We start from the raw sequence: 72,089 nt of genomic DNA, 5'->3' as shown, positions 1-72,089 counted from the left end.
GCTCTAATTCGGCCTCATCATCGGCAGGATCCTCATCTTCATCGGGGACATCATAAAGGTGGTCCATAAACACGCTTGCTTGCCTGTCTTATCTCTAACATACTGCATTACCATACTCAACTTTTTGTTTGGTTGTTGAGAATCATTTTGGAAATGATAAGCAACTTTCATAATATTTTGTAAAAAAAATTGTTTTTTCCTCGAACCATACAAGCAAATCATAATCTGGAGAAAAAAAAACACAAAAACATTTTTTAGGTTAAACCAACAACAACAAACGAGTCCAGAAACATTGCCCTAAATTTCAAACCAATCACCCCCTCCCAAAATCCATGAGATAAATTTGAACTACAATTGCAATTGGAAGCAGTTGTTTGTTTTATAGCGAATTATATTTTTTAAATGTTCATTATGTTCTTTTTTATTTTGTTTTTTTTTTTCATTATTTTTTTTTTCGTTTATAAATTTTAATTTGTTATGTTTTAAAGTTTATTAACTTATTATATCATTTTTTACATATGTACATGTATACACTACATATATCCCCATACGCTCGCACACACATATACACACATTTACACACTCGTAAATATACATATATACTATACATTCAACAAACCGAGTTATATACAACAAAAATGCTTTATACCTTTTTTCAAAACGTAAATATCAAATATAGATGGGACTACAAATTTATTATAACGTTATGGATAAACATTTCTATGAGCATATATTCTTTATATTGTATTTTTGTAGCAAATTATTCATATAGTACAAACAAACGCCGTATTATCTAAAAGCCGTGAAATATCTAAATCACTACAAAAAAGTGTAGCATACCTTAAGGAGTTTCAGAAAATTATTTAAAGCTACAAATCAAGATATAGCAAAATTAGCAAAGACAGATCCTTTTAAAAAGCCTAATACACTTCAAAGAAACTTAAAGTATAATTCCTTTCTCACAGCTTCTTCAGAAATCGTTACTTGCTTTGCATGGTTTCAAATCAGACTGTGCCTATCATGACGGAGGAAATGAGTGAGATTTCTGTACTAGCCACCAACAGCAAAGTGGCAGACCTCCTCAAGTTTAGATTGGACCACATCGTCTTGGACAATTCGGAGCCACAAATTTGTGAACATCTACCACCCATTGGCGTTTGGATCCTATCTCGTTTAATCAAGTCACATGTTGGTAAGGGCATTCCACACAGATTCCTGTTCCTAGTCTAGCCAGATCATCTGCTCTACAATTCCCAAGCATTTCTTTGTGACCCGGTATCCAGAACCCATCTCGTAGGGATATCTACAACAAACGGGTTCGAATTCAGAAGATTTAATAGCTTCCTAGCTGTCGGAGAAAATATTTATGTCAATTGTCATAAGACATTATATCTTAGACATTCGATGTTTGTACCCTCCACCATAGGATGGAGGTATACTAATTTCGTCATTATGTTTGTAACACCTCAAAATATGCGTCTAAGACCCCATAAAATATATATATTTTTGATCGTCGTGGCATTTTAAGTCGAACTAGCCACGTCCGTCCGTCCATCTATCTGTCGAAAGTACGCTAACTTTTAAAGGAGTAAAGCTAGCCGCTTGAAATTTTGCACTTCTTATTAGTGAAGGTCGGTTGGGATTGTAAATGGGCCAAATCGGTCCATGTTTTGATATAGCTGCCATATAAACCGATCTTGGGTCTTGACTTCTTGAGCCTCTAAAGGGCGCAATACTCGTAATGTTTAGGTATCACTTCCAACAACTGTGCTAAGTATAGTTCAAATCAATCTATAGCTGGATACAGCTCCCGTATAAACCGATCTCCTCATTTTGCTTCTTGAGCCCCTACAAAGCGCAATTCTTATCCGAATGAACTGAAATATTATACAATGACTTCTACAATGTACAGTCCTTATTCATTCTTCTTGTTTGCCTAAAAAGAGAAACTGCGCAAATGTGCCTTAGAAATTCTTGTTGTGTTTTTTTTTTTGCACCTGGCAGCCATTTGTCTGTTGCTCTAATGACTTTTGCCATTGAACTGACAGTTCTACTTATGGGAGTTGTTGTTTTCGCACATTTAATGCCTATTTTGGGACCGATATTTTTTACCGCGTAAATATTACCTTCGAAATTCTGGTTGTGTTTTCTTCCACCTGACTGCCATTTGTCCGTTGTTCTAATGACTTTTGCCATTAGACTGACATTTCTACTTATGGGAGTTGTTGTTTTCACACATTTAAATACTTACTTTGGGGTGGATATTTCTTTATCGCGAAAATATTACCAAGCAAAGTATGTGCCTTAGAAATCTTGTTGTGTTTTCTTAGACCTGGCAGCCATTTTTCTGATACTCTAATGATGTTTGCCATTGGACTGACTGTTCTATGCTCAGTCAAAAAAAAAATGAAAAAATTGTGTGTGTGAGAATGTTTCTATATCAGTAATGAGCACACAATTTTAATTATTTGCAAACCCATGGCCATTCTTCTCTCTGTCCGTTGTGTACGTTCTTTCAGTCTGTCTGAACATCTGTCTGCCCTACAATTTGACTTCTAAAATATAATGTTTATCAGATTATGTTGACATTTGGTATGTAGTACTTGGATAAGCCCCTTTTAGCATATCCACTATTGACGTAGTATAGTCAATAGTTTAAAACCTCTATAAACTAATTTGATGCCTTGGACCTCTGGGAATACCATTTAATCAATCGAAAGCAGGAGTTTTTATTTGTTGCAAAACAGTTATAATAGCTTTTTCCAGTCCAATGACAAAAGTCATTAGAACAACAAACAAATGGCTGTCAGGTACAAGAATATCTAAGGTAATATTTACGCGATAAAGATATATTCATCCCAAATTAAGTATTTAAATGTGCGAAAGCAACAACTCCCATAAGTATAACTAGTATAACTGTCGGTCCAATGACTAAAGTCAACAAGAAAAAATACAACAAGAATTTCTAAGGCACATACATTGTTTGGTAATATTTGCACGATAAAGAAATGTCTATCATATAAGAGGTATTTAAATGTGCGAAAACAACAACTCCTATCAGTAATTTTTTGTTTTATAAATAAATCCATAGTATAGTTGTGCGAAAATGGAAAATTAATTAATAAATAATGAAGAACTGGTTGGGGCATACTCTACAGAACTGAAACTCAGCATATCGAGAAGGTAACCCAATTGCTGCAGAATGTAGCGGTGTTCCATGCAATTAAAGAAAACAAGTAAGAGCGTACTAAGTTCGGCCGGGCCGAATTTTATATTCCCTCCACCATGGATCGCATTTGTCGAGCTCTTTGCGCAGTTTCTCTTTTTAAGCAAACAAAGAATAATGTAGAAGGGCTGTACATTGTAGAAGTCATTGTGTAATATTTCAGTCCATTCGAATAAGAATTGATTAGGATGTGATTTTAGATCCATGATTTCTTCGGAGAATTTTATTTGGTTTACTTTTTGGCTATACGTTTAAAAAGAGAAAAAAATCGATTCACCCTAATGTACACATATACCCTATCTTATCGAATTTTTTTTCATTAAAACAAAATCTTTTAAGTTTTCATTTGTCGATTTATCCCAATTTGAATTTTCCTCAAATAATACTCGCAACAGTTCCATCTATATTTTCACAAGAAATCACACCACACCACCCGTTCATACAAGCCACACAAAATATCATTCGCTGCATTCATAAATTATTTTTTAAACATATTGTTAATTGTTAATGCATACATACTCGTATTTTCTACAGCATGCTTTTTTATTCAAAATTTTATGTATTTTTATATGCCAACCTGCCCCCCATCCTTCCATGCAAAACATTTCCAATGTAAATATTGTTCTCTCCTCTGCTGTTATTATCGTTTTTTTTTTACAATAGAAAATTGAAACCAATTTTAATTCATTTGTCATGAATCGATTGTGTTACTTAAATGCTGAACTTTTGTATAGTGAAAATTTGTTTATGCATCCATCCGTCCATCCATCCATCCATTTAATCATAGTGCCCAGCTATATAATCATAAAGCATAAACAATAAAACTAAATAATAATGCTGAGAACATCATCATCAACAACAACAACAACAAGAACAAAAACATACAATTAGTAGTAAAATTTGTATAAAAGATTAAACAAAACAAAAACAAAAACCACAAACAAATCTGTAAACAAATTAGTATTCTTAAGAGATTCTTTGTAGTTAATATCAAAAGAACAAGAGGTTAATTATAATTACAAATAAATAAAAAATAAAAAAAATATATAAAACAAACAATAATTTCTTTTATTAAGGCGCCAATTGCAGAGGGTACGCTCTTTGGAGGCTTGGGATAATAAAAGACGCATCGCTCTCAGGTTTATTGAGGGGCTTGTTCCCATAAGGAAACGACACTGCGGTCACCAGAAGGGCATACCATCCGCAAAAGAACTGCATCTTCTCCCTATATGGAACATTCCACTATCTGCAACCAGAGGACGCGGCCACTCTTCTCACGAAAAATGTATGGCCCCATAGCAGGTTTATCGAAATATGGTCCGATTTGGACCAAATTCGACACGGATATTGAGTGGTCTATTAAATACAAGTCATTGTTCAATTTTGTAGAACCAAATATTGGTCTCTTTGGTAGCCATATCCAAATATAGACCGATCTGAATCATATACGACACAGATGTCGAAAAGCCTAACATAAGTCACTGTGTCAAATTTCAGCGAAATCGAATTATAAATGTGCCTTTTATGGGGCCAAGACATTAATCGAGAGATTGGATTATATGGCGGCTATATCAAAACCTAAACCGATCTGGACCTAATTGCAGAATGTTGTCAAAGACGACAAGAAGAAGAAAAGGACGAAGAAGAATGTCGAAGGGCCTAACACAACTCACTGTCCCAAATGTTGGCGCAATCGGACAAAAAATGTGCCTTTTATGTGCCCAAAACCTTAAATCGAGCTATATCCAAATCTGGACCGATCTGTGCCATATTGTAGAAAGATGTCGAGGGGCACAATTCACTGTCCCAAATTTCGGCGAAATCGGACAGTAAATGCGCCTTTTATGGGCCCAAAAACCTTAAATCGAGAGATCGGTCTATATGGCAGCTGTATCCAAATCTGGGCCGATCTGGGCCAAATTGAAGAAAGATGTCGTGTGGCCTAACACAACTCACTGTCCCAAATTTCGGCGAAATCGGACAATAAATGCGCCTTTTATGGGCCCAAAACCTTAAATCGAGAGATCGGTCTATATGGCAGCTATATCCAAATCTATGCCGATAAGAGCCAAATTGAAAAAGAATGTTGAAGGGCCCAACACAACCCAATGTCCCAAATTTTGGCGCAATCGAACAAAAATTGTGCCTTTTATGGGCCCAAAACCTTAAATCGAGAGATCGGTCTATATGGCAGGTATATCCAAATCTGGACCGATCTGTGCCATATTTCAGAAGTATGTGGAGGAGCTTAATTTAACTCACTGTCCCAAATTTCGGCGACATCGGACAATAAATGCGGCTTTTATGGGCCCAAAACCTTAAATCGAGAGATCGGTCTATATGGCAGCTATATCCCAATCTGAGCCAAATTGAAGAAGAATGTCGAAGGGCCTAACACAACTCTCTGTCCCAAATTTCGGCGACATCGGACAATAAATGCGCCTTTTATGGGCCCAAAACCTTAAATCGAGATATCGGTCAATATGGCAGCTATATCCAAATCTGGATCGATCTGTGCCATATTTCAGAAGTATGTGGAGGAGCTTAATTTAACTCAGTGTCATTCATTTCGGCAACATCGGACAATAAATGTATCTTTTATGGGCCCATAACCTTAAATCGAGAAATCAGTCTATATGGCAGCTATATCCAAATCTGGACCAATCTGAGCCAAATTGAAGAAAGATGTCGAGTGGCCTAAGACAACTCACTGTCCCAAATTTCAGCAAAATCGGACTATAAATGCGCCTTTTATGGGCCCAAGACCTTTAATCGGGAGATCGGTCTATATTAAGTTTAAGTTGATGGCAGTTCTCTGGCCTTCACTGACAAATCGTCTACCCTTTCATTCCCCCTTACTCCGTTATGGCCCGGCATCTCCAGAGAAGGCGTTAATCTCCTTCTTACACTACAAGACTGTTCGTGACCTTATCTTCCATGTTGTTATTTCCCTTATGGCCATTTTACTGTCCGTAAAGATGTCCACACTCGACGTCCTCGCGTTAGTACCACACCACCTCATGAATTCCGTGATCGCCCGGATCTCCGCCTGCAACACTATTACAGTCAGACAGTCTAAAACAGATTTCAGTCCCTAGGTTCCTAATGTAGACTACCAGTTCCACTCTGTACTCTAGCTTTGATCCATCCGTGTAACATGATCTTCCAGATGGCAATACTAGGGTTCCGTCAGTCCAAGACTGTGCCGCTGGCAGTAGTGCCTCGCACTCGACCTCCACTGTCGTCTCAGGTATCCGATCGGAAACCTCTTCCCTTCCTTCCAGGTTTCCTATCATCGCCTCGATTATACTGCGATGGTATGAGCTCCCATCCTCAATCCAATCTCCCATCGCCTTAAGTCCCATAGCCGCAGTGGCTGCTTCACACTTAATCTTTATGTCAATGGGTCGGATATCTAGAATGGTCTCCATTGCCCTAGTGGGCGTGGTCCTCATCGCTCCTCCTATGCTAAGACGACATGTTCTCTGAAGCCGTTGTATGGTCCTTATGTTGGACTCTTTTTCCATAGCACAACTGAAGCGTAAGTAAGTGTTCTCATCACGATTCTGCAGTCTCATCACGATTCTGCAGAGCCAGTGGACTATCCTTGAATTCAGGCCCCATTTCGAGCATACGGCCCATTTACATAGTGCCCAAAATCTGGGAACCTTTTCAGTACGCTCCTGAATGTGACACTTCCAATTAAGTTTCTCAACTCAACATTAGATGCTGCAATACGAGAGATTGGATTCAAACGTTCCAAAAATTAGTTCTGTTTGTATACCCGCAACCAACACGGAATCCCATGACAGCCGGTTGTACGTACCGGATTGACCCGATGAAGTTTTTCATCGACAAGGGCTGCCGCCTTAGTGTGTAACACACTGCTACAACAACAACGGAAACTACAACTTAATTTCCGTCTACAGAAGTTCCCCAATGGGGTATCCTCTCCTCAATCCTGTTTAACCTCTACCTTTCCAAACTTCCTCCACCCCTCTCTGGTGTGGACATTATTATGCAAAGACCTTCTCTGTCGCTAACACCAACGGACTAACACCAACGGACTGTGTGAGTAATCAAATATTTGCCTCCGGGACCTAGCAGAATTTTTCAGAAGCCGTTACCTAACAAATCTCCCAACCCAAATTATCAGCAGCATTGTTCACCACACGGATTACATCAGAGAGCTTGATATACAAGTCGATGGACAAACGATTGCAAGGGTGAGGCATCCAAAAATCTTGGGAATAACCCTCAACAACTGTCTCTCAGTGTCTGTCGACGCTACTAAGAAGGGGCAAGGAACAAGAACGGAGTCCTCAAATCTTTGGCTGGCAGCACCTGGGGAATGGATGTGTGACCTGGGACCACCCGACACACGTCACCTGCCAAGCCAGGCCCACTCGACGAAGAATGAGTATGCAAAGGTGCCAACAATTAGTAGTAATTTCCTGCTTCGATGTGTATTGTGGCAATTAGTTTCCCTTTTTTTATTTGAAACGAACGTTAGATACTGAATACATATAAAAATAAACAAAACATCTTATCTTAGTACCCGTTAATTATAATAGGCCGATCGAAATGATCTCTCCGAGTCCCTTTTGAAGGTTTCATGCATTTTCGTTATATCCTCCAGTTTGGTGCCAATGTTCGCTGTACTCTGCTCAATTCATTGCAACGAACTCATGTGAGCGTTGAGGATTTTTCCAATCTGGATAATGGGATCGCTATTATCCTGACACTTGTTCGATTCATTTAGGTTATCAATTATTTCCTTTAGATCCTCGGACATTTGTTTCAACTGAGTGTCCAAATTCTCTACCATGTTCTCTGAAGCCGTTGTATGGTCCTTATGTTGGACTCTTTTTCCATAGCACAACTGAAGCGTAAGTAAGTGTTCTCATCACGATTCTGCAGTCTCATCACGATTCTGCAGAGCCAGTGGACTATCCTTGAATTCAGGCCCCATTTCGAGCATACGGCCCATTTACATAGTGCCCAAAATCTGGGAACCTTTTCAGTACGCTCCTGAATGTGACACTTCCAATTAAGTTTCTCAACTCAACATTAGATGCTGCAATACGAGAGATTGGATTCAAACGTTCCAAAAATTAGTTCTGTTTGTATACCCGCAACCAACACGGAATCCCATGACAGCCGGTTGTACGTACCGGATTGACCCGATGAAGTTTTTCATCGACAAGGGCTGCCGCCTTAGTGTGTAACACACTGCTACAACAACAACGGAAACTACAACTTAATTTCCGTCTACAGAAGTTCCCCAATGGGGTATCCTCTCCTCAATCCTGTTTAACCTCTACCTTTCCAAACTTCCTCCACCCCTCTCTGGTGTGGACATTATTATGCAAAGACCTTCTCTGTCGCTAACACCAACGGACTAACACCAACGGACTAACACCAACGGACTGTGTGAGTAATCAAATATTTGCCTCCGGGACCTAGCAGAATTTTTCAGAAGCCGTTACCTAACAAATCTCCCAACCCAAATTATCAGCAGCATTGTTCACCACACGGATTACATCAGAGAGCTTGATATACAAGTCGATGGACAAACGATTGCAAGGGTGAGGCATCCAAAAATCTTGGGAATAACCCTCAACAACTGTCTCTCAGTGTCTGTCGACGCTACTAAGAAGGGGCAAGGAACAAGAACGGAGTCCTCAAATCTTTGGCTGGCAGCACCTGGGGAATGGATGTGTGACCTGGGACCACCCGACACACGTCACCTGCCAAGCCAGGCCCACTCGACGAAGAATGAGTATGCAAAGGTGCCAACAATTAGTAGTAATTTCCTGCTTCGATGTGTATTGTGGCAATTAGTTTCCCTTTTTTTATTTGAAACGAACGTTAGATACTGAATACATATAAAAATAAACAAAACATCTTATCTTAGTACCCGTTAATTATAATAGGCCGATCGAAATGATCTCTCCGAGTCCCTTTTGAAGGTTTCATGCATTTTCGTTATATCCTCCAGTTTGGTGCCAATGTTCGCTGTACTCTGCTCAATCCATTGCAACGAACTCATGTGAGCGTTGAGGATTTTTCCAATCTGGATAATGGGATCGCTATTATCCTGACACTTGTTCGATTCATTTAGGTTATCAATTATTTCCTTTAGATCCTCGGACATTTGTTTCAACTGAGTGTCCAAATTCTCTACCATTAAATAGGTCTGGGAGCGCTCTACATCGACTTGGGGTATTTTTAAAAATTCCTTTTGCAAAGGCACAATGCTCTCTTCCAGCTCCTTATGTTGTGTGGCAATGAATTCTAATTCTTGCTCCAGAGTCTGTTGATCGGATTTAACTTTTTGTACAGCATCATTAAGATCGAGAATCTTTTGATTGTTGCTGATTAAAACTTTGTCCCATGCATTGATTTGTGTTGCTTGATCTGTAAACACTTTCTCCTGCTCTTCCAATTCCAATGTCCATTTATTTATATGCTCCTCCAACTGATTGTAGGATAGCTGAGAAGCATTAACTACCGCTGAAGAATCTGTTGTTTTGGTGGCTGTTGTTAGACTGGCAAAGCCTGCAGCGGCTGGTGGTTTAGATGTGGCCGCAGTCGAAGTAGCAGGTGTTAATGTTGTTGCTCCAGTGGAAGTAGTTTGAGTATTTGTTGTCGATCCTGAAGATGTTGTAGAAGCCGACGGTGTGCCGAAACTAAAGCCGGTTGTTAAAGGTGCCGCCGCTACAGTAGCAGCTGGCTGAACTGTGGTTGCTGTCGCATTTGTCGAGGCCGCTGCTGCCGCTGCCCCAAAACCCCCAAAAGCACTAGGAGCAGGGGCCGTTGTTGTACCAAGAGTCGGTGTTTGAGTTGTTGTAGTGGCTGCCGGTGTGGCCGCTGTCGCACCGAATCCAAATGACGGGGTGGCACCTCCTCCACCACCCAAGCCCAATGATGGGGCGGTAGCAGCTTGTGTAGTTGCTGTTGTGGGTGCAGTTGTAGAACTTGGTGTACCGAAACCAAAACTCAATGGCTTGGAACTAGCATCTCCTCCACCAGTGGCGCCAAATGAAAATCCCGTACCAGGTTTGCCAGCTGCTGGCTGGGCGACAGCAACAGATCCGAAACTGAATCCAGTATTGGTGGCCGTAGTTGTTGATGGTAGTTGAAAATTCATTTTCCCTTTTCTCTACTTATTAACAATTATTTAAGTTAAGAAATTGCAAATAAAAGCCTAATTCCTTCTCTGCGAACTGCCAATTTGACACGAGCTAATAAGAGAGTTGCCAGATGTATAAAGCAAATAATATTAAAATCTCAAAGTAGATTTAAAGAAGGTAGAATAAACTCATGGTAGATCAATGGACGGTCATAATATGCCCCTATGGCGAAACAATTAAAGGTGGTCTCATTTGTACAACAACCCCAAGTCATATGGTGCAATCCGCCATCTTGTCATCAGGCCGATCGACGTTTTGCCAACACACAAAAAAAAATTTTGTACATGTGTGTATACGTGTGCGCGCATGAGCAGAGAATATGCGAGAAAGACGATAACAACAAAGAGAATGCGAACAATAATCTGTCATCTTAATATTGTCAAAGCTGGCTGGCTGTTAACAGCTGTTCGCGTGAGACCACCTTTTTAAATCCGCCTTGATATGCCCCCAGCCAAGGCAATAGAAGGTAAACTACTATCACACGATATGTGAGTCACATATGTTCTGTCAATTTCTGTATTCGTAGGAATTTCCCAAGGCGAAACAATTAAAGGTGGTCTCATTTGTACAACAAACACAAATCATGTGGTGAAATTCGCCATCTTGTCATCAAGCTGATCGACGATTTGCCAACACGCACAAAGAATTGTATATCCGTGTATGAGTGTGCGTACATGAGCATAGAATATGCGAGAAAGAAGATAACAGTAATAAATCTAAATGTCAAAGGCTTGATAACACAGGTGTGATTTTGTTCTTAAATCTTAAAAAGATGTTCTATTTGGTCCGATATTTCACATATAAGCAACAAAACAGTGTTATAAAGATGAAAATATAAATATAAAACACATTTGTAGACGATAAGTTGTAAAACAAAGTTTTGTTTCTAAAAACACTTTGACATTTCAATTTACGGCATTTGCCACTCAAGGTAGTTTTGTTGGGGGTCGATTTTTGTTGTTGTGCTAATGACCTAACCTCTTAGTTGTACCATGACTGTGTAAAAATTTGCTTATTGACAACCTTTAATTACAGAGCCATGATTCTTTATCGTTTCTCAATTGCAGGGTTGTACTTCTGGGGACAATTTTTTATTTTACCCCATTTAATCTACCTTGATATACAATTGTCAAATTTTTGTTTACATTTCAATGTCCGGTGGTTTTTAACAAATCAAAGCAAATTTGGACATTTAATAATGAAAACAATGTTATTTTACTTAGCTATAATTGTTACATTGTGCAATGCTAGTCCCAAAGTGGTTGATCCATTAAAAACCACAGTCTATGGCAATGGCTTGGCTCCAGACAAAGTGGTCTTACCAGCTCGTTACTTTTATATCCATGCTGCCGGAGAAGATGGACGATTGTAAGTACCAATGTCTTGAAAGCCTTTATCAATAATTGATGAGTATATTTTTTGCTTCTATGCCAAAAAGGTTTCATGAATCGCCTCCTTTGAATTTCGATGTCCATATTGAAGGCAAATCTCCTCATGGCATGTGCCGTACCAAAGTGGATGTCATTAATCGTGGAGATGGCTCATTTTTGGCTCGCTACAACGTTATAACCGATTGGTGTGACAAAGTCGTTATAAATGTTCAATACAATGGAACGCATGTGGCCAAGTCACCATATTATATAAGAGACTTGGTTTATTCGGATAAATGTTATTGCCCCCGGGATCTTAACATCTGGATGATAGACAATGAGTGCAAGGCAGCCTCACAGGAGGATCAAATAGTGAGCGATTTGCATTCGTTCAAACGTGTCAACTTTAGCATGATACGCGATAATTTGGTGAAACGTTATAACCAACCAGAGAGTATATCCCTATGTCATTATGTGGTAAAGGACCAACAGATCTGGCGCAAATGCTATGGCAAATATGATGGCTTCAAAATGTTTATGGATGCAACACTCTTGGCTTTGGGTCGTGTAGTGGCTCTGCCAGACATGGAATTCTTTTTGAATTTGGGTGATTGGCCGTTATCGCGCAAAGGCGGCCAACAAAGAACCTCCGGCCCATATCCAATATTTTCCTGGTGTGGCAGTGATGATTCCCATGACATAGTTCTGCCCACATACGATCTCATGGAGTCGAGTGTAGAGAATATGCATCGAGTGGCCTTAGATGTGTTGTCTGTGCAACGTGAAAAGTATGCCTGGAACAGCAAAGTTGAAAAGTTATTTTGGCGCGGTAGAGATTCGAGACGAGAACGATTGGACCTGATAGGTTTGGCGCGCAAACATTCAGACAAAATCGATGCTGCAATTACCAATTTCTTCTTTTTTCGCGATGAAGAGAACAAATATGGACCTAAAGTGCCACACATAAGTTTTATGGAATTTTTTAAAGTAAGAGAAATTATGTTTTTTCAATGATGAACTTTATCAAATTTATCTTTTTTTTACTTTTTAGTATAAGTACCAATTGAATATTGATGGAACTGTAGCATCATATCGTTTGCCCTATCTTTTGGGTGGGGGTTCGACTGTATTTAAACAAATTTCACCATATTACGAACATTTCTACCATAAACTTGTGCCGCACAAACACTATATACCCGTTAAGCGTGACCTTACCGATTTGATAGAGGTCATAACATGGATACGCGAAAACGATTCGCAGGCCCAAGAAATAGCCAAAAATGCCCAAGAGTTTGTCAATAGCAATCTAAGTCCAGGTCATATTTACTGTTATCACATGGCATTATTTAAGGTTTGTATGCCTTATATCTACAAAAGACTGACTTTGTTTTCCACCTACTATCAAACCTAATCCTTACACTTTCTCTTTTACCAGCCCATCTAGAAGGTTTTAACGCTTTCATTATTCTTTTTGTTTTTAGGAATGGAGTAACCGCTTGGTTTCACCTGTCATAGTATTACCCGACATGGAAAGGCTTGAACAAACGCACAGTTGCACTTGCAAAGAAACCCACACAAGAGATGAACTGTAATCGGTCCAAAGCAGCATTTCTTTTTTATCATATGTGTCATTCCCACTGATATTGAATTACAAATGCATAAAACCATCGCTTTTTTGTCTTTGATCCTTTTGGATACAAAGTAGTCTATGCCATATACACTCACACACTCTATGTTAGAATTAGACTAGATGTTTTGACAACGTTTTAGACGCGTTTTTTAATACGTAGAGTATTTTCTACTATAAGTACTGTACTTCAGCACACTGCGCACATTGTTGTATGAATGTAGTAGTCCGCAAATGAACCTCTAAAGAATCTCATAGATTTTACAAAAAAAAAATGAAATAATAAAAGCCAAAACAAGGACTTTGAATGATATTGTTTCGCAAAAAAATTAACACTTCTAACAAGTAAGAAAAGGCAAACATTGGGCGCAATGGACTATATAATATCCTGCAAACCTTAGGGGAGATACGCAAAGATCGATTGAAAATTTTGGTTACTTCAGCCTTAAAACGAGCGACATACACATGTGGAAGTTAAATCTAAATCGAAATGCCACTTAGAAATCTTTTCTGCAAATGCAAATTTTGCCCATGAATATTGCACTAAGGAATAGGGACAAATCAATTCTAAGTTCGGTTAATGGGATAAATGCTCTGTCATAGCCAATTGAAGGGAAAGTTAGCATAGACAGATATACTCCCATAGCTAAAAATAATCAAGAAGAGAATCTGAGTCGAAAAGTATTCTTTAAACTGGTCCTAACACTTCTTCTATGCGCTGAATCGTTTCAATGGGTGAAAGGTAAAGTGAAACAAAGAAGATTTGCGTTGTGTTATTTGGAATAGTCCTATACTACCTACCTTTGTTTTATCGGATATGAACTGCTGTTGATAAAGCTGAGGATATCATATTGACGGCGGCGGAGCATTCTAGATTACACGAGTATAGGCGTGCTAAGTTCAGCCGGGCTGAATCTTTGGAACCCACCACCATGGATTCTGCAAAAATGTATACAAACTTGCAAATTTGCGCATGAACATTTCATTAAGGAACTGGGGCAAACTTCTCACCAATCAATGAGTGCTGTCCGATTCAATTTAAAGCTCAAGGGACCTTCTTCTTATAGCCGAGTCTGAATGGCGTGCAGCAGAGCGCCACCCTTTTTGGGAGAAGTTTTTACATGACAAAGTAACTCATAAATGTCGCCAGCATTAGGAGGGGATTACCACCGCTGAATAATTTTCTGGTGTTCCTGCCAGGATTCGAACCCAGGCATTCAACGTCATAGACGGACATGCTAACCTCTGAGCTACGGTGGCCCGGGCGAACTTAGCACGCTTTTACTTGTTTTCTTGTAGCGCTGAAACTCTCGCTCTAGATCGTGTAGATCCATCCTGATTCTCTGGACGCTGGATGCCAATAATTCAAAACTAACACCTTAGGAAAGGTTAGGTTAGATTGAATGGGTTGCCCACAAAATGTGAGTTCACTCGGAGGCCAGTTTGGCTTATTGTGATACCCAATAGGGAGAAAGAGACCTCCCTACGCAAGCACAGATCTACCTACGATGGAGCTAGTTGCACCCCCCGTCGGAACCATCCTGTTCCCTCAACAAACCTCAGGAGACATACCAGAGGTACGTTCGCAAGTTCACCCAGATCACAGAAGAAATGGATCCCCAGAAAGGAGAGCCTACGTCTCTGCAGACCCGGACAGGAACACAGCAAGTGCTCAATAGTCTCCTTCTCATCCTCATCGAGGCAACTCCTACTGAAGTCATTGTGCGGTATTCCCATGCGAACCGCCATACGGCCTATGGCAGTGTCCGATTATGACCCCTGTCAAGGTACTCATCGACCTCTTATCGAACGCCAGCAACTACCTCGTCCTCCTCTGCTCAATGACTGGCCATAGCGCCTTCGCAGTCCGGCAATCATCCACCGAGTCCCACCTCGCCCCCGACGCCACCCTGGCCCATCCCATCTATTGTGTTCAGTAGCTCAACAAATGGTACGTAGGCAAGGCCAATGATTGGTCCGCCCTTTAGATTGAGGTTATTGGTCTGTGGACCGTAGCCACATTTTCATGTGAAGGTAGCGGTCCTCGTCAAGCTCCTGTTAGTGAGCATGCTCGTCGCGAAAACATTGTGGCCATTGGTTATTTAAAGGCGCCAATAACTCGCCTTGTCATATCGAGCATCATAAGCAATCAGTATTTGTGCAAAAGCCGGTACCGCCCGGGCTCTCACTGAAACTCTCCGCTCGATACCGCTGATTGTCCGCGACTGCCGTTGCAGCTACTTCGTATGGAGCATTCCACTATCCAAACCTGTGGACGCGTGTGGTAGCTCGCAGCCAAGCTTTTCGTAAGAGCAATGAACACCACACAGATCGGATCCCAATGTTTCAGCCTCACAGCTATCCTCTGCAGGGTTATGTAAAAACTTCACACAAAGGTGTTGCACTGCGGCACGCTGATCATACTCGGCTATAAAAAGGAGGCCCCTTATAATTGAGCATAAACTTGAATCGGACGGCACTCATCCTCTGCAGGGCCATATAAAAACTCCACAAAGAGGAGTCGCACTGCGGCACGCTGATAGATTTGGCCGAATAATTTTGGAATGCTCACAGCCCCTCTTTGTGACAATCTATCATTCGTTGTCCTTCGGACCTGGTCCCACTGGCATACCCACAGATTCCTGTATCCCTGGAATGTGTAGGGTAGTTCCTAGTCTGGCAAGCTCATCCGCTTTACAATTTCCTGGGATATCTCTGTGGGCCGGCAACCAGAACAGGTGACTTTTGAACTTTTCAGCCACTTCGTTGAGAGAGCTGCGACAGTCGAGGGCGGTTTTTGTGTTCAGAAATACGTTTTCCAGGGATTTAATGGCTGCCTGAGAAGATATTTATGTCCATCGTCGTAATGACATTTTATCTTAGCCATTCCAACGCTTCCTTAATTGCAAGGATCTCTGCTAGATACACACTGCAGTGGTCAGTTAACCTTTTCGATATGACCAGTTCTAGATCTTTAGAGTACACCCCAAAGCCCACCTGGTCATTTAGTTTGGAACCATCCTTATAGAATTCTATGTAACTTATGTTAACAGAGATATCGCAGTTCCAATCGATTCTATCAGTAGTTCCAATCGTTTCTATCGTACAGTAATTCTTATCAAAAAGCGGCTCAGGTAAGGCATAATCCACACTGCCTGGAACATCGGATATTGTATCAAGGATAACACAGTATCCGTAGCCGCCACATGACCAATGAGAAAGCTCTCTTAACCTCACGGCAGTGGTCGCTGCAATTTGGGTAGCCACAATGTCCAGAGGCATAAAATGTAGTATTAAATTCAGTGCATCAGATGGTGTCGTCTTCAATGCGGCTGTGATGCACAAACAAGTCATCCTTTGGATCCGGTTAAGTATTGAGCGGTAGGTGGACTTTTGAAGCGCCATCCACCAGACCACAACACAATATAGAATCAATTATTGTGCGCCCGAATATTGGCTAATCTCCAACAGGTATGTAAATGTTGTTGTTGTAGAAGTGTGTTGCACACTGAGGCGGCAGCCCTTGCCGTTGAAAGGACTTCATCGGGTCAATCCGGTACATACTCCGGCCGTCAAGAGTTTGGGTGTGAATAAGTGCTTCACCTCTGCGGGTAGATGAATAGGAAGAATAATACTAATGATCCATATCTGTAAACATCCACAACGTGTTAGCTATCATCAAATTCCAATTTTTTTTAATATTTCTTAATAAAATTTATTTACTATACCACTATTACTTATTGTTTAAAGTAAAAAAAAAATAGTAAAACATTTTTATACAAATGTAAAAATGTTCTCACTTTTACATGCATACATACGTAGGTACATCAATAATTTTTAAAATGTTTTATTCTAAATAGAGGGCATTCCTTTGCATTACCCAATGCCAAGTAGGCTGATTGAGGTGAAAATTCCAGTGTCCTTATGTATCCCAACTTTGGCATGAATCCCGGAAAATTTGCATATACCGTGCCCGAAGGGAAATGCGCCATTTTGAGTGCATTTGGACATTGATAGGACGCGAATGCCAGCAGTTCTGAACTATGATTAAATTTCACATTACCAATGGCAGTTGTCAAATTTAAAAATGTCTTTTCTGGCAAAGGAGTTTTTGACTGCATTACTTTGTCAAAGTCGTACACATTAACTACGCCTTCCATGCTGCCCGTGGCCAACATTCGTTGGTTGGGAGATATATCCATGGATTTGCCGATAATGCAGCCGTTATCAATGAAAGTATGCTCCAACTTTTGCTGACGCATGGAAAACACACAAACATTTGCCGATTGACCACTTGCCACCAGTCTTTGCGAGTCACTGGTAAAACATAAAGCAGCCACCTTGTCGTTTTGTTTTAAGGACGCTATGATTTCGAACGTTTTCGCCTCTTGTATGTGTATCTCGCCAAAACGACCGGCAGAAACCAAATACCGTCCACAAGGAGATATTGTAAACTTGCTTAAATTGCCGCTATCTTTACGCAAATAGTAGCGCGTCTCTTTGGCTGTCATCAAATCGTATAAATAGCCGTATGGTGTAATCGAACCAAAGACCGCCTTTGTTCCACAGGGAAGAATCCTGGCACATTTTATAGGGAAATTTGGTATATGTATATTGTGGAGTTTATCATTTTGGGTACCATCGATGGCATATATGGAAGCAATGCCTTTATCACCTGCCACTAAAGCTGCAGTACTGGTGGGATGAAATTGTATGCTGTTAATATTGCCTTCGGCGTAGGTTGCACGATTAACATCTTTCATTCTTTTGGCGCTGAGATGTTTATCAGGCAAAATACCTTCGGGTTTCTTATTGAGGAAGCCAACAGTTCGCAATAACTCATTGTCCTCATCCCCTTCATCATCCGAAAGTTTCTGTTGTTTATCTTTATCATCCAGACTCGCCCATTTGGGTTGATTGACAATTCGAGTAAATCGTGCTGTTAAGTGTTCCTTGTAGGATTTATCCATTTTAAGATGATCCAAGGGTCCCGATCGCTTTGTTTCCTTCTTGACATCTCCCAGTTGTATAACCTCATCGTCGGGATCAACCCAAACTGGCTTACGCTTTTTGGCCTTTTCTGTGGCACTGTCGCTTTCACTATCACTTTGTCCACTATCACTCTCGATGGCTTTAGCTTTTTGACCCACTGCTCTCTTGAGGTTCTTCAGAAGAGTGCTTTTGTCCCCAAATATTACCTTGTCCATGGGCACCACACTCGGACCCTCTTGCTCTGTAACCGCATTTTTGTTATCCTTATCATTGTCGCCGCTTTCTTCGCCTTCTTTATCCCGATATTCGGCTATCAATTCATTTAGCTCTTGCATGTCATCACTGAGCTCATCGTCACTCATTTTCAGTTTGTTTCTTATTTGATAAATTAAAGAACACAAATTATTTTCAAGTATTATACGATGCACGTGCAGCAATGTTTACAAATTTAATATTGGACTAGTGCCTAATTTTGACATTTTATTTTGATCTGGCAAGCTTTTTCCACAAGCAGTGAAACACGTATGGTAGGGTACTACGTAAATGTCTCCAGGGTAATTGCCGGCATGACATAATTACTAGGTAATGTACTGTTAACAGCTGAATTGATGTGTGGTTGTTGTACAAATGAGACCACCTTTAATTGTTTCGCCATGCACAACCAACGAAAAATGGCTCGAACTATTGAACTATCGAATAGTAACATACACAAAATCAGAGCTGCACTAATCACTGATTTTGACAGATAGTGCACTCAATATTTTGTTGTAAATTACTATATCTTGATGGCTGGTACCAGGATGCACTTATAAGGTGAGGTCCAAGCAGGATTTAAAAAGGTGGTCTCACGCGAACAGCTGTTAACAGCCAGCGAAGATGTCATATTTTTGTTTGCATTACCTTTGTTGTTATCTTCTTTCTCGCATATTCTCTGCTCATATGAGCACACGTACACACACACGTTCACAAACTTCTTTGTGTGTGTTGGTAAAACGTCGTTCAGCTTGATGGCAAAATGGCGGTTTGTACCATAGGATTTATGGTTGTTGTACAAATGAGACCACCTTTAATTGTTTTGCCATGGTTGAGCATAGGGTTTTGTTTTGCTAATGCAGCTACCTCTTAATTGTTTTTATAGAAATACATTTTTATTTATGCATTCTCAAATAATTGCTGTGTTTTATTTTAGTGCTAGATAGATAAGCCATGAAGGGAAAAATAAAACGTTTCCAAGTCTGTTTGTTTGTACCATGTCGCCGCATGATACATCCTGCTGTCGCCGTTTATTAATATATATGGTGTCATCATTCAATTTGAATGACAAAACAAAATGAGGAAGAACGCAACATGTTTATTCGCTGATTAAACGTTCTGAAGTGGTGAAATTGCTCAGGATTTTAGTATAATCCCATTTATGAATTTCGAGAAACATTTGTTTAAAATTAAAAAGACTTATTTTGTTGGTATTTAGTTATTTCAGATGTGGTGTCAGTGCACAACGTTAAAGTATAAAGCATTTAGCGGGAAGAGCGTTTTATATATTCATAAGGGTTGTTTTTCTATTCTGCTTTCGGAATAGCCGCTGAAATTTATAATTGTTTCGCAAGCGGAATTTGACAGCTATCAAATGTTTTTGTTTCCATACCAAAACGTATTTCTTTATCTGCACTTATTGTTTTCTCGAACCATTAAAATATTAACCAATGAAACAAACTAAAATGATGCCGGCAATTGTTTCATGTGTTGCCACTATAATAGTTTTTTTTCCATTTTACTCACTATAAACAGTGTACTATTTTTCCGCCGATTTTCAGCCAACATTTCGTCGACATTTTTTTTTATATGGAATTTGACAGCATTCCGCTCAAAAATCTGAACAGAATACTCAGCTATAGTCGCGGAAATTGTTAATTGTTCCACGAGCGGAATTTGACAGCAATCAAATAATTTTGTTTCAACACCAAAATACGTCTTTTTTAACTGTGTTTATTGTTTTTTTTTTTTATTTAACTTATTTCCTAGACAATAAATAAAGGAAAACAAACCATTGAAACTTATAAAACATACAAAAATGATGCCAGCAATGGTTGCAAGTGTTGCCACTTTTACTTTTTTTTGCCATTTTCCTCACTATAAGCAGATTACTACTTTTCCGCCTATTTTTAGCCAACGTTCCGCCGATATTTTTTTATACGGAATTTGAGAGAATTCCGCTCAAAAATCTGAATAACTGGTAAATAAAACACAGCAATTGTATAAATAATCTTCAAATGTGAGCAGTTTATTTGAAGTTTCGCCGTTGGTGATTGTGCTCATGAACGTCATCGATTTAGCAAACCTTATACTCTGGCAACCACACTTATCTTTCTGTCTTGTATTCATTCTTGTCTGCTCTCAATCGTCGGTTGTCATTGAGACGAGTCGTGAAGAAAATAAATTGTAAAATTGTAAAGTTTTAAAGTTTCCTTCCAGTGTTCAGCTCATTTCTAATAGATCTCCAAAAATTATTTAGTCTTTGCTATAGAAAATAATAGGCATTGTGGTTTTCTGTGGAGTTTTCGCTTAATCAAAGCTGTATGCGTGCGTGAGTGTATTTGTGTATGTGTGTGTGTTTGCAAATGATGAGCAATTTTTATATTTGCAACAGCAGCAGACCATACCCAAAACGATTTTACAATTGATTTTTGCATGCCAACCGATTTATACACATATAGATGAAGTGAAAAAACCAACGTGTTTTCTAAAAATTGTCAATGAAAGTGATTTTTTTTCCAAAATAAAAGAATCATTTAAACTAATTTCCAATATTTCCCCGCCCCAATTAAAGGAAAATTCTATAAACCATAGAGGAGTCAGAGTAACGAAACGACACCAAACGCGAATTGGTTGAGGTGTGTTTGTTCATTGGTGTGGTGCGGCGGAACACACACAGGCGCACAAGTAAAAGGAAAAACTCAAAAAAAGAAACTCAAAGTAAAAAGTTCCCATTTAATATTTCTTCTTTGCACTACTGTAGTTTCGAAAGTGTGATTATATATAACAAAAGAAAACAAATAAGAAATTGGAAATAACAAGGTGCATACCTTTAAAAAAGAGATTAAATTCACATTAAAGTGAATTTGAGCTTGAAATCTGAAGTAACTAACATCACCAGCATCAAGAAAATTCGAACAAAATGTCTGCAGAACGTGAAATACCAGCGGAGGACAGTATTAAAGTCGTTTGTCGTTTTCGTCCATTGAACGACAGCGAGGAAAGAGCCGGCTCAAAATTTATTGTTAAATTTCCCAACAGTGCTGAGGAGAACTGTCTGTCCATAGGGGTAAGTTAATGTTAGAGCTAAGAAGAAAAAGCCACCTTATGTGAGTATTATTTTGATGGCGAAATTTAATTTGTGGGGGGTATTTGTTTAACTTCAGCGAAGGCAGCCACTTTATATTTTGGGGTTAGGTTTAATTGTCAGATGACGTCATTTTGTCCATAACCCCCCATTTTCGTGGTGTTTCTTTCGATATTTGTTTTCGTTATAGTTTGGCATTGTTCTCTCTCAATCCAAGTGTGTGGATGTATGTGCGAGGAGTCAGCTAACGAATCCAAATAAGAGCTGTAATATAAGAAAATAACATTACAAGCACCAACAACAACAACAACAGCGATTGATGTGTATTAAAATTAATGTCAATAACAAAGTGTTGCCATTTTGTGTTGTACTTGTATGGAATTGCATTCGTCAAGTTGTGGGCTTCAACAGACAGCCAGCCAGCCAGCCAACCCTCATCGTTGTCTATCTCTACTCTTGTACTTTGGCATGTTACTGAAGTTATTCATCCAAAACCAATTAGAATATAAAGAGTAAAAGAAATTTTCTTTTATACGTAACAGATAATAACGTAGTGCATCAGCAATGGAGGGGGGCCAAAAGGTGATAGTCAGGTGTTGTAGAGCTGTTTCACCACCAAGTCTATTTTCGTTAATGATCTTAGGAAATTTAATGGGTGAGCGATGGAATATTTTGGTTATAAAGGGACATTTTGTTTTGTATAGGTAAAACATAGGTTTGGGAAAAAATATATTCCCATTAATAGTTTATTGTCCTAACTTTCTTTGGGTGTAACACCTCTGATATCGATGATAGTTGTTACGCTGCACTATGGCCCAATAAGCAGTTTTAGAAGCAAAAAATACCAGTATGCAGCTAGGAATCTAAAATGTTGAAACATCGGCTGTGACGGAATCAAAATTACGCTGAAAAAATTTTGAGCCTATAAGATCTATGCCACGCCTACTTATAGCGGTGGGCTATAAGTAGTACGTTTTATATACATTTTTCAGGAATTTGTTTTTTTACAACTTAACATATTGATATCCAACCCTAAAGGTTAGGTTAGGTTATGTTGAAAAGAGTGCAGATATTAATCCGCCCCATGCCACTATGGTCATACACCTAAGCCAGTAATCGGAATGTTGTGCGCTCTAAAAACTATAATGTAACGTCTAAAAAGAAAATTTTAAGTTAGGAATTCTGTGCTACTTACAAAATCCTCAATTGTTTTCAATACCACTCCCCTAAAATGGTTCATGTCTTGTATTGTATCTCCACCTAAGTGCCAGTATCTGTTAGATGCGAAAGTCGTGCAATGAAAAAGGAAATGCTCCAACGTTTCATCATCTTCCCCGCATGCCCTACACATGGTATCACTTGCCGCACCGATTTTACATAAGTGAGCTCGTAGTTCTATATGTCCCGTTATGATACTAATAGCTATACTGACCTCCTTGCTTCCTTTCAGTAATACCCTCGTCTTCTCACGATCTGGATACCCCCATAGGATTTTCGCCGTCCCACCGACCTGCGCATTCATCGCCCGAAAAACTTCGGGTTAACCAAGTTTGTTGACGGCAGTCCTGTAGCCTTCACCGCCAAATCGTCTGTCCTTTCATTTCCCTTTACTCCGTTATGGCCCGGCACCCAAACGATGCGGATTTTCCCATCCTCAGAGAAGGCGTTAATCTCCTTCTTACACTGCAAAACTGTTCGTGACCTTACCGTCCTGGTTGTTATTGCCCTTGTGGCAATTTTACTGTAGGTAAAGATGTTCGCACTCGACGTCCTCGCGTTAGCACCACACCACTTCACGCATTCCGTGATCGCCCGGATCTCCGCCTGCATGGCCGTATTATGGTCAGGCATTCTAAAACACATCTCAGTCCCTGGGTTCTCAATGTTAACAACCAGGCCCACTCTGTCCTCTAGCTTTGATCCATCCCTGTAACATGATCTTCCGGATGGCAATACTAGGGTTCCGTCAATCCAAGACCGCCGTTGGCAGCCTCGAACTCGACTTCAAGGTTCATCTCAGGTATCCGATCGGAAATCTCTTCCCTTCCTTCTACGTTTCCTATAGTGGCCTCGATTATACCGCGATGGTATGAGCTGCTCCCATCCTCAATCCCTTCTCCCATCGCTTTAAGTCTCATAGCCGCAGTGGCTCCCTCACACTTAATCTGTATGTCAATGGGTCGGATATATAGAATAGTCTCCAGTGCCCCAGTGGTCGTGGGCCTTATCGCTGCGCTTATGCTAAGACAACATGTTCTCTGAACCTGTTGTATAGTCCTTATGTTGCACATTTTCTTCAAAGCAGTCCACAAAACTACTGAGGCGTAAGTAAGTATTGGGCTAATCACGCTCCTGTAGAGCAAGTGGACTATCCTAGTATTCAGGCCCCATTTCTAGCCTACGGCCCGTCTACATAGTGCCCAACATCTGTGAGCCTTCTCAGTACGCTCCTGAATGTGACACTTCCAATTCAGTTTCCTGTCCAATATCACACCTAAGTATTTGAACTTGTTAGATATCGAAATCGTCTTATTGAGGAAACGTTGTGCGTTAAATTGGCCCACCTTCCCCTTCCTTGTGAACAGGCATATTTCAGTCTTCTCTGGGTTAGCATTGAGACCTCTGGGTCAAGCCCAGTCATATGCCATATGCAAGACCCTTTCGGCCCTTCAGCATAGCTCGTTCGGATCCTTACCCCTAAGAAGTATTATAACATCGCAGACGGAATCAAATCCCTCCTCAGTCAGCATCCGTAATAGGTCATTTATGGTGGCGTGCCCTGTGCCACTTTCTCTCTTATATTTATGCCATGGGACACACAATTTATCCACCTGTTCTTTGACATATGGTTTATCCAGTCTGTAAGGACCGGGTCCACCCGGTACTGGTCTAAGGATTGGATCAGTGTGTCGGTCCGCACATTGTTAAAAGCCCCCTCGATGTCAATGCATGCCGCCAGTGTGTATGTTTTGGCATCGAAGGATTCTTCTATTTTATGCACAACCTCATGCAGGGCAGTCTCCACCGACCTTCCCTTGACATAGGCATGCTGTTTGTATTTGAGCAGTTCGCTGGATGTCATACTATTTATCATGGTGTCCACAATACGTTCTATGGTTTTTAGTAGAAAGGACGTAAGGCTTATGGGCCTGTAGGCCTTTATAGTCACATAACTTGCCTTGCCGGGCTTGGGTATAAACACCACCTTTGCCTCCTGTCCGGCTTTCGAAATATATGAAAGTCCTAAGCACGCTGTTAAAATTTTGGCCAGACGAGGCTCCAGATAGTCTGCCTCTTCCTGTAGTAACGCCGGAAATATTCCATCAGGTCCGGGCGACTTAAATGGTTTGAAGCTCCTCAAGGATTCCTTCACCATACATTCCGTTATTATAAACCTTCGATCAACGTTAGTTGATCCCTTAGTTGATGAGTCATTTCGTATCCTGTGGAAAATGGGTTTTCATCAAAAGCCTCAACATGTTCTCCGTTGTCTCTGCTCTCACTCGCTTGTCGTCTACTAAAGTTTCAGTTTGGACATTAATTTTTGAGAGAAACTTTTTTATGTTGGCGGCGTAATTAACGCTATCACATTTTGCCGCTCTGATAATCTTATTGTATTCCTTGAGCCGTATGTAATACACATCCCCATAAACTTCCGCCTCTTTACGACGTGCTCTGTTATAAAGTCTGCGGACCTCTTTCCCAATATTGCGAATCTCCCCGGTAATCCTGGGTTTTTCTTGGGCTGATTTCATTTACCGAAGAGGACAACTATCTTCGAAGGACCCCACCAGTGCAGTCGTAATCCTGTTGACATTTTCGTCAATGTCTTCTATGCTTGGACAATCTAAATTATTTTGGCCAAGTCTTCTTCTGAGTAGCCTTCCGAATTTTGTCCAGTTGGTTTTCAACTTATTCCGGAATCTTATCTAAACCTAATGTAGCGATGGTCAGAGAAGGATTGTTCCATGGATACCCTCCAATCCTGAACTTCATCGATCAGATTTTCTGAACATATCGTCACATCTAATACCTCCTTCCTAATCCTATTAACAAATGCAACGTTGTTACCAATGTAAAGTGTTAGTAGGTCGTTTGTATTTAAGAACTCGGCCAGGGCTTGGCCCGCTTATTAGTGTTGGTACTACCCCACGAAATGTGGTGAGAGTTCGCATCGCACCCTATTAGTACCTCGTTTCCTGTCTTTTTTGCTTTCCTCACCAGCCGTTGCAGCTCCCACGTGGGTGGCGGTGTCGGAGAGTCGAAAGGCAGACAAAGTGATGGCAGGTATGCCCCACCGTTTCCCTGTCTCACCACTGTTGCAACCGACGTTGACACTGTTGCATACTTGGCTTAGATATTAGTTGCAGAAATCTTCGTGCAAAATTTCAGGTAAATCGGGTGAGAATTGAGTCCTCTAGGAACTTAAAATGTATAATTGGCAAATCGGTTTATACGGGAGCTATATCAGGCTATGAAGCGATTTGAACTATACTTGCCATGAATTGATGATCATAGGACGAGTCATTGAGCAAAATTTCATCCAATTCGTATAATATTTGCGCCTTGTAATGCTCAAGAAGTATAATCGAGAGATTGATTTATATAAGAGCTATTTCTGAAGGAGGCCACCGTAGCGCAGAGGTTAGCATGTCCGCCTATGACGGTGAATGCCAGGGTTCGAATCCTGGCGAGAACAACATAAAACAAATGTCAGCGGTGGTTATCCCCTCCTAATGCTGGCAACATTTGTGAGGTACTATGCCATGTAAAACTTCTATCCAAAGAGGTGTCTCACTGCGGCACGACGTTCGTTTGAATAACAAATTTCATTGACTCATTTCACACTATGACATCTCTAATTTGAACTATTTGTGTTCGATAGATACTACTGTGATTAGATAATATATTCGAAGTGCTCAAATATCCATTATCAATATATAGGCTAACATCGAAACTAGCAGCAACAATGTCATTATTCTTATTTAGGAATAATCTTACAAGCTATTGTCAATGTAGGCATTTGCATTTCCAATAGCTATGGTCGTAAAGCACAATTGACAAGCCATACCTATAGGAAATTTTATAAAATTCCAATTGTTCTGCAATTTGTACAACCTTTCCATTTTTATGAAAAAGAAAAGCAATACTAGAAGTTCCCTTAGAAAGTTTCACAAATGAAAGCACAATTTAGAGTGAAAATATACAGATTCGTTTAAATTGAATATTTCAATCTTTGACGCAACGAGACATCATTTATCGTTCCAAACAGCCATTCATGTTTTCATGCATACACTTGTGTATATATTTATGTATGACATAAAACACTCTACCAAGCAGAGGTGGCAGCAATCTTCCTTGTGGCGCACGCATTCTCTCGCTTGCTTCATACATTGGACATGATTGACACAAGGGCTGTCTTGCAGGCATTAGTGGAAAAATCAACAACAATAAACACCCTCCCACACAAAAACTAGAGCTTGTTTGAGGCATTGCTTTACTTGAACTTTAACGTATTGTGTATATTAAAACCAAATTTGTTCAACCTTGCACACTTTGCCGCTCTTGCGCTGCTCGCATTTATTTGTGGGAATATTCATGAACCCCAATATGACAATGCCGGCATGTTTGGTGGTATTATTTCCAAGTGTAGTTGTAAAAAGAAATATGACTCATTGCCATTTTTTCTTTATGGAATGCCGCGTTCGTATGTATAGTGGAGACCAGAGTTTCTTAACATCTTTTGTACAGTGCATTTGTTTATGGTACTTACGATTCAGTAGAAAATAACATTTGTTTAAACGCTTATTATTAAATATGAATGATAAAAGCTTTTCGGAAAAGCGTTTTAAAAATAAAAAAAATAATGCAAGATATTATTTTTAACAATGTAGGGTTCCTGAATTAGGGATAAATCCACTGAGATAAAAAAAATCGTTCCAGACGGCCAATGATTGATGCGGATTAATCTACAACGCTCCAGTTGCCTCGCTCGAAAATCCTTTTTACTTCGGGAGTCGGATATGGCAAAATCGTAAACAGACCCTAAGCCTCCACTTCCTGTCCGTTGGCCTCCGCTCTCTCATCAGTGTGTTGTAGATTGTTTTCTACCTTTCTGTGTGGAGCCCAATCTTCTTCTCTGCCAGTCTCTTCAGCAGCCCGGACTCGACTCCTTTAATCGGGATTAATGCCTTTTTCACTTCGCGAATAGGCAGCCATCGACATTCCCTTTACATTAGTCCTTTTCAGATGGGCAAAAGTCTTCCAAAAGGATTCCCGCACTTTCCATAACGGCCACCATCTGCCACGATGGAGTTTTTCCGAAAATAATTATGCACCTGTAGTGCTTACCCCACTTGATTCTTGCGGTATTAGCGCAGTCTGCAGGCCATTTCCTCGGCTGGTTAATCTCGCAAATGAATTAAGCTGCCACAAAGAAGACAATTTCTCAAATGTCTGAGACTCCTCTAGGTTGAGACAGAAGTCTCCGTTGCCGTGGGTAGATTCTGGTCTACCCATATCCAGATTTGATATGGGTAGACCAGAAATTGTGTTCCACGAAGGCCAATCCCGGCACAGAATAGCTATGAGCACCCCACAGGCTGGAACATTCAGGTCCGATCTGTGTGGTGTCCATTGCTTTCACGACAAGCTTTGCTGCGAGCTGCCGGTCCATAGGTTGCGGTTATTGGAATGTTCCGTACGGAGTAGCTGCAACGGCAGTCGCGGACAATTAGCGGTATCGAGCGGAGAGTCTCAGTGAGAGGCCGCGCGGCACAGGCTCTTGCTCAAATACTGAGTGCCTATTATGCCCGGTATGACAAGACGGTTTATTGGCGACTTTAAATAACCCATGGCCATCATGTTCTCGTGGCGATCGGTCCTTTGGACCGGAACTAGTGACGTATCTAGATTTGAATATTCCTGCACTATCCTATGTCCTCTCGTGATGAAGAACCGCTGTTCAGTTAATTTCTATTATATAGTCTCTGTGCGGGCTTGTTCTCTCTTTTGTCTACAAACCTTTGTTGCAAACTGGCCATTTGTGACAAATGGAATACAGCGACCTTTGTTAGCAGAAATATATGTGTGTGGTTTATATAAGCGATTTTGTGGTACATATTACGGTCAAATGAGTGGATGGATAGAACGAGAAGCGACGAATTTATATGAAAATTCTCCATAAAGAAAAGCCTTGAAAATGACGAATTAATTTTCAATAAAAGAAGAAGAAGAATTACAAAGAAAATTGTTGTTGGGTGTGAATGTAAAGCCATAGGTGGGAGTATTAGTGATGAGAATAAGTGAAACAAATGGTGCGAGAGAAAGAGTATCACTTTTTAGGTGAGGGTGTTGTGAGAGTGTGATGTGCGTGGCCATGCTTGGCATGCAGGTCAACCAAGTTCTTATGGCTCGGCTTTGGCGTGCGAGGCATTTTCATTTTTGTTGTTTCAATATGTTTTGCGAGGCTACACAACAATACAAAAAAGTTTCTTACTGCAGGTCATGTGTAATAGCTGGGTTTTATAAAAGCGAGTTTGTGGTATATATTACGGCCAAACCGCTGAATTAATTTGAATGAAATTGTCATGAATCGAAAGATATTTTTCCAGGGATGTGAAGAATATATATGAAAATTGATTTTCCGAAAAGAAAAGCCACGAAAATGAGTATTTATTTTAATTTCAAAGAAGAAAAAGCAGAAACACAACTAATTATTGTTGTTGATTTTTCTTAAGGATCCGTTATTTGTGTGAAAGCGACGCTATAAGTGGCAGTAATAGAGGTGAGAGGTGACAGGCATGTGAAAGAGAAAGAATATGCTAAAAGAGGTCCATGATGGGGTGCGGGTGTGTGACCCTACTTGGTGTTCTTTGGATGAATGTTAGTCAGTAGCAGGATGCACTTATAAGGTGAGGTCATGCGAACAGCTGAGTACAATTTTTTTATTCATGTTTTGATGTTGCAGTAAATCTAAATGTCATAGGCTTGATAACATATTGGAGATTTTTGTCTAAAAATGTTAAAAAGTTGTTCTATTTGTTCCGATATTCCACACATAAGCAACAAAGAAGTGCTATAATGATGAAAATACAAATATAAAACACATTTGAAGAAGATAAATTGTAAAACAAAGTTTATTTCTATTTACGGCATTTGTGACTCAAGGTAGTTTCATTGGGGATAGATTTTTGTTGTTTTGCTAAAGAACCAACCTAATAATTGTACAACGATCAGTAACTTAATCTGCGGCTAGGGACAATAACCAAGATATATTCATTTATAGGTTGCCCAACAACAAAATATTGAATGCACTATCTGTCAAAATCAGTGATTAGAGTAACTCTGATTTTGTGTATGTTACTATTGGGTTGGCCAAAAAGTAATTGCGGATTTTTTAAAAGAAAGTAAATGCACTTTTATGAAAACTTAAATGAACTTTAATCAAATATACTTTTATTACACTTTTTTTCTAAAGCAAGCTAAAAGTAACAGCTGATAACTGACAGAAGAAAGAATGCAATTACAGAGTCACAAGCTGTGAAAAAATTTGTCAACGCCGACTATATGAAAAATCCGCAATTATTTTTTGGGCAACCCAATAGTTTCGTTGTTTGTGTGTGTTATGGTTCTTAACTTTGCGAGAAAAAATTGTACTCAGCTGTTTACGGTACACTATCTATTAATTATGTCATGACAATAACGTGTGCAATGAAGTATGTTGGCAACGGTTAACTACAAGTTTGGTAACGCACTTATATAAACATTTAAGTAAACAATTAAAGGAGTCAAAGTAAATAACTGATTGTGTTGCCAGATTTAATGAATGAAATAGCGGAGGCAGTATTTTTGCTTACATATTGTGATGGGTCCCCTTATGTTTTAAGGTAAAATATCAATATCTTTTTGTATGTTTCTATTTTCGTATCGACTTAGGGGTCGATTATAGATAGCAACCCAATTTCAGTTGTGTTGCCAACGGGCAAATTTGTTAATAGAAATGTTATTTTTTTATTGAATCTCGTCCGATTTGACAGAGGGCGCAATTCTCGTCCGATTTGACAGAAATTTTGCACATAATGTTTTGATATCACTTCCAACGACTGTACAAAGTGTGGTCCAAATCGGTCCATAACCTGGTATAGCTGCCATATAAACCGATCTTGGCTCTTGACTTCTTGAGTCTCTAGAGGGCGCAATTCTCCTCCGATTTGACTGAAATTTTGCACATAGTGCTTTGTTGATGCCCTGTTCACACTGACCATTTAAAACATTGCAATTTTAAATAAATGACATTTATATATATGCATATAAGAATATACGTACATATATCCTTTGTAGGGTCGGAAATGGATATTTCGATGTGTTGCAAACGTAATGACTATCCTACGGTGGTGGGTGTAAAAATGTCTGGGTGATACGGACTGCAGACTGCCACTAAGGCCTAACCCATATAACTACAATAAAATGCCTACGAATAGAGAGAAAAAATTATTTCTTCGAATTAGGGGAAAAACTTCATCAAAATTAAATAAATTAAAATTATCAAATGCCACTTTGTTTCAGATAAGACTAGCGAATCAAAATTCTTGCAAATAAGGGTTTTGTGATAGTTGTTCGTAGTTTGGCTTTCCAGTGTAGGTTCGTGATTTTCACTAGAGCCCTTGGCGATCTCAACTGCAAATGTATTTACGTACCGGCATCGATCAAGGATCATTCCTGTTTCCTCTCCGCCAAAAACAACAACTGGAATCATTGTTTTATGTTATGTTTACACGAACTTAACCTCATTGAACTTTAATTTATCTATCTACCACAATTTCCTTTCTTTACCTTGTGGTTTAATATCAGAATTAATTTAAAGATACATATTAAACATATTTTAAAGTAAACAACAGAGTTATGAGTTATGTTCATAAGCCTCTGTGCCACAAAGGGATTTTGTCTACAGCACAACAACGTGGCATTCGTTGAGAGGCAGTGATTGGATGAATTCATAACATCATCGCTTAAAAAGTCCAAAATGCTCATTCATTTGTTTTTGTTTCTTTTATTGTCATTTGTCTATTCTTTTCACCGTATTTTCCACATTAATTATTTAGCCAAAGCCCCTTGAAATAGTGGAAAAATTGTTGTAGTGTATATTTCTGTGTTTTGTTTCACTTTTTTTATTTTTATTTTTCTCTTTGTTTTTGTTTTTTTTTCATATTATCCATCCATCCATCCACCATCATCTTTCTGTTTTCAGGCATTCATAATTCATTTCACCGGTGCTACTTAAGTTGTTGTTGTTGTTGCTTGCTTTTGGTAGAAAATATTTTTTTGATGGCGAGATGAGAAAAATTTTGTGCTTGACTTTGAAATATGGTAGCACATTGCGTGCACTATCATATAGTATGTATAATATTTGTGGGGGAAAAAAAGTTTCATAAAGTTCACTTTATTGAAAAATGTACTTGAAATTGGTTTAAAACATTTTCTTAATATTTTTTTAAGGAATTTTAGTATTCAATTTCTAGACTTGTCTTGAACATACTTCGTATTGTGTCCAAAATGCTTAAACAATCATCGAATTGAAAGAGATTCATTAGAGTGGCCCAAAAAAAAAATTTTTTTAGAAACGTATGCTCTCCAAAGATGGATGTAGTTCTTTCCAAAGGTTCTGTTTGAAGTTTTGGTAAAAATAAATAGTAAATTTTTGGCCATGAACATTCTACTAAGGAATAGGGGAAAACTTCGCACACAATGAGTGCAGCCCGATTTTTAAGCTCAATGCGAACGGGGTGCCGCATTGCGACACCTCTTTGGCATAATACCTCACAAATGTTGCCAGCATTAGGAGAGGAAAACCACCGTTGACATTTTTTTTTGATGGTCTCGCCAGGATTCGAACCCTGCGTTCAGCGTCATCGGCGGATATGCTAACCTCTAGTATGAAATTCGTAAACAAAGTACAAATTTATAAGGCATTTATGGTTAAAATTCTATCCTTTCTGAATTGATTGTCTGTCTATCGTTATTTTTGGTAAAAATCAGTTCAGATTTGGATATAAAGCGTGACTTTTTAAGATTTATACGAAAGTTTTTCAAAAAAACACATACAATTCAGAAAATTGCATGAAATTTTTATTTGAATTGATAGTACGGTCCAAATAAATAAATGTTTGAAGATTATTTCATGCAAATGTTGACCGTGACTGCGCTTATTCCAGTTTTGGCATACTATTTCCAACATTTCGGCCGCTATCTCACGAATAAATGCTTCAATGTTTTCTACCAATGCGTCAATTGAAGCGGGTTTGTCTGTATAGACATTAACTTTAACATAGACCCACAGAAATAGTGTAAAGGCGTTAAATCGCACGATCTAGGTAGGCGGCCAATTGACCGATCCCGAACGTGAAATAAAATGTTCACCTAACCCACCTCTCAATAAGACCATTGTTACGCGTGCTATGTGGCATGTGGCACCGTCTTCTCAAGCAAGTCAAGCTCTTGCATTATGGGCAAAAAAAAGTTGGATATAATTTCACGCTAGCCATCACCATTCACAGTTACGATACGATTCGCATCATCTTTGAAGAAGTACGTTCCAATGATGCCACCAGCCAATAAACCGCACCAAATTGTGATTTTTTTCTCGATGCATTGGTAGCTCTTGGAATGCTTCTGACTGATCTTCACTCCGACAATTCTGCTTATTTACGTACCCATTGAGACAAAAATTAGCTTCGTCCATAAAATGGAAGAAGCGCGCCATGAACTTTCTTGACAGAGCACGCATTTCGATAATAAAATTCAATAATTTGCAAGCGGTGTTCGTTTATAAGACGATTCATGGTTAAATTATAGACCAAATTAAAGAAGTTTGACAGTGAAATAAAACACGAAACGTGCGTGAGCTGTTTAAAAAAAAATTATTGCCAAGAATATAACAGCTTAAAAATTACACTTTAGTCCCATTAAGGCTTCTCGGTGTCTAAACCAAATATGTCCAGATCGACCCAATATGGGTATAGTAGAGTTATAATTGAATAGGATAATAAATTTGTCCATGGTGGTGAGTATCCAAAGTATGGTACCGCACCGCGGTGTTTTTACGGGATAGCTGTGAGCACCACAGAGGCTGGAACAATGAGGTCCAGTCAGTGTGGTGTTCATTGCTCTCACGAGAAGCTTAGCTGCGAGCTACCGGGCGCATCCACACGTTGCGGATAGTAGAATGCTCCATACGGAGTAGTGGGAACGGCAGTCGCGGACAATCAGCGGTATCGGGCTGAGAGTCTCATTGAGAGGCCGGACGGCACCGGCTCTTGCACAAGTACTGAGTGCATAAGATGTTCGATATGTCAAGGCGAGTTATGGTCGCCTTTAAATAACCAATGGCCGCACTGTTCCCACGGCGATCGGTCTTTTGGCCCGGAACGAGCTTACTCACCTACAGGAGCTTGACGAGGATCGCCACCTTCACATGAAAATGTGGCTACAACAACAACAACGTGTTAATTTTTCTAAGGGAATGCAAATTGTTTTAATTTTTAGAATTCAAAGTTGGAATTGCGTATTTTATGACCGTATTTTTACATATTAATCACGTTCCCGCAATAAATTTAATACACCACTTAAAACATAAAATTTGGAAACTATAAAACACTCAGTACAAATGGTGTAATAAACATACATATTTTATTTCCGTCAAACAATGCACTTGGTAAAATTTTTCATTTTAAAAATGCTTTCCATATGTAGAGGGAGCTATGTGAGCTAATACGAGTACAATAATTTTCTAAACAAGCAGGCGGGGTCGCTTTATGCTTTTCCAGCAAATGCTTACTAAGTGTTTTGCTTCTTGAACTGAATGTAACAAGCCAACAAAATGTTGTTTCACAAAAGCATTACACACCACAATTGGAATAATTAAAAAATGACTATCTTCATTACAATTTGTGTATTTTTGTATTCATACATCTATATTTGAATTTTTTAGGATACAATTTTTTTTTTCATTTGTATCTTCGCCGAAAGAAATATGACCTAATTCATGTGTTTGGTATTAAAAATGATTCATTGTATGGAGAGATAAATACAGTAAAAGAGAATGCGATAGAGAGGGAGAGATGCTAATGCCGCAATTAACAAAAAAAAATATTTATTTAATTGAGGGACAGTGTATCACTACAATTTGGACTTCGCAATTAAGTAACACTAGACAACAGGATTTTTAATTACCATGCATGTCTTTCTATTTGTATTTTTTAATGAAAGCTTAAAACAAAGAATGGTCAGCCAAAGTGAACCCTTTAGTTAACTAACAGCAATATCGGGTATAACAAAAATGTGATTGATATGGTTTTTCTTTTTTTACCTTTGGATTAGTTACGGAAAAACGGCAATCGTAACCTAGACGCTTCGGTTAGACACCTAATAGCCATTGAATTCGCTTTAGTATAAAGTAGAAGTCCGCTTAAAGTTGGCATCTGCCTGTGCCCAGCGTCACGTCAACGACACGATGTTGCAATGACCAGTCAAGACTCCAATCGAAGGTCATGTTTTCTCAGTTCCAGGCTAAGCGACGTGCTGTTCCGCACAATACTCGGCCATAAAACTTTTAACAACGTTGAGTTTTTAATAATTTTTAAGTTATATTTTACTTATCACACCCACCACCGTAGGATAGGTGGTATATTCATTTAGTCATTCCGTTTGAAACACATCGAAATATAAATTTCCGACTCTACAAAGTATACATATTTCGGATCGTCGTAAAATTCTAAGACGACTTAACGATGTCCGTGTGTCTGTACGTCTATCCATCGGTCTGTTGTAATCATTCTACAGGCTTCAAAAATTGAGATATTGAACTGAAATTTGGCCCAGATACGTCTTTTTGGTGCACGCTGGTTAAGTTCTTGAACGGGCCAAATCGGACCATATTTGGATATAGCTGCTATATAGAGCGATTTTCCGATAAAGAGTCTAATGCCCTATAAAGGGTCTCATCCGATTTCGCTGAAATTTAAAACAGTGAGTAGTTTTAGGCCTACCAACATCTGACCCAAATATGGTTAAGATCGGACTATATTTAGATATAGCTGCCATATAGACCGATCTCTCGGTAAAGGGTCTGAAGCCCTTAAAAGCATTATTATACCCACCACCGAAGGATGGGGGTATATTCATTTTGTCATTCCGTTTGCAACACATCGAAATATCCATTTCCGACCCTATAAAGTATATATATTCTTGATCAGCGTAAAAATCTAAGACGATCTAGACATGTCCGTCCGTCTGTCTGTTGAAATCACGCTACAGGCTTCAAAAATAGAGATATTGAGCTGAAACTTTGCACAGATTCTTTTTTTGTCCATAAGCAGGTTAAGTTCGAAGATGGGCTATATCGGACTATATCTTGATATAGCCCCCATATAGACCGATCGGCCGATTTAGTGTCTTAAGCCCATAAAAACCACATTTATTATCCGATTTTAGTTTCTTAAGCCCATAAAAACTACATTTATTATACGATTTTGCTTAAATTTGGGACAGTGAGTTGTGTTAGGCCCTTCGACATCCTCCGTGAATTTGGCTCAGATCGGTCCAGATTTGGATATAGCTGCCATATAGACCGATCCTCCGATTTAGGGTCTTAGGCCCATAAAAGCCATATTTATTGTCCGAAATCGCTGAAATTTGGGACAGTGAGTTGTGTTAGGCCTTTCGATACCCTTCGTGAAATTGGATCAGATCGGTCCAGATTTGGATATAGCTGCCATATAGACCGATCCTCCGATTTAGGGTCTTAGGCCCATAAAAGCCACATTTATTATCCGATTTTGCTGAAATCTGGGACAGTGGGTTGTGTTAGGCCCTTCGACATCCTCCGTGAATTTGGCTCAGATCGTTCCAGATTTGGATATAGCTGCCATATAGACTGATCCTCCGATTTAGGGTCTTAGGCCCATAAAAGTCACATTTATTATCCGATTTTGCTGAAATTCGGGACAGTGAGTTGTCTTAGGCCCTTCGATATATTTCTTTAATTTGGCTGCCACATAGATCGATCACTCGATTTAAGGTTTTGGACCCATAAAAGGCGCATTTATTGTCCGATGACGCCGACATTTGGAACGGTGAGTTAAGTTAAGCCCCTTGTCATAATTCTGCATTATGGCACAGATCGGTCCAGATTTGGATATAGATGCCATATAGACCGATCTCTGGGTTTTAGGTTTTGGGCCTATAAAAGGCGCATTTATTGTCCAATTTCGTCGAAGTTTGGAACAGTGATTTGCGTTAGGCCTATCTATCTAGATCTATCAAAATTTGCATATAGCTGCCATATAGACCGATATCTCGATTTAAAGTCTTGGCCCAAAAAATGCGCATTTATAATCCGATTTAACTGAAATTTGACACATTGACTTATGTTAGGCTTTTCGATATCCATGTTGTATATGGTTCAGATCGGTTTATTTTTAGATCCAAAGTTCAGCCCGGCCGAACTTAATGCCTTCTTACTTGTTTTTACCTCACCTAATTACTTTTTCCACTTTTTTGTCGAATCTAAACCACTTGTCCTTTTTTTTCAAAGTTGTAAAATTTTCATTCGTCGAAATCACGTTGTTTACAAATTTCTCTTCTGCACTTGTGAGATAAAGGGAGTAAGTCCTTAACAACACAGAAGAATCACTGACCTAAAATATGGCATAATTCTCTTCTTCTTCATCACTTAACTCTTTCATGCAAATTTCAATTCCCTTTTGACTAGCATAGGACTACGATACGATTTCTCCATACGCTTTTTTTTTCTTTTGGATTATTTGATATGCATGCACTTTGTCATGAAATCTAGCCATAAAATCATTGATGACGACATGTTCTTCTTCTCCCACCCATTCAATCTCTTGAGTTAATTCAGGTTTTTGCTCAGTTTTCTAATTGGAAGAGGAAGTTGGATATGAATTCTCTTTTTGTCTATGATTTATTTGTGATTCGTAAAATGCTGATGATGTTGTTGTACAAATCGCTATTTTAAACATAAATTTCACTTCGCACTGTGTGTTTGAGGTTCAAGGAAATTATCATAGGTACAGTTTTAGGTTCTAAGTTGGATTAACAATAATGTTTATACAAAATTTAAATTTTTGTGGAAGGTTTCCTAGATAGCACTCAGCAAAGTGGGTTTGGTGTGGTGTTGGTGTAAATCCCTTCAAAGCAGTTGTTCTTTACAGCCGGAGAATATAAGGTGCTCACTGTGGCAACTACTACTATTACGTGCTTTCAAAAATCCATCTATTGTTGAAAACACAGTAGGATCTAAAATAAAGAAGGGCGCGTGAGTGATTTTTCAAAAATTTTACTCAAACTTTTTCTCGTTAGTCGTGATTGTCCCGTGAGTCGTTACTCAGCCCTGCATTACCACTTACTTGCTCTTTTCATTTTTATGCACCTGCTTTAAGCCTAGTGCTGACTTCGACTTTTCACATGAACAAGATAATGCGAAAACATTCAGTAAAAGTGGTACTGAGTTCTATGAGCAAAATAGTAGCGACATGTCGCTGCATCAGAATAAATTTGTTGTAGCAGTTTGTTGTGTTCTATCTTTCGTCCGCTTGATTCTGTTGCGTGTCAAGACCCAGCAACTCTGCGACTACGATGGGGTGCGTCCACAGGGATCTGAGTCTGAGTCGAGTGGGTCTGGCTGGGCAGTTAAATAGGTGACGTATATCGTGCGGTCCCTGGTTACAATCGGGACATACATCTTGCACGTCGGCATCAACCCTTGCTCTGTAGGAGTTGAGGCGACTGCATCCTCCGGAACGTAATTGAGCCAGAACTACTCTGGTTTGCCGAGGGCAGCCCGTTGTACGCACCGGATTGACCCGATGGAACTCCTCATCGGCAAGGGCTGCCGCCTCAGTATACGTGTTATGTGTTGTTGTTTGATTCTTGTTTGAGTTCCGACAAAGAGTCCATCGGATTTCCCAATAATTTAATAGGCATTTTCGCTGTGAATGAAGTCAGTACTAGGCTTTAGTCGTGATGTTATTGTGAGTTGTGAGCGCCCGTAAGCGTTTCGTGGTTAGTGTCGTGAGCACGATTTCGCGCACTAACACACGAAGAATTTTAATTCAATTACGTTCACGTAGGATCACGGGATTGGATTTGGATCTCACTCAAGAATCACATGTGACACGGCAACTCACGTACACATTTCTAACACAAACGATGATTAGTTTGTACATCAGATTCACAAAGAGGACGGCATCATCTGCTTCCAAACTAGACGAGTACATGCGCTCTTAAATTCTAGGATTGGTTATACCCTCGGTCTTTATGGGGGCTATATCAAGATATAGTACGATATGGCCCATCTTCGAACTTAATCTGCTTATGAACAAAAAAAAAGGATATGTGCAAAGTTCCAGCTCAATATCTCTATTTTGTTGTTGTTGTTGTTGTAACCACATTGGTATGTGGAGGTGGCGATCCTCGTCAAGCTCCGTATGTGAGCAAGCTAGTTCCGGTCCAAAGGACCGATCGCCGCGGGAACGTTTAGGCCATTGGTTATTTAAAGGCGCCAATAACTCGCCTTGTCATATCGAGTATCATAGGCACTCAGTATTTATGCAAGAGCCGGCGCCAACCGACCTCTCACTGAGACTCTCCACTCGATACCGCTGATTGTCCGCGACTGTAGCTCCAGCTACTCCGTATATGGAGCATTCCACTATCCGCAACCTGTGGACGCGCCCGGTAGCTCCCAGCTGAGCTTTTCGTAATGACGATGAACAGCACACAAATCAGATCTGAGGGTTCCAACCTGTGTGGTGCTCATAGTCATCCCGTGCCGGGTATCTCTATTTTAAAACACTGTAGCGTGATTTCAACAGACAGACGGACGGACATGGCTATGATATGATATGCAGTGCATTGCGTTACCAATTAGGAAAGTTAAGAGTTGGAGGGAGGAAAGAGGGAGTAGTGTTTATTGATATTCTTCTTAAATTTCTGAACGTCAATGTCGGTGGGAAAGACATTAGCCAGAAGTCGATTCCACATACGAATGGTTCGATCGAAAAATGAATTTTCTCGGTAGTGATTGGTTTGGATTGGACTGGCTAATCAATTACAAAAGGGTGTGAGTTCCTGGCAATTCTTGTATTCCTGGTGAACATCCTAACGTCAGGGATAAGAAGACGAATAACCCTGGGAACATACGCCATGAAAATAACGATAGAGCAATACAACGCTACCTACATTCCGAAGATGTTTAAGAGAAGCAATAGAGTTGGATACCCTACTGTCCCCAATCAACACCATCGTTCTCCGTTGAACCCGGTCAAGTAGATCAAAGGATGATTTTGGAGCTCCTGCCCATATATGAGAGTTATATTCCATCCTCGGCCTGATGTCGGTAGTATAGATATTGAGAAGATCAGAAGAGGTGAAATATTTCTTGCACCGCTTAAGAAAGCCCAAACACTTGAGTGCTTCTTTCGACACTTCGAATGCGTGTTTTGACCAACGGACATCACATTGTATCATCAAGAGCATCTGGCTGTTCAATATCTATACCGTCGATAGATATCGACGATTGTGTGGGTCAGTGAATGGTTTGTGAGATGAGAAATTTCTTGAGGACTGGACCTATGCAAATTTTGCCAATGAACATTCCACTAAGGAACAGGGGCAAACTTCTCACATATCAATGAGTGCAGTCCGATTTAAGTTTAAGCTCAATGATAAGGGGCCTCCTTTTTATAGCCGAGTCCGAACGGCGTGCCGCAGTGCGACACCTTTTTGGAGAGAAGTTTTACATGGCATAGTACCTCACAAATGTTGCCAGCATTAGGAGGGGAAAACCACCGCTTAACATTTTTCCTGATAGTCTCGCCAGGATTCGAACCCAGGCGTTCAGCGTCATAGGCGGACATGCTAACCTCTGCGCTACGGTGGCCTCCCTGACTGCACCTATGGTCGAATTAATATGAATGACACAGACTACTGGATCGTCAAAGAAAATAAGAAAAAGGGAAGGGGAAGGGACAGAGCCTTGTGGCACACCTGCGGTCAATGTATACCCACCTGACGAGAACCCATCTACAACAACTCGTATAGTGCGATCTCTGAAAAAGCTCGATATAAATCGAACGAAGTTATTAACGACCCCAAAATCGACTAGCTTTGATAAAAGTGCACCGTGCCAGACCCTATCAAATGCCTTGGAGATATCCAAAGCCACGACCTTACTCTCACCAAACTGGTGGATACAACGACTCCATCGTTCCCTCAAAAATGCCATTAGGTCTCCCGTAGAGCGATTTTTGCGGAACCCATAATGTCTGTCGCTAAGAAGGCCCTTAGACTCTAAGTATCTGACAAGATGATGGTTAACCATACTCTCCATAACCTTGGAGAGCGCGGAGCATATCGCAATTGGCCGGTAATTCGCAGGGTTGTTCGCTCCACATTTATTGGGGATGGGCAGAACGTTCGACATATAGAGAGGAGGACACATTTAGTTGTTGGCAGTGTCTATAATATAGGTAAAGATACTGGACCTCAAAATGAATCTATCAAAATTAGACTTTCATAGGAAATTTAAATTTTATGGCAAGTTTAGTCAAAGTTTTATTTCATCGAATTAGATTCCCTTATAATATTTCCTTCTCACTTGCCTTTAAAGCCACTGTTCATCTATTCACAAAGCAACGTTTATTTTTGTCGGTGCTCCCAATGAAAAAAGAAATGACTGCATATTAAGTTTTCTAAGCTTCAGCCGTGTGTTTCATCCATCATTACTTTCTTTCGACAGGTAGCTGGTAGCTCGTAGCTAACATGCTGACTCGCTCGCTGCTTCTTTGGTAGGTCGACGATGTATAGTATTTCGGTTATTATTTTCGTTTCTCAATGATTTAAGCATAAAATTGCTTTTGGCATAAGGCCAACATTAAAGTTGTTGTAGCCACATACAACAAACATGTAGTAGTCGTCGCTGTTGTTCTTAGTGTTCTTGTAGTCTGCATTTCTCTGACAATGATAGAAGTATCCACTTACATACGCAGAGAACAAGGTAGAATCAGCTTGGGCAGCGAGAACAAAAGATTCGAAAAAAAGTGCGGTATTTAACCTAAATTTACAAACGGAACTATTATTATGGTTGAAAATCAACGATCTGTTGCTGACATTATAATCTTGTTTATAATTACGATTTTTTTGTAGGAGATTTATATAGGGTGTCGTAAAATTGTAGAGTTTCGTTTAAACAAAATATTTAAAAAAATGTTGTATATGTCCCAGAAAAGCTGTGGCTAAGTCCATTATTGGCTTAAGAAGTCAAATCAGAAGAGCGATTTAGGTGGAGTGCTTTTGACAGACAGAAAAACGAAGAGGGCTAGATCAATTTAAAGAACCATGATGGCCAATAATGTATATGGTCAGATCCCAAAAACTGTTAACCAACCACCAAATTTTCAAATAAATCCAAATGAATGTTTTGGTTAACACAATGTTAGAGTAGAAATTGATATTTATAAATCTGTGGACTTTGGGTGATATTTAAAAAGAAATCATATCCAAATTCTATTAAAAAAATTTAATTTTTTATGTGTTCGAATACTACAGTAAAGTGAACATAGAAGGACCAAACTATTTAGATATTTGTATTCTCCTAATAGTCTTCAGTTTTAGTAAAAAATAAATAAGTTTATTATTTTATAAACATAAATTTTAGACATGCAAAGTCAGGTCCATGCGTTGTAGTGTGCGACACGAAAAATGTTTTTTATACCCTCCACCATAGAATGGGGGTATTCTAATTTCGTCATTCTCTTTGTAACTACTCGAAATATTCGTCTGAGACCCGATAAAGTATTGGGTTGCCCAAAAAGTAATTGCGGATTTTTCATATAGTCGGCGTTGACAAATTTTTTCACAGCTTGTGACTCTGTAATTGCATTCTTTCTTCTGTCAGTTATCAGCTGTTACTTTTAGCTTGCTTTAGGAAAAAAGTGTAAAAAAGTATATTTGATTAAAGTTCATTCTAAGTTTTATTAAAAATGCATTTACTTTCTTTTAAAAAATCCGCAATTACTTTTTGGGCAACCCAATATATATAATCTTGATCGTCGTGACATTTTATGTCGATCTAGTCATGTCCGTCCGTCTGTCTGTCAAAAGCACGCTAACTTTCGATGGAGTAAAGATAACCACTTGAAATTTTGCAAAAATACTTCTTATTAGTGTAGGTCGGTTGAGATTGTAAATGGGCCATATCGGTTCATGTTTTGATATAGCTGCTATATAAACCGATCTGAGGTCTTGACTTCTTGAGCCTCTAGAGGGCGCAATTATTATCCGATTGCAATGAAATTTTGCACAACGTGTTTTGTTATGATAACCAACAGCTGGGTTAAGTATGGGCGATATCGGCCCATGTTTTGATATAGCTGCCATATAAACCGATCTGAGGTCTTGACTTCTTGGGCCTGAAGAGCGCGCTATTCTTATCCGATTGGAATGAAATTCTGCACAACGTGTTTTGTTATGATATTCAACATCTGTGCCAAGTATGGTTCAAATTGGTCCATAACCTGATATAGCTGCCATATAAACCGATCTTGGGTTTTGACTACTGGAACCTCTAAAGGACGCAATTCTTATCCGATTGGAATCAAATTTTGCACGACGTGTTTCGCTACAACTTCCAATAACTGTGCCATGTACGGTCCAAATTGGCTCATAACCTGATATAGCTGTCATATAAACCTATCTGAGGACTTGACTTCTTGAGCTACTAGAAGGCGCAATTCTTTTCCGATTGGATTGAAATTTTGCACGACGCGTTTTGTTATGACTTCCAACAACTGTATTAAGAATGGTTCAAATCGGCCCAGAACCTGAAAAAGCTGCCATATAAACTTATTTGGGGTCTTGACTTCATAAGCCACTAGAGGGCGCAATCATTATCCGATTTGGCTAAAATTAGCATAACGTATTTTATCATGACTTTCAACAACTTTGCCAAATAAGGTTCAAATCGGTTCATAACCTGATATAGCTGCCATATAAAACGAACTGGGATCTTGAACTCTAGAGGTCACAATTATTATCCGGATCCTCTCATGGCCATCAACATACTTGTTTATTATGGTCTGAATCGGTCTATAGCTTGATACAGCTCCCATATATAAATCGGTCTCTCTATTTTACTTGTTGAGTTCCCAAAGCGCGCAATTCTTATTCGAATTGGCTGACATTTTACACAGGTCTCCAACATATAATTTAATTGTGGTCCGAACCGGACCAAATCTTGATATCGCTCTAATAGCAGAGCAAATCTTTCCTTTTATCCTTTTTTTGCGTAAGAAGAGATGCTGGGAAAAGAACTCGACAAATCCGATCCATGGTGGAGGGTATATAAGATTTCGGCCCGGCCGAACTTAGCACGCTTTTACTTGTTTTTCTTATTTTTGGGTGTAAAAACAATTTTTTTTACAAATCAAGTAAACAAAATATGACATTTTTACAATATACTGAAAAAATAATTTCTGTAGCGTGCGTCACGGTTTGACCTGACACCAAAATTTTAATTTCAGAACTAAATTATTTTTTTCTCTTTCGAGATGAGCTCAATGATCGGAGATTTTCTTTGCAAATAGAAAATGAAAGCCAGAGATGGCAACACACACCAGCCACTATGGGAGGCGTTTCGTCTTTGCTTAGAAGACTTTTCAACATATTAGGTATGATGGCTTCAAGGGCCGTACGTTGGTATGTTGTATTTGAATCGTATTAATTGAGAAAAACGCCTCTATAATACAATTCCACCACATTAACCACGCTCGATAACCCTGTCTATTAGCTGTACTTTTTCGCAATGCATGTGCTTTTGTGTAATGAAAGATTTTTTTTTCTGTGACAATTACACTACTTCCGTGGCACACATGATTCTGTGCATCTGTTGGAAGTTGTATCGATGACTTCGAACGCTAGACGCCCGGCCTTTCACTGATACTCTTCGCTCGAAACCACTGATTGTCCGCGACTGCCGTTACAGCTACACCGTATCCGCAACCTGTGGACGAGCCCGGTAGCTTGCAGCTAAGCTTCTCGTAACAGCAATGAACTCCACACTGATCCGACCTGTGTGGTACTCACAGCTATCCCGTGCCGATATTTGGCTAAGATATTGAGTTTCTGCTTTTAAAAAGAATTCTTCAAAGAACTTAATCCATAGTGAAAGGTATATAGGAAATCGTCCATCCGAAATTAGCTTAGCTAATATCGTCAATTCGCTTCTAACAACAGAACAAAGCTATGCGTTCGCTTAATTATATAATTATAAATATGTAATCTTCGATTTTTCTCGAATCTGGTATTATTAGCTATTATAAGCCGCTTTTTCCCAAAAATTTGGTTAAGTTAGGTTAGATTGAAAAAAGGGTTCGGATATTAATCCGCCCCATGCTACTAAGGACATATACCTAATCCAGTAATCGGCTTGTTGTGCGCTCTAAAAACTAAAAAGTAACCTCGAAAAAGAAAATCGATGCTAGGAATTCCGTGCTACTTATAAAATCCTTAATTGTTTTCTATGCCACACCCATAAGTTGGTTCATCGGGTTAACCAAGTTTATTGAAGGCAGTTCTCAGGCCTTCACTGCCAAATCGTCTGCTTAATTAACTTAAGTGGATTAATAGCAGTATAAATGCTGGTATGCATCCAAGTTTTTTACGTTTTTCTTCATTCCAAATAGAGTGAGTTGGAATTTTACGGTAAAATATGTATGGAACCAAAGTGTGATCTCAAAACATTCCTTATCAATAGACCTTCTTCTTGAGCTAAATTTCTGAAAACATTTCACGTATTAAAAGGTACCCATGGTTTATGGTATGTTGCTAAACAATTTTAGTATTATTGTGTAAGTTTGTTAAACAGTTAGTGTATATAAGTGTGTACAACTGTTCCTTACAAAACAAATGGCGCAATAATCAAAAAATAAATATATTTCCCCATTACTCATAGCTAGGGAACCAAATCCTTTAAGGATTTCAAGGCCAAAATGTATATTTACGTCTGATTGCGTTTACACCGAAGGCATTAAATTGATACCTAATCATGACTCATTGTGGTAAAATGAAGGTATACATTATAGACATATCCGACTAACCGTCCACACTCCCCTAAACAGCCACACAACATACGTAACTCAAGAAAAACAACAGGAATCCAATAAAAAAAAATGAAAAATGAGTAGAAAGCATCATCACAAATGGGTTATGAATGAAGTTGAAAGCAACAACAAAAAAACACTTCAGATAGGATAAAATCAATAACAAAACAAAAAAAAAACACAATTGTGGGAAGAAATGTTTTTGGATAAAGTATCAACCCACCCTTCTTTTACCATGGCCAAAAGCCATTAATGATTATCTTTTACATATTGTTAAGATATGGTTGATATCCTTCCGATGCTATTTTGAGCTATTATATTTCCCACATTCCATTAAGGAACTGTGGAAGGGGAACTTCAATCATATCACAAGTGCTTTGCAATCATTTAATTTTACAATCTTTGTTTGTTTCTCTTTCGAGACGAGCTCAATGATCGGAGATGCAAATGGAAAAGGAAAGCCAAAGATCATTGAGCTCGTCTCGAAAGAGAAACAAACAAAGATTGTAAAATTTAATGGTCTTCGCCCTAAAAGGCAAAAAACTTGAAAAATTAAAAATTCGGCAGAGCCCGGCCAGGATTCGAACCTGGGCACACGGAACAACAACGAGAGTCATTGCCGTTGTCTTAGCGTTCGAAGCCATCAATACAACTTCCAACAGATGCACAAAATCATGTGTAGTACGGAAGAAGGGTAATTTGTCACACACAGAATGTTTGTCATTACACAAAAATACATGCATTGGGAAAAGTACAGCTGATAATCAGGGTTGTCGAGCTTGGTTAATGTGGTAATTGTATCATGGATGCGTTTCGCTATTAATACGATTCAAATACAACATACCAACGCCGCACGGCCCTTGAAGTCATCACACCTAATGTGGTTGAAAAGTCTTCTAACCAAAGACGAAACGCGTCCCATAATGGTTGGTGTGTGGTGCTATCTTTGGCTTTTCTTTTCCATTTGCATCTCCTATCATTGAGCTAGTCTCGAAAGAGAAACAAACTAAGATTGTAAAATTTAATGATCTTCGCCCTAACAGGCAAAAAACTTGAAAAATTAATTCTTTCTAAAGACAAAATTTTTTAAAAAAAATTTATTAATTTTTTCTAAAGATTACATTTTAATGAATTTTTTTAAAGGACTAACTTTCAGCGAAAAACCCTCTAAAACAACCTAAGCTCGAGATTAATTGTTATAACCAAAATTTTAATTTTGCATAAACATTTTTAAAGTCTTTTTATTATGCTTATCTGCCCCAACAACATTTTCCTAAAATTTTTTCTATAGACAAATTTTCATAAATAAACAATAAACAAAATTTTAAGCCATTACGCCTGCTCCTCGATTTCATTGCCCGATTTTGATGAAATTTTATCTCTATATATAAAAGAGACGCGTGATTGACTGATCAACGCCCAGCCTAAACGGCTAAAGCTAGAGTCATGCAAGCTAAAGCTAGAGTCATGCAAGGCACGAATGTGGGTCTTTGGTCGTAGGCTCGCGATAAGAGGGGGTTTTGTGATATTCGTACTAAAAAGTACTAAATGGCTTTTTACCCAGCTCGTACGCATGGGCCTAGAATTATGATTTTGGACTGAAATAAAAGAGCGTCTCGAAAAAATAAAATTTGGTGACAAAAATTTCACGAAATTGTATCGTAAGTGGGAAAATGGTACGTTTAGTACCGCATTTGGTACTTTTTGGTATCTTGTTTGTTAATTAAGCTAGATCTTTGATTTTTGTCTAGAATTGTGATTTTGGACTCAAATTAAAGAGCGTCTCGAAAAATAAAATTTGGTGACAAAAATTTCACGAAATTGTACCGTAAGTGGGAAAATGGTACGTTTAGTACCGAAATTTGTACTTTTTGGTACCTTGTTTGTTAATTGAGATAGATCTTTGATTTTTGGAATTTTGGTACACTATGGCAACATAAATTGGGACGCAAAAAGCGTTTTTGAACATTTAGAAACAAAAAAAGTACCAAAAAAGATACGAAATAAGTGAACTTTGCCAAGGCGAACGGGTAGAGCTAGAACTTCAAAATTTGGCTTAAATGATTATAAAAAGGGATTATATGGAGGTGCGAAATAAAGAGGGATTTAATGATTTTGGCATCAAATAGGACCTGCTGTCATATAAAGTAGGATTATTGCCACAAATTTATTTTTTTATAGAAACCCTCAAATGCAACAAAAAATTAAAGCGAATTCCAGAAATCTAATTCCAAAGAATTTTTATAAATTTTTTCGTTTGATTTTTGGGATATAAAACATTGCCGATTTTCGACAAGCCAATTTTTCCCCAAAACATGACCGAAAAAATTTCTTGTAACTGATTTCAGTCGTCTATTTACGCCAATTTCACTACGATACCTCTTTCCTAACTTGAGCTAGTTTTTTTTTCTAAGGTAGCTCTTATCTTGGGTATTTTTCGTCGTTAATGTGAATCTGGGCAAACGGAGCAGCAGCAAAACAGTTGCCGTTGTCCAGCGTTCAAAGCCATACAACTTCCAAAATATATTTACACCGTGTTGGCAATCTGTGTAAAATTCAGCTCTGACTTTATGACCAAATTTCACCGCCGACGTGTCAGTTCCTGCACCCAGTAGCTATCTAAAACAAAATTGAGGTATCTTTCTTTAAAATTTCAGATTAACAAGAATTTTGGAAATAAGTAAGTTCCTACCCATTCATGTAAAATGTGGTCCAGATCGGACCGTGTTTGGATATAGCTGCCATATAGACCGATCTCCCGATATAGTGTATTGATCCTATAAAATGGGAATTTTTCATCCAATTTCGATGAAATTTGGCACATTGAGTTCTGATATTTTTTGAATGTGTTCTAGATTGGATCATATTTGGATGTAGCTGCCATATAAACCGATCTTCCGATATAGTGTATTGAGCTTATAACAGAAGTATTTTTCATCCGATTTCAATGAAATTTGGCTCAGTGATTTTTGGTAAAATCCTACCCATTCTTGATAAGTGTGGATCATGTTGTTGTAGCAGTGTGTTGTACACCGAGGCGGCAGCCCTTGCCGGTGAAGGATTCCATCGCGTCAATCCGGTACGTACAACCAGCTGCCATGGGATTGAGTGTGAATCATATTTGGTTATAGCTGTCATATAGACCGATCTCTCGATATAGGGTATTGACCACATAATGCTTCCAAAAATCACGTCAAGTAATATCCAAATCGGTATATAATCTGATACAGTTCCCATATGAACCGATTGACACTTTGAACTTTAAGGTCCGATTTGTGTGCTGTTCTTTGCTGTCAAGAAAAGCTTAGCTGCGAGCTACCGAGCGCGTACACAGGTTGCGGATAGTGATATGCTCCATACTGAGTAGCTGCAACGGCAGTGGCGGACAATCAGCGGTATCGAGCTGTGAGTCTCAGTGAGAGTTTGGGTGGCACCGGCTCTTGCACAAATACTGAGTGCCTATGATGCTCGATATGAGAAGGCGAGTTATTGGCGCTTTTAAATAACCAATGACCACTCTGTTCCTGCGGCGATCGGTGCTTTGGACTGGAACGAGCTTGCTCATCTACGGGAGTTTTACGAGGATCGCCACCTCCACATGAAAATGGTTACCACAACAAAAACAACAACAACATCAATCCCCTAGGTATGATTGCAATGTTTACATGTATTCACATCGGGATGGAATTTTGTATGATGTGATGTGGTATGACATTCCTTAACAGTTCATGGTAAACATAGTTTCAAACATGATTTCCAACAGGCGGTGCCTATAGCCGATGTCACTTTACCTTGGTCTAAATAGTCTTTGACACAAATCCAAATTAGTTGATGCCGCAACTGCAACATTAAAAAAGAACACGAAAAAGGAAAAACATTCACAATCAATGGCCATTCAATCACGTGGAATAATGAAGCATCACAAGAAGAAAAATAAATGGCAATTAAATGCCCTTAATATGTATGTTGATTTAATTATTCCTTCTACCGGTGCAATTGTAAATCGCTGCCAGCATCATATGCAGAGTGATGTTGCTGCTCACATAGAATAAAGTTAAACGTTGCACACACAAATACGAATGTGAACTTTCTAGTCCTATCTAAGAACCTTCGAAACCGTGATGAGGCATATGTAGCCATCAACTTCGTCGCCGTAATAAAAAATTTGCCCATGCACATTCCATAAAGCAATAGAAGGCATACTTGTCTGATATCAATGAGTGCTCAATTATAAAGGACATCTTTTTTATGGCCTAGCCTGAATGGCAGGTATGCAACAATATTTAGTAGAGACGTTTTGCAGGGCTGAATACCTTAAAAAAGTCGTCAGCATGAGGAAGTGTATAACTACAGCTGAAATTTGTTACTATTCTCGCCAGAGTTCGAACCCATGCGTTCAGTGTTATAGACGGATTTCATAACCTCTGCGTGCCGCTAGTGTCCGTAATATTTTTTTGTTTGTTAAAAAATAAGGGGATGTGGGTTCTACGGGTCAGCTGATAAGTGTTGCTAATTCAAACGACCACATTTTTTTTGTGTGAAAATATAAATGTGTGGAACTTATCTAAATTTCAAAGTCCATTTACTTTTGCTTTCGATATGACTACCTTTTGCCTTGACTATTGCTCTGATTCCGTCAAAAAACGATTTATGTTTCCGTACAGCGGCCTTCTTCAGCTTCCAGCATATTTTTATACCCTCCACCATAGGATGGGGATATACGAATTTCGTCATTCCGTTTGTAACACATCAATATTTTGTTCTGAGACGCAACAAAGTCGATTTAGCCATGTGCATCCGTCTCTCGAAAGCACACTTCAACTTACAAAGGAATAAAGCTAGGCGCTTGATATTTTGCACAAATACATCCTATTAGTGTAAGTCGTTTGGGATTGTAAATCGGCCATATCGGTCCATGCTTTGTTATAGCTGCCGTATACCGATCTTGATCCTTGACTTCTTGAGCCTCTAGAGTGTGCAATTATTATCCGACTTAGTTGAAATTTTGCATGAAGTATTTTGACTTCCAACAATTATGCCAAATATGGTCTGAATCAGTCCATAACCTGATATAGCTCCCATATAAATTAATCTCCCGATTATATTTTTTGGGTGCGTGGGTTTAGCTGAGAAGTTAAACAGGTGACGTGTATGGTATGGTCCCTGGTCACAATCGGGACATACATCTTGCACGTCGGCATCAATCCTTGCTCTGTAGGAGATGAGGCGGTGGCATCTGCCGAAACGCAATTGAGCCAGAACTACTCTGGTTTGCCGGGGGAGGTCAATTTCTTCAGGTGCAATGGGAGGCGGTTGTTCTCCAAGGACTACATTCACCCGGTAGCTATTTACCGCATCTCTTACCCTATCTGCATGAATGTTGTCTAGACCTGCTTGATATAGAGGTTCTCTTTTATAGCGCTGAACCTCACGCTCTAGATCATGTAGATCCACTTTAAGGCTTCTGGGAGGTGGATATCTATCCACAAGATGATGATTTGGATGGTCTCTGCAATAACAGCCCAAAGGGTATTGCTTAGACAGCATGTAGTTATGTATTCGCACTGGTAGATTCTTTGTCTCCTGATGAAGGTGGTCCACATGAGAACTGAGGAGACAGCCCTTTGCAGTTTGGAGGGTAGCACAGATCTGAATATTATTCCACTGTGTGTCGCAGAGCTCACGAGACCACACTGGCGCTGTATAACTTACCACAGACCGGCCAACTGCTTTGTACGTGGGCAAAAAGGTTTCTTTGTCTGTACCCCAAGAGCTGCCGCCAAGTGACTTGAGGACCTTGTTTCTAGTTTTAACTTTATCGCAAATGGCTGTGGCGTGTGGGGAGTATATGTAAAAGCTGTCAAATGTGACGCCAAGTATTTTGGAATACTTGATGGTCGGAATCATTTTTGCACCGACCATCACAGTCAGCTCGGCACTCACCTCACGCGTATTTGTAGTGAACAATGTGGCTGAAGATTTGGCGGCAAATATCTTCAGATTTCTTGCAGCATTTCTCGCTGAGGTAGACGTTCAACCTATGGCAGATGTCTATAAATGGGCGGCCTGTTGCCATTATTGTCTGGAAGGGGTTGGGGCCTGTTGCCATGCCGTCTGGAGGGCCACCCCTCCTCCACCTCCACCCAATGGAGGATAGGTAGAGCTTAAACAGTGCCGGAGATATCACTCCACCTTGGGGACCTCCAAGTTTCACTCTACGGTGCTTCGACTTCTTATCCCTTAATTCCACAAATGACTGGCGACCACACAGATAATTCGCGACGCAGCGTTTCAGGCATGACTGTAGGGACGTGTTGGTGATGTCCTCAAATAGGCATGGCTGACCATGTCGAATGCCTTCGATAGGCCCAGTACCACAAGGATCGTCTTATCACATGGCCTGGGCTGATTGAAGCCACGGCAAATGTGTGCTGTGTCATGGCATGTAAAGCAGTTATTGTGTTTCGAAATCCATGTTGATGCTCGGCGTATGGAAATTCTCCTACGAGGCTCAGGAGGAGTAATGCCTCAAGTGTCTTTGCTTCTAGTGAGAGAAGGGAGATTGCTGTACGACTCCCCCAAACTCAGATCATTTCCAGGCTTCAGTAGCGGCATCACTCTGCCCATTTTCCAGACATCAGGAACCTTAAGAGTGTTCAAAGACAGATTGAGGACAGTAGTAAGGTACTCAACTCCATGTAAATCCAGATTTTACAGTATCAGTGTAGAGATTCCGTCGGGGCCCAACGCCTTGGATGATTTCGCGCCACGGATGACATTCGTAACTTCGCCCACGTCAAATTGTGATGTCTGTCCATCGGCTCGAAGATCACGAATACGGCGAATGGCTCTCCTCCTTGCCCTGTCACAATAAATTGAGGGGATGCACAATAAATTGACGGTTGAACAACCTGGCGCATCTCTTCGGATCAGTCACGGTTGCGTCGCCAAAAGTGACCAAGATCCTGTCATACCGTCTACCGGGGTTCGAGAGTGACTTAGCAGTAGGCTACAGCTTGCCTAAACCGGGTTCTTAGTTACACTGCTCCAAGTGTCCCAGCCACAAATTCCGCCTATGTTCGCTTATGTTTCCATATTCAGTTCGCTCATTCTGGGGTTAGTGGGGTCTGAACAACGAATCCCATTACGCTCGTCTACGAGTACCACAGCCTGCGCCGGGAAATTGGGCCGCATTTGGGGTATTCCACCGGCTGGTATAAAGCGAGCAGCTGCTGCGTTAATGATGTCTTAGGATTCCGAGGGGGGTTCGAGTTCACTGAAGCGGCGATTGGTGTACTCTCTGAAACCAGCCCAATGGGCCACCCAAAAGACTTCGGGTTAAACAAGTTGGTTGACGGCAGTCCTCTAGTCTTCACTGCCAAATAGTATGCTCTTTCTTTCTCCCTATGACCCGGCACCCAAACGTTGCGGATTGTGCCATTCTTAGAGAAGGCGTTAATATCCTTCTTGCACTCCAAACCCAGAGTTCCGTCAATCCATGAATGTGCCGCTTACATTAGGGTCTCGCACCCGTCCCCTAGTGTCGTCTCAGGATGCGATCGGAAACCTCTTCCATTCCTTCCAGGTTTTCGTGTTTTCGGATATTGGAGGGGTATATAAGATTCGGAGCGGACGATTTTAGCACACTTTGACTTGTTAAGCCTTACATTGCCTTCTGAAATGGCCCATCGCATTGGCCTTCGGTGAATTGGACAGCCGCTGTGTGGACGAAATAACTGTGGAACATGATTTTTTTAGCCTTTCTTTGTTTACACATGCTTTATGTGACGTTGCCGATTCATGTTGTTACGCCCTTGGTATACCACCGCAATGTTTGCGTCTCCAATGCTCCAAAGCATCTTTCAAAATGTTTTGGCGATAATAAGTCGCATTTACTTTGACACCAGCTGTGGGTACCATCACTTGAAATGGAAAATTACTCACAATGTTCGGAAATTCACCACATTTGTAAAGCCATCGCATAGATTAGTAATGATGTCCGCCTATGACACTGAACGCCTGGGTTTGAATTCTGGCGAGAACATCAGAAAAGTTTTCAGTTAGTTATACCCTATGTCATGAAAAAACATCTCTCTAAGGAGATGTCGGCTCCGCCCATATATTTTGTTTTCCATTAGTGATCTATTTTTAAGCTAATTTCTCTTTTGACACGAACTGAATGATCGAAGAATTTTTAGCAAGGAAGATTCCATAGCGGATGATCGACCTCTTGGTTAATCGCATGTGAAGGCTCCTTTCTATTTTACGAATCTTACCACGAAAAATCCTTAAAAACTTGGCTCACTTGGGTTTAAGGATTTCGATCATTTTTGTGTGCAAAACTTTTGTCAGTAGGTGTTCGCTGCACAAAGTTTTCTTCTCCAAGGACGACAAAGCCAGAGTCAAGAATTGGGTATGGCATAACATACTCCACTTTAAATAGTTCTCTGATAATTTATAAAGTTGTCATAGTCATGGCTTCACACTTTTCATACCCCTGGTGTAGCTGGTGAGCCTTCACTTGCTTCGATGGGATATCTGGTGTAAGACAGATTAGAATAGGGAACAGTGCCTTAGATTGATTTGTTATGTCCCGCAAGTGAATGCAAAGCTGGCATATAGAAAGGCATCAACTTTCAACATCAAAAACAAGTTATGGTCCGATTCGGACCATAATCGAACTGAATGTTGGAGACCATAGTAGAAGTCATTGTGTAAAATTTCAGCCAATTCGAATAAGAATTGTGTCCTTAAGGCCCCAAGAAGTAAACAAGGGAAATCGGTTTATATGGGAGCTGTATGAGGCTAAAGACCGATTCAGATCATATTTGACACGTATGTTGAAGGTCATGCAAGAAGACGTTGTACAAAATTTCAGCCAAATTGGATAATAATAGGTCCTCTAGAGGCTTAAGAAGTCAAGATCCAAGATCGGTTTATATGATAGCTTTATCAGTTTATGAACCGATTTAAATCATACTTAGCACAGTTGTTGAAAGTCATAACAAAACCCCTTGTGCCAAATTTCAGCCAAATCGGATAAGAATTGCGCTCTCAAGTGGCTCAAGAAGTCAAAATCCAAGATCGGTTTATGTCAGCTATATCAAAACATAGACCGATATGGCCCACTTACAATCGCAACCTACCTACAGAAGTTTTTTTTTGCAAAATTTCAAGCGGCTAGTTTTACTCCTTCGAAAGTTAGAGTGCTTTCGACAGACAGACGGATGGACATGGGTAGATCGACTTAAAATGTCAAGATGATCAAGAATATTTAAACTTTATGGGGTCTTTGACGAATATTTCGAGGTGTCACAAACGGAGTGAGTAGATTAGTATACCCCCATCCTATGGTGGTGGGTATAATAAAATAAATATAAAGAAAAACGATTTTATATCTTAACAATCATCTTATATCACCTACTAATTCTCTTTTTCTTTCCCTCTCTCTCTCTTATTTTTCAGGGTAAAGTGTATCTTTTCGACAAAGTCTTCAAACCGAATGCATCGCAAGAAAAAGTGTACAATGAAGCGGCTAAATCCATTGTCACTGATGTCTTGGCCGGTTATAATGGAACGATTTTTGCCTATGGTCAAACCTCTTCGGGTAAAACACATACCATGGAGGGTGTCATTGGTGATTCGGGCAAACAGGGCATCATTCCACGTATCGTGAATGACATTTTCAATCACATCTACACGATGGAAATGAATTTGGAATTTCATATTAAGGTTTCGTACTATGAAATCTATATGGACAAGATTCGTGATTTATTGGATGTGTCCAAAATTAATTTGAGTGTGCATGAGGACAAAAATCGTGTGCCGTATGTAAAGGGTGCTACGGAGAGATTTGTATCATCGCCGGAAGATGTGTTCGAAGTCATCGAGGAGGGCAAATCGAATCGTCACATTGCGGTAACAAGTGAGTTGTACATTCGATTGCTCCCACCAAAGGGTATGCGAATAAAAATGTTCTTATATTTCAGACATGAACGAGCATTCATCACGTTCCCATTCAGTATTTTTGATTAATGTCAAACAAGAGAATCTGGAGAATCAAAAGAAATTGTCGGGTAAATTGTACTTGGTCGATTTGGCTGGTTCCGAAAAAGTTTCTAAAACTGGTGCCGAAGGTACGGTCCTGGACGAAGCCAAAAACATTAACAAGTCGTTGTCGGCTTTGGGTAATGTCATCTCTGCCCTGGCCGATGGCAACAAAACGCACATACCCTATCGTGACTCTAAACTGACGCGTATTCTTCAAGAGTCTTTGGGTGGTAATGCACGCACAACCATTGTCATTTGTTGTTCTCCTGCCAGTTTTAACGAGTCTGAGACCAAATCTACTCTCGATTTCGGTCGTCGCGCCAAGACTGTGAAGAATGTTGTGTGTGTCAATGAGGAATTGACCGCCGAAGAATGGAAACGCCGCTACGAAAAGGAGAAGGAAAAGAACGCTCGTCTCAAGGGTAAGGTTGAGAAGTTGGAGTTGGAATTGGCACGCTGGCGTGCAGGTGAAACTGTCAATGCCGACGAACAAATCAATGTGGATGAGCTTATGGAGGCCAGCACACCCAATTTGGAAGTTGAGGCTGCTCCGGCGCCGAACTCAACCACTCCTATGCCAGCCACACCGGCTGCCGGTCTCATGTTGGGCTCTATAAGTGGCGACGAACGCTCCCGTTTGGAGGCAGAGCGTGAGCGATTGTATCAACAATTGGACGAAAAGGATGAGGAAATCAACCAACAAAGCCAGTATGTTGAAAATCTCAAGGAACAAATTGTCGAGCAGGAAGAGCTCATTGCCAATGCAAGACGTGAGTACGAAGCCTTGCAGTCGGAAATGGCTCGCATACAGCAAGAGAATGAATCCGCCAAGGAAGAGGTCAAAGAAGTTTTACAGGCTTTGGAAGAATTGGCTGTTAATTATGATCAAAAATCTCAAGAAATAGATACTAAGAACAAGGACATGGACAGCCTCAACGAAGAGTTGCAGCAGAAGCAGACGTTGCTTAACACCACCACAACGGAATTGCAGCAATTGCGCGATATGTCGTCACATCAAAAGAAACGCATCAACGAAATGTTGTCCAATCTGTTGAGAGATTTGGCTGAAGTTGGCCAAGCCTTATCGTCGGTTGATTCTTCCATTGATATGAAGATGAATAGCATACCTAGTGCTGGTGACAGCGGCAAGGTGGAGGAGGACTTCACCATGGCCCGTCTGTACATTAGCAAGATGAAGACGGAGGCCAAGAATATGGCTCAACGTTGCACCAACATGGAAACCCAGCAAATCGATTCCAACAAGAAACTATCGGAATACGAAAAAGATATGGGTGAATATCGTTTGCTTATTTCCCAGCATGAGGCTCGCATGAAATCCCTTCAGGAATCCATGCGCGAGGCGGAAAATAAGAAGCGAAACTTGGAAGAACAAATCGACTCGTTGCGCGAAGAATGCGCCAAACTTAAGGCTGCCGAACACGTGTCGGCCGTTAATGCCGAAGAGAAACAAAGAGCCGAAGAACTCCGCTCCATGTTCGATTCGCAAATGGATGAGTTGCGCGAAGCGCACACAAAACAAGTGTCGGAATTGCGCGATGAAATCATTGCCAAGCAACATGAAATGGAGGAAATGAAGGATGTGCATCAAAAGCTGATTTTGGCCCACCAGCAAATGGCAACCGACTACGAGAAGTTGAAACAAGAAGAGGCTGAAAAATCCAATAAATTACAGGAAATAATACTCACCAATGAGAGGCGTGAACAGGCTCGCAAAGATCTCAAGGGTTTAGAGGATACGGTGGCAAAGGAATTGCAAACATTGCACAATTTGAGAAAATTATTTGTGCAAGATCTGCAGGTGAGTTTTACAAAAAATATTGTTGACATTTATTGGGGCCAAGTATGACATCAAATAACCATATGTTTGAGCCTAATGTTTTAAGGCTTCAAACTTGGTATGTAAGTTCACGTGGGTAGATTCTATGGGACAATTTTTGAAAAGTTGGACTTTATAAACCCAAAAACTAACAAAATGTAGAGATAACCAATTATGTTACAGTTAAGCTATAGGATCTTTTAGTTCAGATCTTTCAACCATATATTAGCTTGCAAATATCTTTATATATACAGGGTGGCTGATGAATATTGCTACAATGATGAATATTGCTACATTTTTTTTTCGGTGTATGGAATACATTTTTCTTTTATTCATGTTAAATTAAATTATTAAATTAATTATTAAATTATTATTAATTAAATTAATTAATTAATTAATTAAATTAATTATTAAATTATTATTATTAAATAGAAAAAAAGTTATTACATTTTTTTTTGGTAGCGGCTTTCATCAGCCACCCTGTATATATATATATATATACAGCAAGAAAAATTCATAAAAAATTCATAAGCATTTCAATGGAGCGCTGGTGTTAGATAGTGCTTCCTTGTCTGCATACAGAGGTGTACTCATGTACGGAAACATTTTTTTATGCTTCGTCAAGACCTTTAAAGAATAACAGAAACGAATATGAAACGTTCGAAACGAATATGGCCACATTTTTATATGTGGAGGTAGCTATCCTCGTCAAGCTCCATAGGTGGGCAAGCTCGTTCCTCTCCCTTGGACCGATCGCCGCGGGAACATCTAGCTATTGGTTATTTAAATGCGCCAATAACTCTCCCTGTCATAACGAGGCACTCAGCATTTAAGCAAGAGCCGAGCAAACAAAGCGCAACACTTTCACTAACAAGCAAAGCGTTACTTTCACAGCGTGCAGCATATACACCGAAAGTCTATCAGGAGGCATAGCCCGGCAAGGCAAGCTATGGGACACCAAAGACCAACAGACCTATAATCCTTGCGTCCTTTCTACACAAAACCATGGAATATAATGTGGATACTATGATAAAGTGTAGGACATCCATCGAACTGCTCAAATACAAAAGCATGTCAAGGGAAGGTCGGTGGAATCTGCCATGCACGAGGTTGTGCAATAGAAGAATCATTTGATGCCAAGACGTATACATTGGCGTTATGCATTTTCATCAAGGTGGCTTTAACAGTACCGTGTGGACCGGGTCCTTAGAGACTGGATAAACCATATGCCTAGGAACATAAATTGTGAGCCCATTAACATAAAGATAAGGGAGAAAGTGGCACAGGTCACGGCACAGGGTGCTATTTTATCGCTACTCCTATGGATGAGCATTATAAAAAACCGGCCCCGAACGTGAAATAAAGTGTTCACCAAACTCGCCTCTCAAAAGTCCATTGTTACGCGTTTTGTATGGCATGTGGCACCGTCTTGTTGAAACCACATGTCATACAAGTTCAAGAAAAATGAGCTCTGACCATAAAATGGAAGAAGCGCGCGATGAACTATCTTAACTGAGCACGCATTTTGATAATAAAATTAAAAAATTTGCAAGCGTTGTTCGTTTGTAAAACGATTCATGGTTAAAATATAGATCAAACTGCAGATGTTTGACGGTGAAACAAATCACGAAACGTGCGTGAGCTGTTTAAACCAAAAAAGATAATAGCTAAAAAATTACCTATTACTTCTAAGGGGTAAGGATCCGAATCAGCTATGCAAAAAGGCTGAAAAGGTCTTTGAGATGGCATACGACTGGGCCAGACCTAGGGGCCCCAATTTCAATCCAGTCTGCCTGTTCAAGTCTAAAGTCTGCCTGTTCCCGAGAAAGACGAAGGTGAACCAATTTGCCGCACCACGTTTTCTTAACAAAAAGATTTCAATATCTGATAAGGTCAAATGCTTAGGAGTGATCTTGGACAGGACAAACTGAATTGGAAGTGTCACATTCATAAGCGTACCGAGAGTACTCACAGATTTTGGACACTATGTAGACGGGTCGTAGGCTCGAAATGGGGCCTGAATCTGAGGATAGTCCACTGGCTCTATAGGAGCGTGATGAGACTATACTTACTTAGGCCCAGAACTTTGGTGGACTGCGATGGAGAGGAAGTGCAACGTAAGGATAATACATCAGGTTCAGAGAAATTGTTGTCCTTGTATAGGGGGGGAATGAAGATCACGCCTACTAGGGCATTGGAGACTATTCTAGATAACCGACCCTCAGACATACAGGAATGGAAGAGGTTTCCGAACGGATACCTGAGATGACACTTGAGGTCGAGTGTGAGGCACTGCTGCTGGTGGCACGGTCTTGGATTGACTTACCATGTGGAAGTTCAGGAGATACAAGTTGCCAACAGTGGAACCTGTCTCCTTGGGAGAAGAGAATGTTCCATTTACAGGAAGCGTAAAATACCTGGGTGTTGCTGAACATGAAATTGTATTTCAAATCCCGCATTTTGGAAAGGGCAAGAAAGGAAAATTTTGTCCTATACACCTGCAAGAGAGCCATTGGCAAATGGTGGGGACTTAGATCACGTGTCATGCATTCGGTTTATACTGCAGTTGGTGTACGCCGCTTCAAAAGTCCACCTACTGCTTAATACCTAACCGGATCCAAAGGATGGCTTGCTTGTGCATCACAGCCGCATTGAGGACGACACCACCTGATGCACTGAATTTAATCCTACATCTTATGCCTCTAGACATTGTGGCTAGACAAATTGCAGCGACCACTGCCATGAGGTTAAGGATTCAGACCATATTGAACACGTATGTTGAAGCTCATGAGAGAAGCCGTTGTACAAAATTTCTACCAAATCGGAAAGGAAATTGCGCCCTCTAGAGGCTCTAGAGTCTCCAGAAGTCAAGATCTCTGTTCGATTTATATGACAGCTATATCAGGTTATGTACCGATTTGCGCCATACTTAGCACAGTTGTTGGAAATTGCGAAATTTCAGCCAAATCGGGAGAGAATTGCGCCCTCTATTGGCTCATGAAGTCAAGATCCAACATCGGTTATATGACAGCTATACCAAATTATTAACCGATTTGAATCATATTTAACACAGTTATTGGAAGTGATACCAAAACACTACGTGCAAATTTTCAGTCAAATCGGACGAGAATTGCGCCCTCTAGAGGCTCAAGAAGTCAAGACCCAAGATCGGTTTATATGGCAGCTATATCAAAACATGAACCGATTTGAACCATATCTAACGTAGTTGTTGAAAGTGATACCAAAACGACACGTGCAAAATTTAAGTTAAATTGGACGAGAATTACGTCCTCTAGAGGCTCAAGAAGTCAAAACCCAAGACCGGTTTATATGGCAGCTATATCAAAACAAGGACCGATTTGGCCCATTTACAATTCTAACCGACTTACACTAATAAAAAGTATTTGTGCAAAATTTCAAGCGGTTAGCATTACTCCTTCGAAAGTCAGCGTGCTTTCGACAGACAGACGGCCGGGCATGGCTAGATCGACTTCAAATGACATGACGATCAAGAATATATATACTTTATGGGATCCCAGACGCATATTTCGAGGTGTTACAAACAGAATGACCAAATGGTGGAGGGTATACAAATCAAGGTTAGGTCTTATAAATAAAACCGAAAGTGAGTTATCGAATGTTTTTATCGCTTGTCATCTATCTACATAAGAGAGCTGCGTAGATATTTACATGGAGCAAGTCATGTTCGTTGTTATTATTTCTTAGCCTACAACTCACAAAAAACCTGACCTTCAATTCTACAAACATTTATAATTCTTCCCTTTTCATTTTAGGCCCGCATCAAGAAGACCGTGCTGAATGAGGACAGTGAAGAGGACGGTGGCTCTTTGGCCCAAAAACAAAAAATATCTTTCCTTGAGAACAATCTGGACCAACTAACCAAAGTGCACAAACAATTGGTGCGCGACAATGCCGATTTACGCTGTGAATTGCCCAAATTGGAGAAACGTTTGCGCACCACCATGGAGCGTGTCAAAGCATTGGAGACAGCGCTAAAAGAAGCCAAAGAAGGTGCTATGCGTGACCGCAAACGCTATCAATACGAAGTGGATCGCATCAAGGAAGCCGTGCGACAAAAACACTTGGGCCGTCGCGGTCCCCAGGCGCAAATTGCTAAACCCATACGTGCTGGTCAGGGTGCAATTGCCATTCGTGGTGGTGGTGCCGGCGCTAATCCCACACAAATGCCTCAAGCAAGTGCTGTTAGTTCGTAAAAAGATTACTTTGTAATTTTTACAGTTAATATTAATCTAAAACTATTATAATTATAATTACGATTATTATTATTATGATTTTCTTTTTTTCTTTTTTTTATAATTTCCTCTTAATAACTTTTTTTTTTTTATTTCCTAAGCAACAAATTTATTACGAAGAGAAAGTTAAAGAAAAAACCCAATCAACCAAACACCCTCTAAATTATATATAAATATGAATAGAAATGATAACAATTTTGTAGTTGCAAACGGTGTTTTTTTTTTAATTCTGTTAGAAATACAAGATGTCCATTTCAAGGTGCGCCCGTCGGTTGTGTGCGCGCTCTCTGTCTCTCTCTCCCCATATTTTCCCTTGTTTTTCTAGCAACGAACATTAAAATTTTGTTTATTTTAAATCCTTGTAAAATTTGACATAAATTTTTATGGTTCGTTAATCGCCTTTATTAGTCCCTCGGTCTATTTCCTACCCACCCAACAAATACACACACACCCATACACACACACTCGTGCATTCTATTCAAGTCTCCTCATTTATATAATTTAGTTAAAGCTGCTCTAAGCAAAGCAAACAAGAAAAAAAAAGAAAGAAAAACTCCCAGATAATGATGATGTCTTTTTATACAAAAACTAAAAAAAATCAAAAAAAAAATATTTAAATTATTTATTGATAAAGAAAATTTAAAGAAAAAAACTACAATTGAAGATATAAATTTAATTTAGAAACAAAGAAAAAAAAGAAAAACTATTTAAAAACAAAACATAATGTAATCAAAATAAGATGAAAAACATTTTGCAATTCACACAAGAAGAAAAAAACAAACTATAATTATTATTTAATAATTAATTATATAACGATAATGATGATTATGATGAAGATGATGATTATGTGAGATAACAACCACTTAAATTCAAATTATTAATTAAGAAAACAACAACAATAAAATAGTATCTATAACAACAATTAAATAAATATTTTTTAATGAAATCTATTATCCGATTACATAGACACTGACTCGAATATTAAGATAAAAAAATAACAAAAGCTCTGTTTTTTTTTCTTTTTTAATTTATGTTTTTTTGATTTCCTTCCTTAGTTTTTGTTTTTTTTATATTTGCTTTTCTTGTCTTTTTTTCGTATCAAGTGCTTCAGGTTTCCTTATATAGTAGAGTAACAAAACGCTGAACGCCTGCGGTGGTTTTCCCCCTCCTAATGCTGGCAACATTTGTGTCGTACTATGCCATGTAAAACTTCTCTCCAAAAAGGTGTCGCACTGCGGCACGCCGTTCGGACTCGGCTATAAAAAGGAGGCCCCTTATGATTGAGCTTAAACTTGAATCGGACTGCACTCATTGCTATGTGAGAAGTTTGCCCCCGTTCCTTAGTGCTATGTTCATGGGGAAAATTTTGCAATTTGCAACAAAACAGCGGATGATTGCAAATGTCTGACATGAAAGAAAGCCTATTGCTGCCTTTATTGAAGACTACACTAAGCAAGGATTGGTAAGTTTGAAAATAGGCAGTGGTTTTTAACCCGCCCAGTTCTCTTACCGTCATCCTACTCAATACTACTACTACTACTAAACTTCCCACGAACATTCCATTAAGGAACAGGGGATACTTCTCTCATAACAATGAGTGCAGTCCGATTAAAGTTTAAGCTCAATGATAAAGGGCCTATATTTTATGCCGAGTCCGAACGGTGTACCGCATAGCGGCACCACTTGGAAAAGAAATTTTAACATGGCAAGATACCTCACATATGTTACCAGCATAAGTAAACATTTTTTGATGTTCACGCCAGAGTTTGAACCCTTAATAGGCAGACATGCTAACCTCTGCCCCACGGTGGACTCAATACGGTCATACACCTTAATAAGTAATCGACTTGAAAAGCTCATAGGCTTTAAGTACCCTATGGAAAATGGGACAGGTCCCAAACCTGTAACGGGATAGGTCCTCTGGAGATAGGGACCGGTAAAAAAATTAAGAATCATAAGTTATGACAATTGAAACTTTTCCTTCCCTGTAGGATATGAACGGTGACAGTAAACTAATTATCCAGCTTAGTACCGATATAGTTGGCGCAATTGACTACACATTTCCCGTAGGGTAATTCATAGTCTTAGGTTGGTTCAAGTCTTGTATTGTATATTTTCCAAAGTGTTGGAATATATCAAATGCTGCAACGTCTCGTCGTCTTGGCATGAACCGCATTAACCACACCCTCCGCATGACCCACATGCACCTCACGTTCACTAGCCAATAGCCTTGCTAATCTCCATTTTGGTTTCACTAGGGATAAGCCTCGTTTCATCACTTTTACCACTTTTCCGACTGATTCGCTACTCTACAGTGTTTTTTACCGTAACCTGTCCACAGTGACAACCTTGCTCTCATTTCCAATTCCTCGTTGTTGTTGTTGTAGCAGTGTGTTGTACACTGAGGCGGCAGCCCTTGCCGATGAAGGACTGCAGCAGTGGGCGACGTCGTCGTCGTCGCCTTCTGCGTCCTCGTCGTCGGACTATGTGACCCCCCCCCGAACTCTCCTGTACGGCCAGTGCCGGGAAATGTATCATTTTTTGCAACTAAACTGCAACGGTCACCGTGGCAAGATCGATGAGATTGTGGATTTTATGAGTCTGAAAGATATATTGGTCGCAGCGATCCAGGAGACAAAGCTGGCCAACACCTGCAGCTTGCACAGTTGTCACGGATACAATGTGCTACGTAAGGATCGCTCAAGGAACGAAGGTGGGAGATTGGCCTTCGTGATCACCATTCCGTGCAATATAGACCCATCGCGCCTGCGCCTGGCGCTAGTGACACCTACATGGAGTGCATGGGGATAGCTATCAGGTCCGGTACTACCGAGATAGAGCTATACAACCTGTATATACCGACGTTTGGTAGCTGTGTCCCGATTAATGGCCAAGTGTACAACCCCCACATAAGTGGGTTAGTATCTGGCCATAATAGTCTGGTTCTAGGGGACTTTAATGCGCATCACACTTCATGCATTCTCCCCTAGGTAACGACCAGCGTGGCATAGCAGATTGCTGCACCTCCCCATTAGGAGGTGCAGCAGCTCACCAGACATTTCCATTTCGAATACCCCAAGTGCGGCCAAATTTCCCGCCGCAAGCAGTGGTACACGCAGACTAACGTGATGGAATTGTTGTTGTATGGACCCCACTAACCCCAGAATCAGCGAGCTGAATCTGGAAATAAACATATTTCGCTGCAAGAAATCTGAATATATCTGCCACCAAATCTTCAACCACATTGTTCATTACCATTCGCGTGAGGTGAATGCCGAGCTGACCGTTATGGTCGATGGAGTTAGAAATAGAAACAAGGCCCTTAAGTCACGTCACAAAGAAACCTTGTTGACCACGTACAAAACAATAAACCGGTCAGTGGTATGTTGTGCAGCGTGGTCGAGTTAGTTTTGTGACACACAGTGAAAAAATATTCGGATCTATCAGAATGCCGCTCTTTGAACTGAGAATAAAATCGTTCCCGTGCGAAGACATAAATACATGATATCTAAACAATACCTTCTGGGCTGTTAAAACAGGGACTAACCAAATCATCCAATGCCCAATTGCATCAAGGTAGATCTTCATGATCTAGAGCGAGAGGTTCAGCTCCAAAAGAGAGAACCTCTAGATCATAGATGGGCAGGATACACATTCGCACATACATAATTCGCCCGCGGCCATAGGAAAAACGAGTAGAAGCACGCGCACAGTATAAACAACCTCGTGTGGCTTCATTCGGCTGTCTCTATTTCTAAGCTATTTTATATAGTTTAGGATTTAGATTTTAGAGCTTAGATTTTATTGAGCTTAAAGTCATATTCAGAGAACTGCTTAGACCCAAAATTTGGTACTCAATAGCCACTATGGCCAAAGCAATTGCCTGTTACGCATGTAACCTTAAAACAAAGTAAGTAAAAAACACACGCATATATACAATAGATTGAGAGATGCCCGAATGTTTTAGTAATGTATGCATGTGAATGTGTTTTTCAATTTAGTCGTCGCACACCATGTGTTGTTTGCAAAGAGCGCCACTTAGATGAGTATCATATGAAGCCAAAGCAGCAAAGGAATAAGACATCAAGTGTTGTTGAGCGGTATAAGCACACTCTGTTGCTTTATTTTTTTTTTTTTTGCACTTGCTTTTTTATTTTTGGATGAGAATTGCTTTTATCAGTGACGTTAGCGCTGTCTGTCTCCCTCTGACAGCCTAACCAAGCCATTACAAAGCACGCAAATTCAATTCAGCTCTCATAAATTTGAACAGTAGATTTGTGTGTGTGTCTTCAATTGAGTTCAGTTAATGTGAGCCCTCGAGAGTATTGCTCAAAATGTAAAATACGACCAGCAATCATTTTATGCTTATCAGGCAAAACATTTACAGTAGCTCAACGAATTTAAAGGAGTATTTTATATTTAGGTCGTTGAGAGTCATAAACGTCATCAACGATTGCTGGTATGAGGTGTAAGCTTGCCATTCGCTACATGTCTACCATGTGCACTTACTTTTAAGGTGGCTTGCTGCTGTTCTCTAGTCATACTACACTACCAGTGCTGCCACTCAAGAAAATTATTTCCTACTAAAATTTAAGAAAAACCTTTCCAAACCAGACCAAAACCTACCAAATGTTCTACAAGCCAAAAATGCGGTATATGTGTCTATACACACCAATAAAGAGTTGCCTATTTTGCCATTCCATTTGCAACACATCAAATTATACATTTTCAAACATACAAAGTTTAAATACTAGATCGTCGTTTGATGAAATCACTCTTGCCATCACTTGCCTAAAGTTCAAAGATGAGCTATAGCTTGATATACCACCATATATACCGATCCCTCGATAAGAAATCTTTAGTTCATAAGAGTCGTATATACTTGTTTCCCGATTTCAATAAACAATTGTGGTGAGTTTGGATAAACCGATCTCCCTATTTAAAGGTTTGTTCCCAGAAATACGCTTTTACCACCCATTTTCGCCATTAGCGTAAATTGCATACACCTTTCGATAGCTGAGTATGTACCAGATCTGAACACATTTGTCAGCAGCTACCCTATGGTTCTATTTTCCGATTGAAGGCATTAAAGAGGTGAATTTTGAACGCACAAAAGCCGCATTTCTTACCAAGAATTTACGAAATTTGAAAGAGAACCCTTAACACTTGTTCCAGTTACTGTCAATATCAGAACTTACGCCCTTTATCCTAAAATTTAAAGCACTTAGACGCCATATATCAGTATTTACCCCTCAAAATACATGGTTTTATTCTTCACTCTTAATGAGTACACACGCAGATAAAAATGATTTTGAAAAACAACAACTTTTGTCGAAACACTACGACGAAATTTGTTAATTTTCCTGCAACAATTTATTTTGAAATTCAACGAGCCAGAGTACAATTTTGTTGTTGAAAGGCTCTCTTTGCAAGTCAACATATAACAACAACAACTATATGTCTATAACCAAGAAAAAAAACATTTAACCAGCCACCACATGTGCTTTGCTGCACAGCTTCGGTGTGGTGTTGTTTTAATTTTCTTTGTTCGGCTCGGTTATAACAAAATTTAATAAAGGATGGCCAAGGTCTTCCCTTCTCGCACCCCAAAGTAACGTTGACGCCGTCTTCTGTGGAAGGACTCAACTTTCTTAATAAAAGTTTCTAAATGTGAGGTCTGTTCGATTCCAGCAATGGAAAGTGAAACCACTTTGGTATTCTATACTTCTTTGTTTTTCATTTGTCGTTTTTATTTTGTTGATGGTATAGTTGACCAAATACCAAAGACTATCAGTTTTTATTTTGTTTACAGATAATTTTCAAAATTCGATCATATCCCTAAAAAACGTTATATTTTATCTGGAGTAAAATATAAATAGTTTTTTTATCCTCTTGTACATACATTTATTTAGTCTATGTACAAAAGTAAATACCTATCCATTATTAATGATCGAAATATAGTATACATTTTATTTTCCCATTTGTGCCTTTTTACACAAAATAAGAACGTTACGTCCTTGATTCGAAATAAAAATTATGGAAAAAAATTATAATTATTTCAAAATATTTTGTAACTATTTATATCAGTTTTCGCTTTTAGAATGATCTTGGTGATCTTGCAATAGATCTATTGGTGTATCCTGGTTTTATATTTTTTTTTTATTTTATTTTGTTGGAACTTTTTTTATTGTTTTTAATTTTTTATATCTTTTTTGTCGGAGCTAGTGTTATTCATTAATCAGAGCATTGTGTCTTGTTGCAATTCAAACTACTATCACTTTAACGATTTTGTGAACAAAAAGTTTTTATCGAAAAATTGTGTTCGTGTGAATGTAAACATTTGAATATATTTTTGTTTTAGAAAAGGTTATGTAAAAAAAATGACAAACTATTTTTTAAAGTTCCCTTAGTAAAGCGAAATTTTGGTGATATATAACTAGGTCAGATTTTTATGCAAAATCGAAATTTTGAAATCGATTTCTGGCAAATGCGGCGGTAGAACCTTTCTCTCAAGATCATGAATTGTACATGATGTCTTAGAGCGGCAGTGGAATGGCTGCTTTGATAAAAACTTGTCTTTGTACGGAAATGATCTTTGCTAATGGAGATGGTCCGCCCACATGGAAACTAAACAGAGTACAAGTCGCAGTTAGTAAAGCAACATTCTGATAGATTTTGTTGTTGTTGAAGCCACGTTACATATGGAAGTAGCGATCTTCGTCAAGCTCCTGTGGGCGAGTAAGCTCATTCCGGTCCAGAGGACCGACCGCCGCAGGAACAGGGTGGTCATTGCTTATTTCAAGGCGCCTATAACTCGCCATGTTATATTGAGCATCATCATCAAAAGCCGGTGACGCCCGACCTTACACTGCGACTCTCCGCTCGACACTTCCGCTGATTGTTCGCGACTGCTACTCCATATGGAGCATTCCACTATCCGCAACCTGTGGACGCTAAGCTTCTTGTGAAAGCAATGAACTCCACACAGATCGGAGCTCAATGTTCCAGACTGTGTGGTGCTCACAGCTATCTCGTGCCGAGTTTTGGCAGATCACATTGCACTGCATATCATTCAAACACTTGGGCTGCATAATTTAACACTTACCAACCAGTTGTCTTTGGGTGGCCAACAAATCTTCTTTGTCTACATCCCCATTTTGCTGCCGGTAAGCAACTTGGGGTCCCTGATTCTCCTCCCTGGTTACACGTTGCAGTAACATGACCGGAGGCATTGCAAAGGCTGTCAACTGACAACAAGTTGCGGACGTATTTACGCTGTTCATATTGCGAAAAAGGTCGATGAAATTCAACCTACCGCATATGTCATCAACGTTAGGTTCTGAAGCCATGATCGTGCACATATCATACGATTTTTTTAAATCGATTATGGATTGCAACCCAACTTCAGTTGAGTAATATCGAATGAAACTGACAAAAATTTTCAACTTTAACTATTGGTTTGCCCAAAAAGTAATTGCGGATTTTTCATATAGTCGGCGTTGACAAATTTTTTCACAGCTTGTGACTCTGTAATTGCATTCTTTCTTCTGTCAGTTATCAGCTGTTACTTTAAGCTTGCTTTAGAAAAAAAGTGTAAAAAAGTATATTTGATTAAAGTTCATTCTAAGTTTTATTAAAAATGTATTTACTTTCTTTTAAAAAATCCGCAATTACTTTTTGGGCAACCCAATATATTCGCTTTTAGCGAAATTTTTTCGCGGTGAACAACGAACATAGTACCAGCCATTGTACTAATTTTTATTTCATGATTTTATTTCCTGGCAACGCAACTATAGTTGAGTTGCCATCCATAATCGACCCCTTAGTCTCCTCGTGTCGAAGTTTGCCATATGGAGGCAATCCGTGGTGGTCCTTAAGGCTGCGTTTTGACTGGTCTGCAGGTTTCTATACATCGAATTGCCCATATGCGATAGTGTGTGTGTAGTTGCTCATCGTTGCCCTATGGTCAGTAGGGTCGGAGCAACAAATCCCATCACCGTCTTTTGCGAATTCCACAGTCTGAGGTATTAAGCAAGCCATTGCTGCTTGATACTGAGGGAAGTGTGTATTGGTGTACACTCTGAAACCATTCTTAGCAGCTTTCTTCTGGTCATGAAGTCGGATAGTCGGTTAATGGAGGGTATTATGGGAAGCTGCAAGTTGCCAATTAAAAAAAATTGCAGGTTCCCAAGATACGTCATCAACAGACCAGTTGACTCAATGTAAATGTCTGACAAACTCCCAAAACTCAACCATAGTTCTGGTGGATGCATTCTCATTTGCCATGCACTACGTTGAGCTATCTATTTACTCTACCAGAGCCATAACCCTCGTAAACTAAGAGAGAATAACTCGTGATGCGCATTTAGTACCAAGCTACAAGAGGTGATCTATCTTGTGTGTCACTAGTGTTAAGCGCATGAGCCATACTGCACGGAATGGTATATCACAAAAGTCACACACCCACCTCCTGCAATCGTCGCATACATATATCATCTCTTCTTAATGTGCGAGAAATCGAGAGATTCGTATAATCTTGAGCCAAAAGGTATACCTATTGGTATCATAACGGGACACATAGGACTATGAGCCCACTTATGTAAAATCGGTACGGCAAGTGATAGGATGTGTAGAGCCTGCGGCGAAAATGATGAGACGTTGGAGCATATTCTTTGTCATTGCCGGACTTTCGCGTCTAATAGATACCGGCACTTAGGTGGATACACAATACCAGATATGAACCAACTTAGGGGAGTGGTATTGAAAACAATTGAGGATTTTGGAAGTAACACGAAATTCCTAACTTAGATTTTCTTTTTCGAGGTTAATTTTTTTGGTATTTAGAGCCCACAACAAGCCAATTACTGGCTTAGGTGTAAGTCCATAGTGGAATGGGGCGGATTAATATCCGCACTCTCTTTTCAACCTAACCTAAGCCCAAAGGCGACTACGATTGTGACCCACTTACCTGCAACGTGGACAGTATGACTTATTTAAGTTTGACGCTGCAAATTATCAAGCAATGTAGACCCAACAGATGGGAGGTTAGAGAGTAACACTACGGTACTGAAAAAAGTACTCGCCATGCTAGAAACGTCTACCGAAGGAGTGTTTTCTGTGATCAAATCCATCTGTTGTCTGGCAATTTCTTTTCAGCAATCAATTAAAATTCTTCAATTTCTGGTGATGTTCATTAGATCGAATCACTCCCCTTTGGGTGATATAACGTAAAATATAATTCATTGGCCAGCCGCAATAGGCAACCATAATAAGTATGACTTATTTCCGAATCGATGTTAGTCCAAAGCACGTTCGAAGTGCATCCACACTGTTACTCCTTATGGTGAATTTCATTGCGATATAAGAACTGAGAAACTCGGGAGAAAAAGAGAGGAGAAACGTCTATACCACAGAAAGAAAAAGTAAATGGAAAGACGAGTGTAAGCGAATTGAAATGTACAGGAGTCAGAATGAAGTCCGGAAATTCTACCAAAGAATTAAACATCAAACCGATGGCTTTGGTGCAGGCACATCCTTCTGCGGAGACAAAGAAGGAAATCTGCTAACTGACACAGATAGCATGCTGAGGATATAGAAAGAACACTTTACCCAACTGCTAGTGTCCGGCAATGACGACAAAGAGTATGCCGCAGAACCAATCAATGATGATGGTATGGAATGTTTACCTCCGAGTCAGAATGAGATCCAATTAGTAGTGACCCGACTTAAGAACAACAAAGTAGCAGGAGCCTAACGGTTACCCGCTGAACTATTTAAGACCGGAGGCGACACGCTGATAAGGCGTATGCATCAGCTTATCTGCGCAATCTGGGTAGAAGAATCCATACCCGACGATTGAAACCTCAACATACTACTTACCGTACACAAGAAAGGAGACAAAACGAAATGTGCCAACTACAGAGAAATTAGTCTCTTCCACATGGCATACAAGATACTCTAGAGTGTACTGTGTAAAAGATTAAAACCTAAAGTCAATG

General features: G+C 39.7%; 5 protein-coding genes across 11 annotated transcripts in view; 3 read left to right on the top strand and 2 right to left on the bottom strand.

The window, feature by feature from the left end:
- The window catches only part of LOC106093113 (serine-rich adhesin for platelets), a 591,942-nt gene extending 587,746 nt beyond the window's left edge, over positions 1-4,196 (top strand). For all 3 annotated transcript variants that reach the window (XM_059370265.1, XM_059370264.1, XM_059370266.1), the window contains exon 8: positions 1-4,196. This exon is cut by the window's left edge and continues 169 nt beyond it. In XM_059370265.1, the coding sequence (XP_059226248.1) occupies positions 1-56 (56 nt within the window). In that variant the 3' untranslated portion in view covers positions 57-4,196.
- A 4,850-nt stretch (positions 4,197-9,046) lies between these two features.
- LOC106093112 (nuclear pore glycoprotein p62) lies at positions 9,047-10,477 on the bottom strand. The gene has a single exon (XM_013260103.2). It carries the CDS (start codon positions 10,377-10,379, stop codon positions 9,150-9,152), a length of 1,230 nt encoding a protein of 409 aa, XP_013115557.2. The 5' UTR covers positions 10,380-10,477; the 3' UTR covers positions 9,047-9,149.
- A 1,080-nt stretch (positions 10,478-11,557) lies between these two features.
- On the top strand, positions 11,558-13,720 carry LOC106093110 (protein O-glucosyltransferase 2). The gene is made up of 4 exons (XM_013260101.2): positions 11,558-11,790; positions 11,861-12,779; positions 12,844-13,143; positions 13,274-13,720. Exons 1-4 carry the CDS (start codon positions 11,621-11,623, stop codon positions 13,382-13,384), a joined length of 1,500 nt encoding a protein of 499 aa, XP_013115555.2. The 5' UTR covers positions 11,558-11,620; the 3' UTR covers positions 13,385-13,720.
- Positions 13,721-17,129: 3,409 nt separating this feature from the next.
- LOC106093111 (U3 small nucleolar RNA-associated protein 18 homolog) lies at positions 17,130-18,879 on the bottom strand. Its single transcript, XM_013260102.2, has one exon. The coding sequence runs from the start codon at positions 18,771-18,773 to the stop codon at positions 17,247-17,249; it is 1,527 nt and encodes a 508-aa protein (XP_013115556.2). The 5' UTR covers positions 18,774-18,879; the 3' UTR covers positions 17,130-17,246.
- Positions 18,880-20,787: 1,908 nt separating this feature from the next.
- Positions 20,788-62,324, top strand: LOC106089600 (kinesin heavy chain). 5 transcript variants are annotated; one of them, XM_013255497.2, is made up of 5 exons: positions 20,788-20,991; positions 21,428-21,733; positions 55,396-55,855; positions 55,920-57,799; positions 61,612-62,324. In XM_013255497.2, the coding sequence occupies exons 2-5, from the start codon at positions 21,587-21,589 to the stop codon at positions 62,050-62,052; spliced, it is 2,928 nt and encodes a 975-aa protein (XP_013110951.1). In that variant the 5' UTR covers positions 20,788-20,991; positions 21,428-21,586; the 3' UTR covers positions 62,053-62,324. The 5 variants fall into 5 exon arrangements, with proteins under 5 accessions (XP_013110951.1, XP_013110949.1, XP_013110947.1 ...); XM_013255495.2 differs by having other exon boundaries at positions 20,788-20,995; XM_013255493.2 differs by having other exon boundaries at positions 20,788-20,995; positions 21,239-21,733.
- Positions 62,325-72,089: the final 9,765 nt, after the last annotated feature.

Source organism: Stomoxys calcitrans, chromosome 5 (assembly GCF_963082655.1).
Source record: "Stomoxys calcitrans chromosome 5, idStoCalc2.1, whole genome shotgun sequence".
In the NCBI taxonomy this organism is placed as follows: domain Eukaryota; kingdom Metazoa; phylum Arthropoda; class Insecta; order Diptera; family Muscidae; genus Stomoxys; species Stomoxys calcitrans.
This window is presented reverse-complemented; position numbering and strand designations above follow the sequence as displayed.

Coding starts and splice junctions, on each gene's coding strand:
- LOC106093112 (XM_013260103.2), bottom strand. CDS start 10,379: ATGAATTTTCAACTACCATCAACAACTACGGCCACCAATACTGGATTC.
- LOC106093111 (XM_013260102.2), bottom strand. CDS start 18,773: ATGAGTGACGATGAGCTCAGTGATGACATGCAAGAGCTAAATGAATTG.
- LOC106089600 (XM_013255497.2), top strand. CDS start 21,587: ATGTCTGCAGAACGTGAAATACCAGCGGAGGACAGTATTAAAGTCGTT. Junction 21,734..55,395: donor AGAACTGTCTGTCCATAGGG/GTAAGTTAATGT, acceptor CTTATTTTTCAG/GGTAAAGTGTATCTTTTCGA. Junction 57,800..61,611: donor TATTTGTGCAAGATCTGCAG/GTGAGTTTTACA, acceptor TTTTCATTTTAG/GCCCGCATCAAGAAGACCGT.
- LOC106093110 (XM_013260101.2), top strand. CDS start 11,621: ATGAAAACAATGTTATTTTACTTAGCTATAATTGTTACATTGTGCAAT. Junction 12,780..12,843: donor GTTTTATGGAATTTTTTAAA/GTAAGAGAAATT, acceptor TTTACTTTTTAG/TATAAGTACCAATTGAATAT. Junction 13,144..13,273: donor ATCACATGGCATTATTTAAG/GTTTGTATGCCT, acceptor TTTTGTTTTTAG/GAATGGAGTAACCGCTTGGT.